Below are 72,089 nucleotides of genomic sequence, written 5' to 3'. Positions count from 1 at the left end.
GGCCTTCAAGACCCTCAAGATTCTCCAGACGATGACCACGCTCTGTGTTTGTGTATGCCAGCGGGGGACCATCATAAGGCAAGGCAAGCAAAGTTACCATTGCTGCAGCTCTTAGGTGCGTGGGGCTTTCAACTTTGCTTTTTTCGTTACTTTCTTGCGCTGGCTGTAATTGCAGCCAGTGGATAACCGAGGCTATATGAACTTTGTATAATGGCATAAACTAATTTTGCTCCGGAGTAGCAGAGTACCAGAAGTTAGGCTTGCAGTGTATGCAAAAAAAGAAATAAGAAAGAAGACGCAATTACACGCGTTCACACGGAACGCAGCTAGAGCGGCTAATCCTAGCTATCGGCTTTCAGCTATCGGCTTTCAGCTACCCCTGCATCCCCGGGTTTATCTCCTCAGTGCCGTAACGCTTGCGGTGGTGCCTGCTTACGATGCTGCTCGTGATTGATACTTAATGGAGGCGCACTATGGAAGCGTGATATGGGTACATGGCTACATGGCTACAGCACAACAAATAGAAATCAATCAGCGATGTGTGAAAAGAACATTGTGAAACTGTGAACACTGTGAAAAAAAAAAAAAAAGAGAAAAGGACTCTTGGATTCGAGGGTATCCTACCGTTCAGCGCTGATCTGCTCTCCCCTTTTTTGACCGAAAGCGGTGCTTGTTTCCTCAAGCTCAGCGCTAAGCGCTTCTCAATCTCTGTCTCCGTCACCTCCCTCGCTCCGCTCACCGCCTCACGTCTGCTGCTGCTCGACTGCTTCATTGCCTGCCATCATCCATCATCTGCAGACACGGCGGCAGGTCTTAAGAAGGCAGGAGACCACGTCGTTGTCAAGGGTGACGACGCTGACGCTGTTAGCTGTTAGCTGTTAGCACGGAATGCACGGAATGCCCAGGGGGGTCGAGAATAATAAAAAGAAAGAGAGCATTCAGTGGAGAGTACAGCACAGCTTAGTGCACAGCACAGCACGGCATAATACGAAAGGTGGATAAATATTTGACAATAAAATGGAACTATAACGGAAAAGTAAGGCGATCAAAGGGGGAAAAAAAAAATAAGTTATCACCCCAAAAAAAAAAAAAAAAAGTATAACAAAGATTCAAATTGATATACAATACAACAGCAACAGCACACCGGGAGCAAAGGGAGGTGGACCACGGATGGGCTCTCTGGTGGCTGGACACAATTTTCAGCAGATCTGTTCAGACTTACAATTGGGGAAAAACACAGATCTGGATATTAAGATTCTTCGGAGAAATAGAGCGTGTGCTGGATTCTCAAGCTTACTCAAACCAACTATAAGGTTCAGAGGTGGAGGATTCAAGGCTAGAGGTAACCCAGTACTGCTCGCAGTAAATATCACGGAAATTACCATACAGACTTTCAAAACAACCATGGAGAAAGACATGGAGAAGATCAAAGAAAAAGATAAAAACAAAAATAAGGATAAAACTAGTGACAAAACCAGTGAACTCGATACTCAAGATCAAACTCAAACTCTAAAACAGAATCAAACTGGGATAAAGAATGATAAAATAACCGATACAAAACCAAAAGCAAAGGCCCAGGCTCAAGGAGGAGAGGGTGAGGGTGATCAAGAAAAAGATCATGAAAAAGAAGAAATACAAGAAAGTCAAGAAAGGGCAGAAAACTCAGATGACAGAGGAAATACCAAAGAGAGTTATAATTCACAAGGATCTCAGAAGAAAAAAGAAACACAGAGACGACCCGAAACTAGGGGTTACAAAGCGATGGAAAATAACGACGAGGATAACGATGATGGCAAAACGAGAGCTATCAAGGCTGATGGAAAAGATAGAAACAACGAGAATGGACAGATTGAACAGAAACTGCACAAGGAAGCCGAGAAATCAAAAAAGAAAGCCAAGGAGAAACAGAGAGTAAAAGAAGCAGAAAAGGAAAAAGAATTGACAAGCAGAGAGAATCTTGACCTATTGGAGAAAAAGGCCAAAAGACTACAGACGATCAAAAATTTAAAAGCTACGGCCAACATAACTGGGCACGCAATAGGTTCCCAACCTAGAATCTCAAACATATTCAGCCCAGCAATTAAAGATAGACATCAGAATTGCCCTCTTAATGAAAATGCACCATACACAATGGGTCAACAAGGATTACAAAATAAGACCATCATTGCGGCATCTGAGGTTTTAGTCTCAGCAGTCCTAGTAGAACATCTAGAACATGAAAATATGAGAGAAGAAAGCGGATCTGGCCCTAACATAGACTTAGACTCAAATATTAATCTATTGGTGAAAGGCAGCACTTCAGAAGAAGTCTCGAATATAAACCGTGTGACGGACGGATACGTTTCAGCAGAAGTCTCCGATGGCTCTAAATCAGAGATCTATGAGACAGGAATATCAATCTCCAGTGAATCCAGCAAATCCAGTGAAGAGACTGCTCTTGGTGACAATCACAGACAGGAGGAACTGGACAAAAAAGCACCTTCACCGACAAATATTGGATCTAAGAATGCCCTATTATACGATTATACACCACCAAAGAAAATGGGGAAAAAGAGAAGTAAACATAAAAGGCATCCAAATATAATTCACGATGAAACGACAGATCCTGGGAGTAATCCAGAACAAACAATAGTGAGAACCAAACTCTCACGCAAAAGCCCTTATCGCAAAACAAATGCTGATTCGGAAAAAAATAAGAATATCATCGACAACCCGGATGATGATGAACAGCCGAAGCATAGAGAACCTACACTTAGCGAAGTCTTTGAATCAATCAAAAATTTTCATCAAGATGTAAAGGAAGATAGCCAAAGAAATCATGTCGCTATTCAAAAATTGGAAGGAGCTATCAACAAAGTTGGCAATACATGCCCGGAAATCTCAGATAGAATGTGCTCGGTAGAAGTTCGTGCAGAAAACCTGGAATCAGATGTCGCTAGATTACAACTCCAAGCAAAGGAGCACAAGGGAATAATTAAGGACTTGATGATGAAAGCTGAGGACCAAGAAAATAGAACAAGGAGGAATAATCTTCGCTATCTTGGGATTCCCGAGGGCTCGGAAGGGAGCGATCCAAGAAACTTCATGATCAATCTACTAAAATCTTCTTTCCCAGAACTCAACTCCTGGGAAATGGATAAAGAAGTATGCCAAGCACATCGCTTTCCACTAACACTACCAAAACGGTCAGAGAAATCTTCAAAATATCCTAGAGCTCTTTTAGTCAACTTTGGAAACTTTCTGGTACGTGACACTATATATGACTTGGCCAGACCAACGGCTCAAAGAGAATATAGGGGCTTTAAGTTTTTTGCGAGACCAGACTTTGCACACGCAACAGTAGAAAGACGATGGCGAATGCAACAGCTTTTTGCCCCTTTCGAAAAGCTAGGAGCAACGGTCTATCTGCAAAACCCGGCGCGGTTAAAAATAATATACAAAGGCTCAACAAGGAGTTTCACAAGTGAAATCCAGGCAGAGGCCTATCTCAAGGAGGTTGAAGCAAGAATGAAACAAGATAATGGTAACTAAATAAAATAAGGCATCTAGTGCCGACGAACTATTGACTTTTGCTATTTGATATAAGGTTGACACTCACTAGGCTCAAAAAGTATCAGGCCAGGTGGCAGGTCCAGGCGCGCGGAACACACGGCCACCAACAGCTGGGTGAGTCTAAACCCAGGTTGCCTCAAGGGGTGGCAGGAGGGGGGGGGCTAAAGGGTGTGGAAGGGAGGGGGGGAAAGTGGGGTGGGTGGCGGATGTGAGGGGAGAAAATAGAAAACTGAAGAGAGTTCGTACTGTTAAAGTGATTTCGAATGAAAGAGTAAAATTGAAACAAAGGACATGCTGTTCTTATGTATATTGTGTATACATCAGTTATCTGGACAGGTTGATGCTATGGGAATATTTAAAAATTAGATATGTCTAAACTAAGGATTGGATCCCTCAACATAGGAGGATTAAATCATTTTTTGTGCTTCCAATGTATTTAAGCGAGCATGGGCACTCAATTACATATACCACATGTGTACTCATGCAGTCAATCAATTGTTTTATCTGCCACATCTTTTTGTTTGGTAACATAACTTCTTTTTTGTTTACTGCAATTTGGCAAACCTTGCAATGTTGACATTTTATAAATCCTTTGGTGTTGAGCCATTGGATTCCTTTTTTCTTTTTTGTATGGTCTTGATTGTGACTCTGAATTAGTCTATCTCTTAGATTCTTGCTCTCTTGAACGTGACCAGGGGATGGTTTCCCATTATTTTTCCAGTTGTTTGGTCTAGTTGTAACAATTTCCAGTTTTTCCTTAGAATGTTTATGATCTGTTTGGATTCCCTGGTGTAATCTAGCATCAATCTGACTTTTCTTTCCTCCGGTTTCAAATCCTCTGTGGTATTTCTTATTTCCTTCTTGATTGTTAAAGCATCCCTCCGGTTTTTTTTTGTTTGCTCTTTGCCATCCTTTCATTATGATGTTTTTATGGTATCCTCTGTTTTTGAATCTTTGGGACATTGTTTTACTAGTTTTCACCCATTCACTCTCCTCTGAGCATATCCTCCTCAATCTGAGGAATTCCCCATATGGTATATTTTCCTTTACAGATGGTTTATGGAAACTGTCAAAATGTAGAGTAGAATTGGTGGCAGTTTCTTTCCTGAGTAATGTTGTTTCTACTTTGTTGTTTCGGATATAGATCTCTGTATCAAGGAAAATGGCTTTGTCTTTGCTGATCTTATACGTAAATCTGATATTCGAGGTGGAGGAATTGAGGAGTTGGAAGTAATTTTCAAATTCTTGACTTGTTCCTTCCCATACAATTAGAAGATAATCTATATACCTTGTCCATTTAGCAATCTTTTCCACAAACAAGTCATTATCGGGGTGCCATGCCACTTGTTGTTCCCACCATCCCATGGCGAGGCTGGCGTACGCTGGGCTAAAAGAAAAACCCATTGCACATCAGTGGATTTGTTGGTAAATTTCTTCTCCAAACAGAAAAAAGTTTTGTGTTAGGCACATATCCACCATGTCTATTAACATTTGGTTGTGTCTGTTAAACTGGATATCACGTTCTTTAAGGAAAAATGCACACGCATTTAGACCAATATCATTGTCAATATTCGTGTGACCAATAGAATATTAGGTTGCCAAGCTAAATCCTCTAGATGTTTCAGGAGGTCTGTTGTGTCTCTTAAATATGAACTCAAGTTGGTTACAAACGGCATGAGAATGAAGTCTATATAGTTTGCCACCGGTTCCATTAATGACCCCTTTGATGACACAATCGGTCTCCCTGGTGGTTTAAGTGGGTTCTTGTGCACCTTTGGTAAGAAATAGATAGTAGCTGTTACCGGATGTTCGGTGCTTAGGAATTTCATTTCATCTAAATCAATCAGATTTTGATTGTTCCAAAGTTTGAGTTTTTGATCTAGTTTCTCCTTGAAAACTTTTGTTGGATTGGCTTGCAATTTTCTATATTATTTTTTGTTGTTAAATTGTAAATGTGCTTCAGTCACATAGTCCTTTGTATCTAGAATGACAATATTTCCGCCTTTGTCTGCTATTTTTATCGTTATTGTTTTGTCATCTATTAGGCTTTTTAGAGCATTTCTTTCATCTTTCGTTAGGTTATCTTAATATTTGAGTCCTTTGATTTTATAGATATCCTTTATGATTGCCTCTTGGAATAAATCAATTTTGTTCCCTTGGGGTAACTGGGGGTAAAATTTAGATGGTACTTTCATCCTACTCAGCCCTGCTCCTTTGTGGGGGGCCACCTCTGATTCCGAGATGGCTTCCTCATCAATACTTGTATCCAAATTTGTCACTGCCACCAACGTGGGTAAATCTGCTGCTGTTAATCCTTCTCCACCACCAGTCATATCCATTCGTGTCTTTTTTTTGTTTTTAGCATACATTGCCATTTTTTCATTTTCTTCAAATGTTTTAGCTAACTTGATTTTTCTGATATACTTATAGATATCAATTCTAGTTTGTGCCATATTCATAGATTCGGTGGGGTAAAAGTTTATTCCTCTTTTCAGCAAGGACGTTTCATTTTCACTGATGTTTCTGTTAGACAGATTTAAAACTACTAGTTCTCTGTCCATTGTATCATTAATTTCTGTTTCTTCTGGCGCATGGCTCTTGTTTCTGTTCCCACTTTTTCTGAGCCATATTTTTCTTTGCCCCCTTCTTGTTGTTTTTTTGGTGGTGCTCCTGATCTGGGCACCCATCTGCGCCCTCGTCCTCTTCCTCTTGTTCCTTGGTTCTGATTGTATTCCCATGATCGCTGTTGGAGGACTAGCCTCATATCTCCTAAAAAATCCTTGCTCGTCTGGTTAATATTCTCTGTTCCATCTTCACTTGTCCCAGTTGATGTTAATGAAGTCGCAATTGACGCACTCTGATAGCTCAACCCTTTTCCTCTTTGATTTTTAAAAATGTCATATTTCCTGGCATATGTAAATATACATCCCTGTGTATAATCCTCCTCATCACGTTGGAATTTTGACTGTTTGCGGTTTCTCACCACCTCCTCATGTTTACTCACGTATTTCTCTAAATCTTCCTTTAGTTTTGTTAATTCTGGGGTTAATTCCAATGCTGCTAGTTCTTTTTCTAATTCCCCCAGTTCTTCTTTTATTTTTGACAAAGCAATCTCCAGATGTTTAATTAAGATTTTCATAAGTCCTAATGAGGATTCTAGTACATATTCTCCCCATTCATGCAGTAGGTCGTCCGACACATCCTTTTGACTTGGCATCAAGGAGATTCTTAATCCTCTAGGTACTCTTTGAACTTCCACATATTTTTTTTAAGTTATTAGTTCCCACCATTTATTAATTTCCTTCTTATTCAGTTTTTTCCACAGCTTGAGTTTGCTTTTTGTATCCGTTCTCTGATTATCGTCTTTGTTCTTACTTTTGTCTATCAAAGTTGTCCTTTGTTAAAAAAAACGAGAATCCAATAGTTCCGTTCTTTCTGCATCTCGTTTATCCATTTTGTCACTCTGCAAATATACTTTGTGCTGGAGGCCGTGTTTATAGTTCTGACAATTATATTCATGCGCGAACCCTTACAATGTTTGACAGGGGTTTGCTTCTCAGAGAATTCTATGTGCGAGTAGACAGATACAATAAGGTTACTGTTCAAAAATTAATCCGCTATGTGAGTTTTCCACACGATTGCGGTTTGTTAATTTCCAGTACCGTAGATATGTCTATTCCTTTCGCAATGTAGCCAAACCTGGAATTTCTCCCCCACAGCTAATCTCTCAAACAGCTTCAGGGTACCACGTGACACTTCACCGTGCTTACCTTCACCTTGCGATGTTGGTCCGCCGGGTTGTGCACGTTTCTCCAGTCAGCTGTCGTCTGATTTCGCCGTTTTTTTTACTAGGTTGGCGTTCACCAGGACCGCTGCATACATCCACAGCCTTGGCTCGATTCTGCGGTCCAATGGCGCTCTCACCACCGGTGCTTTGACTTCCAAGCAGAGCCCCGCTTTCATATATTCCACAACTCCCTTTTTCAAAGAGAATAAGTCAGCACTCACAAAGGGTTCCTTTTCCCAATCCTTTATTTCGTTTGTCAATACTCCAGCATCGCAAATTACAAACCAACGCGTTTCGCAACCAGCAGTTGCTTGTTCACGGTCAGTGTGATAGTGTCCATACTCCTCCTATATTTTGAAGGACCGAACTTCTGATCTCACTTCCTGCTAATAATTGATTGACACAAATGATGTATAAATTGCATAAATATGTCGTAATATCGTATCCAAAATGAGGGCGTCAGATATGCTAGACAACATCGCAGAAACATAATTACCGTCTGCCACACTAGCTACTTTGTGTCTAGAAACATACATACACATAAAAATACACATTTCTGGAAATTGACAAAAAACTAAATTTCCCATCTAACTTTCTTTAACTTAACAGGAAGTGAGATCAGAAGTTCTGGCGGGTCCTTCAAAATATAGGAGGAGTATGAACACTATCACACTGACGGTGAACAAGCAACTGCTGGTTGCGAAACGCATTGGTTTGTACTTTGTGATGCTGGAGTATTGGGAAAAGGACCCTTTGTGAGTGCTGACTTATTCTCTTTGAAAAAGGGAGTTGTGGAATATATGAAAGCGGGGCTCTGCTTGGAAGTCAAAGCACCGGTGGTGAGAGCGTCATTGGACCGCAGAATCGAGCCAAGGCTGTGGAGATATATATATATAGATATATATCCCAACGTAGTTTTTTGGCATGTCAAGCCTCCATCGCACGGCGGGCAAACACGGCAGGGACACCACTCCCTGAATATGTAACGAACTCCAGTTACTGAGAAATAAAACTCACTGGTGCCGTGGCCTCGATATACAGCAGACGTTTATTCAAAGCAATCGGGTGCCCAACGTGTTTCGGAGTTACCTCACTCCTTGTTCACACCCGTGAACAAGGAGTGAGGTAACTCCAAAACTCCAAAACTCCGCAGGCATGTTCTCACTCATGCCTGCGGTTATTATCACACTTCCCTTCCCTCTCTCCCCAGATCCATTTCCCAAGGTCCACCATCAACTGCAGATGTCTCTCGACGCTGCCACCGCAGCCCAGGTTTAACTCTTCCATCCCTGGGTTTACATCGTCTCTTGCGACAGGTAGGCAGCTCAGACTCCTACTCCCCATCCACTTGTGTCGCCCGCCCCCAGCCGCTCTGATACTTTCCTTTTGTCCACACTGCGCCTATTATCTTGGCTACCCAGTCCTGATGATGATCCTAAATTAAAAGGATCAAAATGCCGTCGACCTTCTCTCACCATAGCAATTCATGGCGCACATCCTTCTTTGGTTCATGAAATCATTTTTGAATTATATCTAATTTCTCCAAAGAAATCATTGTGTTGAACCAGCTTTCCTGTATATATTGTGTATCACGTTTCACCTTGCGCTGTGTTCCTCACTTTGTCACTTGCGCTGTCACATCCTGTCACAAGCACAATGTGCACTTAGTCCTCTAGGGTTGCCTTTGCATTCATGCATAACAGTGCTGTTACAACTGTTGTGCATAACTTAGTCTTCAAAATGTATGATGCCTTGAGCACATTCAACGAATATTTTGTAGTCTCTCTCCTTTGTTCTTTTCCTGTAATGTCCTGTGCATACAAGTGTATTTATTTCTACTGAATCCAGTTGAGATATTGTTGTTTATTTTTCCTTTTTTTCTTTTAGTGTAATTAAGAGCATATCTGGTTCCCAATTGATCCCCTCAATTAGTCTTAGAAAGTCCTTTGTGTCATTAATATAAGAACTCACGCTTTTCACCCATGGTGCCAAGAACAAATCCGTTTCTACGAATACCCTACTTTACCAACCTTCTATCACCTTCCTAAGGTGCATAAAGACATTAATTGGCCACCGGGAAGCCCCATAAATAAACAGCCTCTTGGAAAACTGTTTCATCTATTTGGATTTGTTCTTGGTGCCAGTAGGTAGTTATAGTTTGGGCCTAGTTTCCATAGGAAGAGCGTTTTTTTTTGTGAATAACTTTAGGTCTGCTTGAGGAATCGTGACACTATTGTCAAAACGTATATGTTCGTTGGTTCAGGTGTTGTGGTGAAAGCTCCGGGGTGACCAGTCAAGCGAGGTCCAAGAAAAAGAGGGTCCCAAAATGTGTTTTCTATATGCCTTTTGGCATGGAGATTTTGAACACCACTGCACCCCAACCCGCTAAACAGATTTACACCAAATCTAGCAGAAAACTAGGTGTTGGTCCCGGAAGTTTGCTTCTAGAGATTTGTTGCAAATTAATTTAGAAGTTTTAGAGATATTAAAGGGCAAGAAATATAGATTTACATGAATGCAGATCCTTACAGTGGACTCTCGGATCTGCACGCCAAAGAAAGATTGTGATCAGCTGGCTGCAATCTCACAGAGAATTTGCAACCGCCATTTTCTTTGTCACGTTGGCTGGGGTTGGGAAAATGAGAGAGCAAAAACACATAAGGGCTCAGGACACAGGTATCCTGACCACATACAACACATAGAGTGGTCCTTTAGAGAACCCTCTAGAGCAAAATATTTACCAATATTTTTTGTCTGATCCATGAGTTTCAGCACAGCCCCCTGTGTAGATTTTAGGATCCAGAAAAAAGATCTGCGGATCCAGAAAAAAAATAAAACACCCATTGCATTCAACCCCATGAGGCGCATGGCCATCAGCCATGTGCAGCTTGTGTTTGGGTGCATGCGGCTGTTAAGAACTTACTTGGACAGACTTGTGCGGGAGCAGAAAGACGCTGTTTCTGAATGCCACTCCTGGAACGCCAAATGCCAAGTGAATACCTTAATTAATTTGAGTTCCAAGGGGTAAAGGGGATGAGGAGATAAGAAGAGACTGCCTGGTAATTATGGTTCTTCTCCAGAAAGATTATCTCAGATTCTCAATTATGTTTTCTCTCTATCGGTACCCTTCTGCGAAGTTGGTAGGAACTGCAAGGAAGAAACAGAGCATGTGTAATTCTACTTTAACATTAACAATATAACTTGTTCAAATAATCTTAATCTTTCTTATCATACCCAAAACACTCAGGCTATTGCTTCTCTTCTATGCCTTCTTTCACATATGCTTCTTCATATTATCAAATATCTTTTCTTTTTAAGTGAAAATTATTCATGCAGATTCTATCAGCATAATAATATACTCGTTATCTTTTCTTTTTAGATTCTACTTGCGTGACTGAAGGCAGAACTACATTCACAGGATCTACTGTTTATGCAGGTAATTGGTTTCTTTTCTTTTACATGTTAATTATCTTTCTTGAGACTTTTTCTTGTCTTGAGTTTTGTGATAATCTTTCTGGTCTTTTAAAAGATTGACATTCACAGGTAAGGTTTCTTGTGACTGGAAATACTGCTTAGTATGGAGATTTTACTTAGATGATGCAGCGAAGCAGGGAACTCAAACTGAACAGGATAATTGCTGTGCGTCACAAATTCCTATGACTACCGCAAATTTCCTCAGCCAAGAGAACTATAATCATAACTCAGGGAAAAGATTTTGTTCTTTCCCTTAAGACAGGTCAGAGGGAAACTAACCCAACGAGCTCCTGCTGCGGAGCAGGGAGGTGACAGACTCCCAGATGAGACACTACCCAGTCTTATTCTGTGCCTGCTCAGATGAATAAAACTCGCACCAGAAAAGGAAATGCATACCGGTCAAGAAACTGAAGAAACTTAACGACGATATCCTGATCTTCATCCTTACCCGAGGAGGCACACTCGGCAAGAAATGGAAAGGTGAAGCACTGCTCGCACTCACCGTCTGTCCCGGGGGCTCCTGTGTGCCGCGGATCTGGAGTTATGCCCTAGCTTGTTCCGGTTGCAAACAAAACAGATGATGGACCGAATGTGGATCAATGTCACACATTCAACCCAGTCAAAAGATCTGGGCTCAAATCCATCGTTTTTTTGCACTCCACACCACCCTGGGTTAGACAATGGCGATATGCAAATCAGCTCTGACCCTGTGCCCCATGGGAACAGTCCAGTCCGAACTACAAAAGCCATGTCCTTCCCAGAACGGAATCAAGCATCAGAGGACCGGACCGGTTTCGAGGTAACACCTCCCATCAGCCCGGCTAGCTTGACTCCAGTGGTGTGGAGTGCCTGGGACCCACATCTGAGCATCCCCAGCACACTTATGGCGGCAGTTGCAAACAAAACAGTTGCTGGACCGAATGTGGATCAATGTCACACATTCAACCCAGTCAAAAGATCTGGGCTCAAATCCATCGTTTTTTTGCACTCCACACCACCCTGGGTTAGACAATGTCGATATGCAAATCAGCTCTGACCCTGTGCCCCATGGGAACAGTCCAGTCCGAACTACAAAAGCCATGTCCTTCCCAGAACGGAATCAAGCATCCGAGGACCGGACCGGTTTCAAGGTAAAACCTCTCATCAGCCCGGCTAGCTTGACTCCAGTGGTGTGGAGTGCCTGGGCCCCACGTTTGAGCATCCCCAGCACACTTATGGCGGCAGTTGCAAACAAAACAGATGATGGACCGAATGTGGATCAATGTCACACATTCAACCCAGTCAAAAGATCTGGGCTCAAATCCATCGTTTTTTTGCACTCCACACCACCCTGGGTTAGACAACGGATATAGCTTGTTCCGGGGCCTCCGCGGCGTGCAGACCGGGGACTTGCCTGTGACGGTCGGCCGGAGTAGGGGTGTCGGCGTCGGCCCCTGGTGGAGGAGAGGGGTCGGCTGAAGAGGCCGATGTGTGGTTATGCCAGTGGCGACTGACTGGGCCCGGTCTGGCGGCCTGGGGACCCTGTGGTAGGGCGCGGCCCGCCTCGGATGGGGATAGACCGTGCAGGAGGCATGTCCCCCCTTTGTTGCCCTGTCCGGCCATCTTGAAGCCCCTCGCCCGGATTCGGCGGGCGGCGTCCGTGGAACGGTGGCGCCGGCGGTCCCCGTTTTTGGTGCCCTTCTTTCTGCACCAAGATTGCCATTACTGGGGCTCGAGGGGACTCCAACGGTGGGCCTTGCTTGAGAGCCCACTCCATAAGTTAAGGAGCGAAGAGACACGGCTGAACTTGCAAGATGGCGACCAGCGCCCTGAGTCCCGGATCTGCTTGGGCGGTGGACCTGGGTCGCTGAAGTGCTCGAGGGCCGAGACTTGTGGGAGTGAGCCCACGATTGGTGATGTCCTTGACGCCCTATATTCTTTACGTGAGGCTATGGTCTTCAACGCTGTTGTGCAAGATAATGGGTCTGCCGCCACATCTGTTGGGCCGTCCCCCATGAGCGCGGCTTGACTCGTGGGGTGCGCTGCTTTGTCCCCCTCGGCTGTTGAGAGAAGTGCTGCCGCCGTGCAACTGCGGGACTGTGCGTCTGCGGCCCCGATTCTCCAGGAAGCTTTGATTGTGGCAGACATGGGCGGGGGCCCCACGTCGGGGCCCGCTCATGCCCAACTGGCTGGGGAGCGAGTTGGATGTTCGATTCAAACTGCTTTGGTGAGGTCCCGCTGCTACCTTGCGGGGAGACCTCGCTTTTTTGGGCGGCGGGACCGCACCCAGACTGTTTGCTGCTCCTGATGTTGCTATCGGAAAGTCTAGTCTGCCGTAGCCATTGCTTGTTTTGCCGTTTGATACTGGGGTCCTCTGGTTTACACCCTTGGCCTGATTTGTTTCGATCCTGTGTCCCCTCCATCCCGAGCTGTTTGATGCCCACTACACTACTGCGCCTGAAAGCTGTGATCAGGAGAGGACAGGGGTGAGTCAGTCTGGACCCGGCGGACTACTGATTAACGGTTGGAGATGAGGACTGCTCGCAGCCGCGGCAAAATGGCTGATTCCTTTTACTGTTCCTGATACTTGAGGTTGTGTCGATTTCGCTTTGATGTGGGTTTCAGTTGTGTGAAGGCGGGGGTAGAAGTCGAATGACTCGATTGCAGATCTCCTCTCCCACTGGATCCCTTTACCCCCTTTCGTCTGTTTTGTTTCTTTTCTCACTTTCTGATTCTTCTATATTTCGGGTTCTAATTAGGGCGACAGGCACGCTGCTGGGGGGGTAGGCCGAAGCCTTCTGCAGGGGTGCAGGGTGGGGTGGGAGGGATGGGGCCTCTTTACTGTTCGTTTTTCTTTGAGTTCTATGGCTCTTTTGTATCTCTTTATCGGGACGCTGTGTCTGTGCGTGTCTTCCATGGTGTGATAGCTGGTGGGGAAGGGGATGACTTCCCTGTTTCCATGATATTGATTGCACATATATCATGTCTTACACGCCCTAACCCCGATGGCGGGTCTCTCAGTCCTGCGTGCTTTTATCGCTGTGGGGCGCGTGCAGTAGCGCAGCGTTTTTTCTTTCCCTCTTTCTAATATCTTTTCCTCTCCCCCTCCCCTCCTTTTCTCTTTATTTGGGTTAGTATAGTGGATGACTATATTAATGTTGCTGGTCTGGTTCTTCTGTTATGTACTAGCACGTAATTTGGTGGTCGACGGGTGGGTGGTGGGCCGCGGTGGGAACTGTTCTGAGCTGGGGCGTCTATAAGTTGATTCCTGTTACCCACTGCTGTTATTCTTTTTATCAATGCCCTTTTGTTTTGATGCTTGAAACGTGGCCCGCCATGGAAACTCAGATGTCAAAAGTTGCAACTGATTCTGCTATGCTTCCTATTATACTATAAAATTAACCTTCTTTAATCCTACTTCCAGCGGTTATACTTAGCCCTTTAATGTTTGATCGCTTGCCTGTAAAACGCTGGGCGACTGCCGGGGAACTTCATTATTGTCTCATATGCTTTCATGATGTGTCGTGGCCGGCCTGACTGGTTGTAGGCCCGTACATGTATGCTTCCATTTGCACAATAAAGGTTCCCCCCCCCAAAAAAAAGAAACTTAACGACAGGGCCGACGCCACTACCCTGACTAACTAGACTGTTGGAAAAATGCTGCTTCCTCAGGAATTTGCACAGGTGAAGAGCGCGTTTGTTTGACCACGCGCGCTTCACATTCCATTCAAGATTAAGGTGAAAAACTACTAAGCTGCAGGAGAGGCTGAGCTGGCAGACATCTTGAGTTTCCAGCGCTGCCAGCTCAACCTCCAAATATTGCTTTCAGCAAGATGTTGCCACTTCCTATTACTCTTGCCCCAGGATATGCTAGCGATCATTTTAGCAGGAATCCTCCTAAGGATCCTGACAGTGGCAGGGTTGGCCGCTGGGCCTGGCTGACTATGCGTGCAGCTGGTTATAGTACCGTGCATGCTAAAAAAAACATGGAAATTCATTGAAAAAGCAAAGGTTTCAGGGATGTTGAAGTTAAGTTCTGAATTTACTCACAAAAAACCATAGACATTCGGCAGTTATAGTTGAACTTATCTGAGGAAACTATTGTTCATGCCATCAAGTAACTTAAGTGATTCAGAAAAGGGGGTGATGATGAACAGAGTGTTTCTGAATTAAGCAGACCACTCTTACCCAGTCCAAAGATCAGGGCTTGATCCATCACCGTTTTTTAGCTCACTGCACCATCCCAGCTCAGAACTTGGCTATATGCAAATTAGTCTGACCCTGGAACAGGGCAGACCAAACTACCAAGCCAATTCTTATACTGGGAAGGAAACAAGCTTCCGGGGACCGGTTTCTGGCATTTCAGCCATCTTCGGCCTGGCTTGCTTAAATCCTGATGGTGCAATGAGCAAGGGACTCACATCTGAGTATACCCTTCCACACTTATGGTGGACAAAAATGATTCAGAAAAGGGGGTGGTGATGAACAGAGTGTCTGAATTAAGCAGACCACTCTTACCCAGTCCAAAGATCAGGGCTTGATCCATCACCGTTGTTTAGCTCACTGCACCATCCCAGCTCAGAACTTGGCTATATGCAAATTAGTCTGACCCTGGAACAGGGCAGACCAAACTACCAAGCCAATTCTAATACTGGGAAGGAAACAAGCTTCCGGGGACCGGTTTCTGGCATTTCAGCCGTCTTCGGCCCGGCTTGCTTGAATCCTGATGGTGCAATGAGCAAGGGACTCACATCTGAGTATACCCTTCCACGCTTATGGTGGACAAAAATGATTCAGAAAAGGGGGTAGTGATGAACAGAGTGTCTGAATTAAGCAGACCACTCTTACCCAGTCCAAAGATCAGGGCTTGATCCATCACCGTTTTTTAGCTCACTGCACCATCCCAGCTCAGAACTTGGCTATATGCAAATTAGTCTGACCCTGGAACAGGGCAGACCAAACTACCAAGCCAATTCTTATACTGGGAAGGAAACAAGCTCCCGGGGACCGGTTTCTGGCATTTCAGCCGTCTTCGGCCCGGCTTGCTTGAATCCTGAGGGTGCAAGGAGCAAGGGACTCACATCTGAGTATACCCTTCCACGCTTATGGTGGACAAAAATCGGGTCAGAAGATTTCAGCCTTTAGTGGAATGAGTTAAGCCTAATTAAGGACATACCACAACTAACTGTGCATCACACAAACCTTGACCTAATGAGGTAAAGTTTGTTTGATTCCCAGCTAAGATAATAGCTAGAGGAAATTAATTCACCTAAACATATAACCCAAATTGATTTCCCAATTTATCATATAAAAGAGGATGGTGTCTTTTTTTTCCCAGGCTAATGCTTGATAGGACTTGGCTGCCCATCCTATAATGTTTTAGAAAAGGAGGTGGTGATGAACAGAGTGTCTGAGTTAAACAGACCACTCTTACCCAGTCCAAAGATCAGGGCTTGATCCATCACCGTTATTTATCTCACTGCCCCATCCCAGCTCAGAACCTGGCTATATGCAAATCAGTCTGTCCCTGGCCCAGTGCATCATGGGAACAGGGCAGACTAAACTACCAAGCCAATTCTTCACCAGAAAGGAGACAAGCTACCGGGGACCGGTTTCTGGCATTTCAGCCTTCTTCGGCCCGGCTTGATTAAATCCTGATGGAGCAGTGAGAAAGGGACTCATGTCTGAGTATACCCTGCCACACCTATACTGGCCAAAACGGTTTAGAAAAGGGGGTGGTGATGAACAGAGTGTCTGAGTTAAACAGACCACTCTTACCCAGTCCAAAGATCAGGGCTTGATCCATCACCGTTTTTTAGCTCACTGCACCATCCCAGCTCAGAACTTTTCTATATGCAAATTAGTCTGACCCTGGAACAGGGCAGACCAAACTACCAAGCCAATTCTTATACTGGGAAGGAAACAAGCTTCCGGGGACCGGTTTCTGACATTTCAGCCATCTTCGGCCCGGCTTGCTTGAATCCTGATGGTGCAATGAGCAAGGGACTCACATCTGAGTATACCCTTCCACGCTTATGGTGGACAAAAATGATTCAGAAAAGGGGGTGGTGATGAACAGAGTGTCTGAATTAAGCAGACCACTCTTACCCAGTCCAAAGATCAGGGCTTGATCCATCACCGTTTCCTTTTCTGAATTGTTTTTGGCCACTATAGGTGTGGCAGGGTATACTCAGACATGAGTCCCTTTCTCACTGCACCATCAGGATTCAAGCAAGCCGGGCCGAAGACGGCTGAAATGCCAGAAACCGGTCCCCGGTAGCTTGTCTCCTTTCTGGTGAAGAATTGGCTTGGTAGTTGAGTCTGCCCTGTTCCCATGATGCACTGGGCCAGGGACAGACTGATTTGCATATAGCCAGGTTCTGAGCTGGGATGGTGCAGTGAGATAAATAACGGTGATGGATCAAGCCCTGATCTTTGGACTGGGTAAGAGTGGTCTGCTTAATTCAGACACTCTGTTCATCACCACCCCCTTTTCTGAATCATCAAGTAACTTAAGGCAATGCGTCTTAGTTTCTTAACATAAGTTTAACAATACGTATAACTATGACTGCTGAATTTCTATTGTTTCGTGCAAGTAAATTCAGAACCTAACTATGACGTCTCTGTAAACTTTGGTTATATGTATGAAGACAAAAGGACGTCTTCATGTAACGTAAACAAAAGACAAGGCAAACCCACTGGATGGTGCGATTTTCTTTATTTCATGCCCGACACCAAAACCGCCATGACGCGTTTCAGCCCGGAAAGGGCCCTGATGAACATGACACAGTTGAAAAGGCCCGAAATGCGTCATCCTTTCATGCGGAAACCGGGTCAATAAAAGATCTTGCCTGCATTCAGAGGTCTGTCTCTCATTCTTCGCCATGTGGGAAGTGGCAGGAGTTTGCTTATTGTGAATATATATATATATATATATATTCACTGAAAAAACATAGGTTTCACACCAGTTATAGTTAGCTGAACATTTTACTCATACAAAACCATTGAAATTCCGACGTTATAGTTAGTTGGACTCACTATAACTCGCGCGCCCGCAATCCACTGCTGATGATGTCACATATTACATCATTCATGACATGGTCAGTGACATCACTGATGACATCTCAAATGACATCACTGAAGCATCTCAAATGACATCACTGATGACATCATTCATGTGATAATACGATGCACCTCCTCACACTCTAATCTAACCTTTGATACACCCAGTGTTAAATACAGACTACCATTCTTGAAACCATTGTAGACACATATTGGAAAGGGAAGACCACTCGGTCCCCCCGAACGTATGGATGGGTGCCCCGATCCCCCCGGGAAACCAGTTTGGGCGGGGGGCGTGGTTCGGCTGGTATGCCCAAAGCGGCGTAGCCGGAGCACGCCCTTCCCGCCCAGAAGGGGTTGTCCTAGACACCCACCCGGAAGACCACGCCCCTTGGGCGTACCTGAGGAGGGTCCCCGCCCTCCCGTAGACGGATAAAAGAGCGGGAATCCGAAGAAGCGTCCTGTTGTTCCAGTGCTCTGAAGGCTGCACCACTCGTTGCTCGTGAGCCCTCGACGGAACAAGCGGCAATTTTGAGAACTTGTAATCTTGTTGTTTCTCTTTCAGTTATCGAGAGTTCGAAGGATCTGGGACCTCGTTGATCGACTTGAACGGAGTAAATGAAGCTATGGCCGGCAAAAGAGCGGTAAAGAGCTCCGAGCTGGAGAAGGTACTGCGCATTTTGTCGAACCGAATGGCAATCATGGACCGGAAACTCGGTAAAGTTGATTCGATCGGTCGAGGTCTGGCCGAAGTTAAAAAGCAGTTAGCGGCCCAGAACAACCCCTCAGGCCGCCCTAAGAAGGTAATAGGCCCGGCCTTGCCGGGAATCGTCCCTGAGGGTAGGGAGAAGCGTATTAAAAGGAGGGCGGTTTCCGGGGAGGATCCGGTTCCTGAGGTGCCCCCATCCGCCCCCATCATACCGGCGGACAGCCCGATACCAACTCCAGATATAGGTCTACCGATCCTGGTCGTAATTACCCCTGTTAATGACGATCAGATGCCCCCGGAACTGGCTCTTCAGTTAGCGGCAGTGTTGCCCTGGCTTAAAAAGAAAGCAGGGGGGGCAGTGGCTGGAGGGGACCCGGCCGAGGAGGCAAGATTAATAATCGAGCAGTTACGGCAGTCGAGAGAAGCCGGGACGGCGAATGTTCCTTTTGTTCCCCCACAGGTGGCGCCAGGAGTACCAACGGTTAGCCGGGAAAAGGCAGCAGACAAGACGGTTGAACCCGGTAAGCAACCATTGCCAATTGCAGGGGAAGGTTCATTACCTTCAAGGCGCGAACGGGTGGCCCAGCACATCCCAGCGGCCACAAAGGAAATGATACGGGGGGAAAAATATTTGAATATGTTTTCATTGTTGACTGACCATCGCGAGATGGAATATGCAAAATCCCAGAAAGATTTATGGCACCCCAGTGTATGGCGGGCCAAGATGGCGGAATTTAGGGTCGATGAGACCGTAGTGAACTGGGTGAAGGCCTTTTCGATATTTTCGGCAGTCATGGGAGAACGAAAGCCTGAAGTGATGACCGAGTTGTCCTGTTACCAGAATAGGATTATGGATTTTTATACCATGTATGGGGGGGACGAGTGGAAAGGATATGACATGAAGTTCCGAAAAGCAAAAGAGTTTGATGCGACTTTGACCTGGGACTGCCTCGACTCGTGTTCATTGCACAAGCAGCTCTTGCCTGGTGCGGCGGGTACGTCCTCACCAGATGGGAGCGGGCCGGGGTCAGTTCGCCAAAAACCTGCGTTGCCCTTTCGAGCAGGCGCCGGTGGGGAATTTCAGCCCAAGACCGGCGGAAATGGAGGCAAGCGGGGGGTTTGTTGGGGCTTCAATAGAGGCAACTGTAACAGGCCCTAGGGAACATGTAGGTTCAGGCATGCGTGTGCGGGCTGTGGGAACTCCTCACACCTGGAGAGTAGCTGTAGATCAAAGAACAGCGGAACGGGAGGAAAAGGGGGGTCTAAGCAAGAGTAAGGTGATGCTTGGGAACCGCTTGCCTACACCTGTCGACATCATGGCTCTGACTCCTTGGTTGAACAAATACCCTGATCATGTATCCGCCGGGGTTTTGAGGAATGGATTCCTATATGGCTTCAACATCCCGGCGGGGGATTTTCGGGGGGACTCCTTTTGTAAAAATCAGTTATCCGTCCAACACAACCCTGCAGTGGCAGCCAGAAAAATTACCAAATAAGTCAGCCTGGGGCCGCCGGTGGCGGATTTTGTGTGTTCACCTCTGGGAGTGGTCCCGAAGAAAGACCCAGGGGAGTATAGACTCATTCACAACCTGTCCGCCCCGAAGGGCGCTTCGGTGAATGAAGCCATTGATCCGGATATCTGTTCAGTCCGGTACGCATCGTTTGACGATGCTGTGACCCTGCTGAATCGCCTGGGCACCTGGGGCTCTGATGGCGAAATCGGACATCGAATCTACATTCAGGTTGCTCCCGGTACACCAACGGGACCAGCGCTTGCTAGGATTTACGTTCCAAGGGAAATATTACATGGATAAATGCATGCCCATGGGTTGCTCAATTTCTTGTGCTTATTTTGAAATGTTCAGCTGTTTCTTAGAATGGGCATTCACTAAGGCCACAGGACATGGAGGAGTGATGCACTATTTAGATGACTTCCTGTTCTTGGGGCCGGCAGGCAATGCGAACTGTGCACAGGCACTCCAGGATTTCTGCATTCTCATGCAGGAGTTTGGCGTCCCATTGGCTCCAGGTAAGACGGTGAGGCCATCTACTTCACTCGAGTTTCTGGGAATTGAGCTCGACTCAGTGGAGGGATGCTTCCGTTTGCCAATGGAGAAGGTGGCCAGGTTTAGGGTATCCTTAACGCAATGCCTGGGAAAAGAAAAAGTGACCCTGCACCAGTTACAACAAACAGTGGGTCAGCTTAACTTTGCCTTGAGAGTAATACCGATGGCTTGCCCATTCTCCCGCACCATTGCACAAGCTATGGTCGGCCTCAAGGAGGGACACCACCGCACGAGACTGTCGGCAGAGGTTCGCCAGGATATGCTCATTTGGTTGGCATTCCTGGCAGACTTCAACGGTCGAGTAGTGTGGAACAAACCCCCAGCTTCATCGGACGAACTGGGTTTGTGGACCGATTCAGCCGGGAGCGTGGGATTTGGCGCGATCTTTGGTAACCGATGGTCGGCACAAGTATGGCCGACGTGGTGGCACTCCAGTGGCCTAACAGGTAACATTGGGTTCTTGGAGCTATTCCCCATTTGGGTGGCTCTGTTGGCATGGCCAGATGATTTCAGAGATCGATCAGTAGTGTTTGGTCGGACAATATGACTGTGGTTGAGTGCATCAATCAGCAAGCGGCCCGCTGCAAGTGGATCTTGAGACTGTTGAAAGAGATTGTGTTACATTGCTTAAGATTGAATGTACAGTTCAGGGCAAAACATGTGCCGGGTGTACTGAATAATGCAGCTGATGCACTCTCTCGTTCACACATGCAGGCTTTCAGGGGCTATCTACCCACAGCGGACCTGGTGGCGGCACCGTTCCCCGAAGCACTGTGGCTGATCGGTGCCCCGGATTACAAGACCTCGTGGCAGCCAGCTTAGCCACCAGGACGAGGAAGGCTTATGAGGGAGCGTTTCGTTCTTACTGCGCCTTTTTGGGCTCGGCAGGGAAACATAGCTGGGGTCAGGAGGAATCCTTCCTGGGGTTCCTAGTAGCACTGCACAGAGAAGGCTGATCAGCCGCGACTGCCAACAGACATAGGGCGGCCATATCATTCATGGCACAGCTCCACGGTATAAGGGATCCAACGGGTTCCTTTTTAGTCAGAAAGGCACTTCGCGGCTGGCAACGCCTGGAGGGTCGCAAACAAGATACGAGGCACCCGATTGGTTTAGAGAGATTGTCTCGGCTTTTAGCAAAGCTGGATGAGACATGCTCCTCCCCTTCTGAAGCAGTTCTGTTCCGGGCAGCTTTCGCCTTGGCATTTCATGGGGCCATGCGGGTAAGCGAACTCATGGCGAGGAACAAGAAAGATATGGAGGGAGGCCTTTGCAGGGATCACGTGCAAATACGGGGTGATTCGATGCTAATCTCGATAGCTAGGTCCAAGACAGACCTGGATGCTGCGGGGGATAGCGTGGTTGTGCAGCGCTCTCGAGGGTGCCCCACTTGTCCGATAAAGTGTTTAGAGGAATACTTGGCAGAGAGGCCGGCGACATGGGGAGGGAGCCTGCTTAGGCACAAAGATGGCACCCCTCCGACGAGATTTCAGTTTCAGAGGGTGCTAGCACTGACACTCGCCGAGGCGGGCATGGACCAGTGCGATTTTGGGACCCACTCCTTCAGAATAGGGGCCGCTACTGAGGCTACGGCTCGGGGTCTGGGTGCAGAAGGGGTAAAACAGCTAGGCCGTTGGTCCTCGAACTGTTTCAAAAGGTATGTGCGGTTGCACATGTTGTAAAAGACTGATGAAATGCACTCACGCTGGTTGTCTTTTGCTTGAATTACAGTTTTGCGAGCCTGTGACGCGGGGCGGAATCTGGGATCAACCTATCACCGGAGGACCAGCGGACGAGGAACACCGTCTGGAGAGCAAGTGGTATGGGTTGTGTGCCACTCATACGTGAGGCGCACCGGGGACGTCTTCATGGCAGGTGACGCGACTCACGCATCTGGGGAATACGGGTTTAGAGTGTCCTTCCATGGGAAGGGAGGCCTCTGTTTTGACCAATTTCAATCATTTGTGGAGGGTCTTCTAGGGCGGAAAAGGTCACCGCCATCTATAATCATAGTACACTTGGGGGGCAATGACTTGGTAAGACTGGGAAGACGAGTGGTAGTGGAACACATTTTGTCGGCAGTCAGCTGGTTGGCTAAGAGGCTCCCGGGGTGTACAATTGCCTGGTCTCTCATGATTCCCAGGAAAGTTTGGCGGGGGGGTTTCTCTGTGTCAGCATTGAACCACTCGGTTAGGAGGATCAACAATAAAATTGGGAAACTGTTTCGCTCCGCGCATCTGCATAGCATTCCACATGGGTGTATTCGGGGTGATCACTTTTATTTGAATGATGGGGTTCACCTGTCCAGGGAGGGGAATGATTTACTCATAGGAGACTTCCTAGCATGGCTAAGGGGTTTGAGGAGGCATGACCTTTAGGAGGTGTGGGGGGGGCCGGATAGTCGGTCAACTATCCGGCCTGTGGCGGTTAAGGTCATGATCGGTGAGCAGTAATTTCAAGGTCCCTAGGGGAGGGGCGCCACCCAAAATGGATGGGAGCGCCCGGGGGGAGGCGGCCATTGGCCCCTCCCACGGGTAGGCGGCACCCACTACGGATGGGTCGCCTAGGGGGAGACGGCCATAGGCCCCTCCCAGGGGGGAGAAGGCTAGATGCCCCTCCTACGAATTTCCCGGGGGCCGGATATCCGCGACGGCGGAAGAGAGTGTGCGGAAGGGGGGGAGTCCACGCTGTCCTTCTTACAGATACCTCACACGGGGACTCGGACGACCTTTAAGATGGCGTCGAGTGATGAGAGGGGGCCCCCACAACATGGGAAGTTACAGTTGGCAACGAGGGTAAAGTCCTCTGCGCATGCGCCACTCACACCGTGAGGGCGGGAGTTTGGTAGTAGGGATCTGACACCGGTTAAGACCTTGCCGTTGGCCCTTAATGCTAGGATGTACAATTTTAATTTAGAATGTATACATTCTCAGGATGCTAGACTCGGCTAGGAAACCTTTGTATTAGAGAGCTGTTAAGGTTAGCCAAAGAACATGTCTTCATCAAAAATGTAACAAAAGTAAAATTGTACATAATTCATGAAACGTTTTAATTTAATGTTTTAAATTTTGTTTCATATTTTAATAAATACGGCCGGGGGGGTAACTCCCCCCCGCCTTCCAAAAGCTCAAACCAGTGTCTGTCTCCTCACCTTGGGGAATTGGTGTTGGGAGGGGGTGGCGGGCATCCCGGCCATATATAACATATTCAGACATACTTACTATCTTATACAATCACTGAAACAAGTACACATTGATCCATACAGCTACTCACACAATCACCGGCTCTCATGTATAGTCATTTATATATGCCAACTCTCACATGCACTGTGTTTTACATATCTACTTACTTGGAAATGTAGCACTGAGATATCCATTCAGTCACCAAAACACCCATGCACACAGTCAACCGCCCATACAGCTGTTTCCACATGCACTCTTGAACCCATACACCAGGTGAATCACCTGCTTACACAATGTATATTCACTGATAACATTGTATTGTATTGATGAGTGACTGTATGTATGAGTGATTGTATGTGTGAATGAGTGGATGTGTGTGTTGTCTTAGGAATCAGTGAGTGCGTATGTAGTAACTGATATTGGTGCGTCATTGAAGAATGAGTGGATGTATAAGTATGTGTTAGTATATGTTTGTATATTTGGTGTGTTGTCTATATAACTGTATAGATGAGGAAATGGGAGTGTGATTCTTTGCATGACTGGTTAACTGTGAGAGTAACTCCATGGATGAGTGGCAGTGTGTGAGTGTCTGTATAGGTGTATGAGTTGATGTGTTTAAAAGTATGGCAATGTAAAACATATTTAAACTTTACAGAAACACACAGTCACTGGATGATGTCATCAGTGATGTTATTAGTGATGTCATTTGAGATGTCATCAGTGATGTCATCAGTGATGTCATTTGAGATGTCATCAGTGATGTCATCAGTGATGTGACTGACCATGTCATGAATGATGTAATATGTGACATCATCAGCAGTGGATTGCGGGCGCGCGAGTTATAGTGAGTCCAACTAAATATAACGTGGGAATTTCAATGGTTTTGTATAAGTAAAATGTTCAGCTAACTATAACTGGTGTGAAACCTATGGTTTTTTCAGTGAATTTCAAAAGGTTTTTTAAATGCTAATTCCTAACTATAACGAGTGTGAAACCTATGGTTTTTTCAGTGAATTTCAAAGGTTTTTTAAAAGCTAATTCCTCACTATAAAGAATTTGTAACCTATGATCTTTAAAGTGAATTATTAAGTTTTTTTAATAGCTGTTTTTATAACTATTAATTATTATATTTTTAATAAAATATGTATTTTTTTCAAAAATTAATTTTTCAATGTATTTTTCCTGTAGTTTTTAAAAAAATCATTTTACCTCGGAGCGCTCAGGGTTCGCACACCTGTAAACGCACCCGTACACGTAGCGAGAGCGCTATTTCCGCGTGCGAAAAAAAATATAAGTATGTATTTAAAGTAAATAATAATGCAAGACATTCAGTGGCATACTTATAAAAGTAGTGTTGGAATTTAGGTAGCCTGGCCTAGGGCAAGACTAACATTTAGAGGCACAGTGTAAAGGTTGCAGACCACCCAAAAGTAACTTCACGCAATAACACTCAAAAAGAAAAACACTACACCAAAATTATATGAAAATACGTACTGCTTTATGTAAAAATAATATTCTCTCTGTTGTCAAATTTAAGTATCTCACATGTAATTAGCTCAAAAACATTTCAGATCACTTTTAGAATCAGCAGTTACACTTTTGAAATTAATAGCAGTTTAACACGTTGCCTTTAAAGCAGTTGCTATATCCCTGAACTCCTATTACACTTGTACATTAGGATAAACTGTACCTTAGAATCAATCAGGTTATTTATCACTCTGCTGGAACCTTGGGAGGAAAAATCTACCACATAGTATAAGCAAGAGCAAATGACATGGAATTAATAGCAATCTCAAAAGCAGTGTTAACTGGCATTAAAAAGAAAAATCCACATCAACAGTATCTTTCACTGCATATAAAGGTCAGGTACACTGTAGCTCTATTTTCAGGACTATTAACTCATCTCTATGTTTAGCAATAATAATACATCCAGTCAGTTCAAGATTGACCAAATCTGACTTCAGTGAGGAATTCCACTTTATCCCTTAGTTTAGGTATTAAATAGCAAGCTTTGCAATGCTTAAGCCTTCATTTAACCATCAAGTTTCTTTATGTTGCTCCCCAACCTATATTAACCTGGAAGGAAAATGACCATTGCCTTAATTACTTCACTGGAGATGTTAGCGCCGCTTCCCCCTTCAATTCTCCTCCTTACTTGTCACTGATATGGCCGGAATCGTCTTGCACCAGGTTTAGGAGGGGGCAGCAGTCAAAAGGGGTCGGGGAACCAAGATAGGCGAGGCCCTCACGCCTCGGGAGGCTCCCCTCTAATCACTTCTCTTCCCTCGAGCCAGCTCCTCAGGATGGCGCTCGTGTGGAAGTAAGGCAGGGTTGATGGCACTTTGCTCCCCCGGCCCCTACCGGGCCTCTGCACACTCTCTCCCTGCTCGGGCCAGCTCCTCAGGGTGGCGCTCGAGCGGGAGGGAAAAGGGCGGATCTCTCGGCGAGCTGGGAAGCCGGCGCGCCTCCTCAGTGTTGTCCGGCGGGGGCTGCTACACCTGCTGACATGCGCGGAAGGCGCTCACGCGGGTGTCTCCTCTCGCTGCGCCCGCTCACAGAAAGGACGCTTTACTCACGGGCCTGCTCTCTCCGTGTGCCCCTCCTTCCAGGGATCAGACGGGGCATGCGCGAAGGCGCCTTCACTTTCCTCAGAGCTTGGTCGCTACCGGCAACGCATCCACAGCACGGTAGGTGCCCCCGGGGTCCCGCTCACGAAGGGAAGCCTCGCAAGGCTTCTAAGGCTCAGTGGATCCTGCGGGGGCGCTGCCACGGAGCGCGAACAGTGCCCCAGGGGTCCTGCTCTCAGATGAAGACACTGACCCTGTTCCTCAGCTCCCACTTCCTACCTAACGGATGGGGATGCCTGCCACACGTCACAGGACCAGTTTGGGGGTAAGGAAATCTGGTAATTGTCCAATGGAAGTTCTTCCTTTCCACACTAAAGTGAGGAGGGGGGTTAAAAACGGGGAGGCTCCTTCAGACTGAATCCACAGAGCTCTTCCTCAGCACTAATCCCCTATCCCTCCTTACTGGGCAGACTAGGGGCACAGGGGAACTCTCAGCTCAGCTCCCAGTACTGCTAAAGTTAACCCCTTAATCTACCTGCCCAGGATCAGCAGGATGAGCTAACTTGGCTAGGACAACAGGACCAAGGAGGGGGCAAACCTTGACAGAGGGCTACTCTTGTAGAGGGAACCACCCTTCAGAATCCTACCCCCACTAGACCTCAGCCTTCACTCTAGCTGCTCCTCACTGACAGACAAAATGGCTGTCCAGCATTCCGCCTTATATAGGCTGCCCTCTCAGTGGTCCAGAATGGACCAGAAGGTTCTGGAATGCCCTATGTTAGGCTATGGCCAGGTTCTGTTGGTGACAGTTGGGGCAGTTGGTGGCCACCATTTTAGGTGGTGCCAACTTTCCTGTCAGAACAGGCCTCTGGGCCTGAGGTAAAAGATTATGAGGGGGGAAGAAAACACCTATCCCCCTGACCAACACCTACAAAAAGTCAGTAGACACAAAAATTAACAAGGGTATGAGGGGCAAAAAGGGGACAAAATAAATAAAAATTAGGAGGGACTTCGCCAAAAAGTCAGACAGGTCTAACACGCGTCCCCCCCAGCTGAAAGTGGGGAGAGCTACCCAACCCCTTGGGAGTCCTCATCACTAAGGCGGAAATACCTGGAGAGACCGTCTGCATTGGCGTGGTCCACTCCAGGCCGATGTTCCACCCGGAAGTCCATTCCCTGTAGGGAGATGGACCACCTCAACAACTTGGGATTTTCCCCCTTCATTTGCATCAGCCAACGAAGGGGTCGGTGGTCAGTCTGAACCAGGAAGTGCGAGCCAAAGAGGTATGGCCGCAACTTCTTCAGAGCCCACACCACCGCAAAAGCTTCCCTTTCAATGGCACTCCACTTCTGTTCCCGGGGAAGCAGCCTCCTGGATAAGAAGACTACAGGTTGATCCAGGCCCTCTTCATTGAGTTGGGATAACACTGCCCCAATGCCATGTTCTGATGCATCCGTTTGGACAATGAACTCCTTGGAGAAGTCTGGGGCCCTTAGGACCGGTGCCGCACACATTGCCTGTTTCAACTTTTTAAAGGCTTGCTGACAAGCCTTTGTCCAAACTACCCGTCGAGGTTGTTTCTTGGAGGTGAGCTCTGTGAGGGGCGCTACAATAGTGCCATACCCCTTCACAAAGCGACGGTAATATCCTGTGAGGCCCAGGAAAGCTCGGACCTCAGTCTGTGTCTTGGGGGGTTCCCAGGCCATGATTGCCTCAATCTTCGCCTGCAGGGGCTGCACAGTCCCCCTACCCACCAAGTGTCCAAGGTACACAACCGACCCCTGCCCAATCTGGCATTTGCTGGCTTTGATGGTCAATCCAGCTTGTCTCAGTGCCTGGAGAACGGCCTGCAAATGCTGCAGATGGTCCTCCCAACTGCTACTGAAGACAGCAATGTCATCCAAGTAAGCAGCAGAGAAACTCTCCATTCCAGAGAGGACCTGGTTCACCAGCCGCTGAAATGTGGCAGGGGCGTTCTTGAGCCCAAAGGGCATCACACAGAACTGGTAGTGTCCCTCAGGCGTGGAGAAGGCTGACCTTTCCCTTGCTCCATCTGTCAAGGAGATCTGCCAGTACCCTGAAGTGAGGTCAAAGGTACTCAGATATTGGGCAGCTCCTAGCCGGTCAATCAATTCATCCGCCCTAGGGATCGGATGAGCATCAGTCCTTGTCACTGAATTCAGTCCTCGGTAATCCACACAGAACCTCAGTTCAGGTGTGGTGCCTGGTGGTGCGGCATTTGGCACGAGCACCACCGGACTGGACCAAGGGCTGTTGGAAGGTTCAATTACTCCCAGCTCTAGCATCTTGGCAACTTCTCCATGTATGCTAGCCTTCACCTTGTCAGACAGCCGGTAGGTCTTGGACTTCACTGGTGGGCTGTCTCCTGTGTCCACATCATGGGTACACAGGTGGGTCCTTCCCGGGACAAGGGAGAACAACGAAGAGTACTGCTCCAGTATCTGGCGGCAGTCCTCCCGTTGCTCAGGAGTGAGAGTAGGAGAGAGATTCACTCCCTCCACTGACCCATCCTTCTCTTGGGACGAAAAGAGATCTGGGAGAGGTTCGCTTTCCGCTTCCTCTCCCCCGTCAGTCACCATCATCAGCATGACTTCGGGCCTCTCATGGTGGGGCTTGAGTCTGTTGGCGTGTAGCACCCGTAGGGGCTGTCGAGGGGTCTTAAGGTCCACCAGGTATGTGGCCTTACCCTTCTTTTCCAACACCTCAAAGGGGCCTGTCCAGCGATCCTGGAGGGCGCTAAGCTCTCCAGGCTCCATCACCCACACTTTCTGTCCAGGCTCCAGTTCCACCGGGTGAGCGTTGTGGTCGTACCACTCCTTCATGACTGCCTGGCTGGCCTCCAAGTTGTCAGAAGCTTGCTTCCACAACTTCGCCATTTGGCTCCTGAAGGCCAGCATGTAGCTCACCACATCCTGGGGGGGTTTCCTGGGAGATTTCTCCCAACCATCCTTCACCAGGCTGAGAGGACCGCGTACAGGGTGCCCATACAGAAGCTCAAAGGGGCTGAAGCCCACTCCCTTCTGGGGCACTTCCCTGTAGCAAAAAAGTAAACAGGGTAGGAGGACATCCCATTTCCTCCGCAGGCTCTCGGGCAGACTTCTGATCATGCCCTTCAAGGTCTTATTGAACCTCTCAACCAGTCCATTTGACTGGGGGTGATAAGGAGTGGTGAACCGGTAGGTCACTCCACACTCCTTCCACATTGCCCGCATGTAAGCTGACAGGAAGTTGGTCCCCCTGTCGGACACAACTTCCTTGGGAAATCCCACTCGGGTAAAGATTCCCATTAGGGCTCTTGCCACTACAGGTGCAGTGACTGTCCTCAGAGGTATTGCCTCTGGGTACCGTGTGGCATGATCCACCAGTACCAGGATAAACCTGTGACCAGCTGCTGTTGGTGGATCCAAAGGCCCTACAATGTCGATGCCCACCCTCTCAAAGGGGGTGCTAACGACTGGAAGTGGTTCCAGGGGAGCTTTTAGCTTCACCCCTGTTTTCCCACTGGCCTGGCAGGTTACACAAGTCCTACAGTATGTGTTGGACGCCGCTTTCATCTGAGGCCAGTAAAAGTGGAGAACAAGCCGTGCAAAGGTCTTGTCCTGGCCTAAGTGTCCTGCCAGGGGTATGGCATGAGCCAGTTCCAAAAGAAAGGCTCGGTACTGTTGCGGGACTACCAAGGCCCTCGATGAACCAGGCGAGGGTACCTTGGGTTCACTGTAGAGGAGTCCATCCTCCCAGTAAATATGGTAATGTCCCGTAACATCACCTGCTGCTTGGGCTTCAGCCTGTCGCCTCAGTCCCTCAAGGGTGGGGCACTCCCTCTGCCCCTTACAGAATTCCTCTCTGGTAGGACCTCCCTCCACATGCCACTCCGCCGGGATGGGCAAATCCTCCAGAGAGTCTACTTCCCCCTCCACGGACTCCTGGTCCACCACCGCAGGTGGCCGATCTGTCGCATGGGGTGTGGAAGCCGGAGCAGGCTTTCTCTGTCTCCGGGTCTGTCCCTTCTTAGCAGCGGGTTGGGCCATTGTTCCAGGCTCCAACCCAGGCGAACTCCCTCTCCGGGCAGTCGCAGACCGTGTGCTGACACAGGCCCAGTCAGGTGTACCCAGCATCGCAGAATGCGTCCGGTATTCCACCTCTCTCCAAGTATTGTGTTCCATGTCATTCCCCAACAGACAATCGACTGGCACGGCAGGGCTTACGGCAACTCAAAGTGAACCTGCAACCCCCTCCCACTCAAAGGGAACCTCAGCCACTGGATAGTGGCCCATTCTGCCGTCAGCCATCGCGGCGGGGTGGAGTACATTAGGAACAACCTGCTCTGGGGACACCAGCTGACTCCTCACCATAGTCATGCTGGCTCCTGTATCCCTCAGAGCCTCCCCTCTCTGGCCATTGATGGTAACCCATTGCCCATACTTTGTAGTATTTGGGGGCACCTGGATCTTTGGCACCATCTCCCGCTCTCCCAGGGACACTAAGGTGACACCCGCCCACTCACCCCCCTTATCTAAGGGCAACTCCTCCCCGAGCGCTACACTAGCTACTCCCGGTGACTTTCCTCCGGTGGGAGGGGGTGGTCTCTTTGGGCATCTGACATCTCCCTTATAATGTCCAACGCCACCGCATTCAAAACAGTGGAGAACCCTGGGCTGCTGGCTCTGGCCAGGATGAGGGTTCCGGGGCGGGTTTGCCCTAGGGGTGAAACCTGCTCCCTTCCCTTGGAAGTTATTTTGGGGACCTTTAGAGAACTCTTTCTTTTTCTCCCCCCCCTCCTTCTTCTGGGGGGCGCCCTGTCCGGCTTTTTGAGATTCCCCTCCAGTCCCCTTGGTGGACACCCGGGTACTTGTCCAGATGTCCGCCTCCTCTGCAAGCTTCCGGGGATTGGTCAGCTTGCTGTCTACCAGGTGTTGGCACAGCTCGGGAAAACATTTCTCGAGGAGGTGTTCTCTCAAAAACAGATCATACAGCCCCTCATAATCTTTTACCTCACTGCCCTTGACCCAACCCTCTAAAGCCTTTCTGGCGTAATCAAGGAAGTCCACCCAGTTCTGAGTTCCCATCTTGTGGCTCCCCCTAAACTTCTGTCGGTACCTCTCTGGGGTGAGCCCGAACTTCCTCAATAACGCCAGCTTCATGGTGGGGTAGTTTGTCTGTTCCTCTGGCTCCAGGGCCAACAAGGTGTCCCGACCAGCAGGAGGCATGTACTTGTATAAACTACCCCCCCAGTGCTTCTCCTGCACTCCATGAACCTTCAAAGAAACCTCATAAGCGGCCAGCCACTTAGCAACATCATCCCCCTGACTGAAGCTCGCTATCAGGTCCTTTGGGATATAGGGTTTGGTCTCCCTGGCTGACTCTTTCGGTTCGCTGCCACCATTCCTAACAGGAGAGGACCCCCGTTGTAGACTTTGGAGCTCCAGTTCCTTTAGCCTAAACTCGTGGACCATCCTCTTCTCCTCTTTCTCCTGTTCCAACTTAGCCAGCTCCCACTTTAGCTGTCTTTTCTCCCTCCTATCGGTGAGCTCAGCTTCTGTTAGGCTTCTCCCAGAAATGCTACTGCCCTTTCTGGAATAGGACACTGGTCCGGTGAGCAAGTTTTCCCCCTCATCGTGGAATAACTCCTCCACCCCCCCCTTCTGTGCCCTGGTCAACCTCTTCATCCTCCTCCTTTGTCTCTTGGTGTGCCTCCACCCAGGCCCTAAGGCTAGTCTGGAGCTCCCCCTTCCTAGCACCATGTTTGAAAAAGACCCCCATTTGCTGGCAGAACATTCTCAATTGGGGCACGGAATAGGCTTCCAGGTTTTCCACCGCAAACTCCATGGTGAATCTGGCAAACCTGGATACACACCAGAAATTTCAGAAGGGTGAGGGTAACCTAAAACCAACTCCACCCACCACCAGGAATAAATTTAGAAAAAACAAAAAGACTAATTGGGAGGGCCGCAAGGAGAAAACTCCTGGTGTAGGTTGGGTGTATTACGCCAAATTACTAGTAAGTAGCTGCAACCAAGTCCGCAATCCCACCGCTAGGCACCAATATGTTGGAATTTAGGTAGCCTGGCCTAGGGCAAGACTAACATTTAGAGGCACAGTGTAAAGGTTGCAGACCACCCAAAAGTAACTTCACGCAATAACACTCAAAAAGAAAAACACTACACCAAAATTATATGAAAATACGTACTGCTTTATGTAAAAATAATATTCTCTCTGTTGTCAAATTTAAGTATCTCACATGTAATTAGCTCAAAAACATTTCAGATCACTTTTAGAATCAGCAGTTACACTTTTGAAATTAATAGCAGTTTAACACGTTGCCTTTAAAGCAGTTGCTATATCCCTGAACTCCTATTACACTTGTACATTAGGATAAACTGTACCTTAGAATCAATCAGGTTATTTATCACTCTGCTGGAACCTTGGGAGGAAAAATCTACCACATAGTATAAGCAAGAGCAAATGACATGGAATTAATAGCAATCTCAAAAGCAGTGTTAACTGGCATTAAAAAGAAAAATCCACATCAACAGTATCTTTCACTGCATATAAAGGTCAGGTACACTGTAGCTCTATTTTCAGGACTATTAACTCATCTCTATGTTTAGCAATAATAATACATCCAGTCAGTTCAAGATTGACCAAATCTGACTTCAGTGAGGAATTCCACTTTATCCCTTAGTTTAGGTATTAAATAGCAAGCTTTGCAATGCTTAAGCCTTCATTTAACCATCAAGTTTCTTTATGTTGCTCCCCAACCTATATTAACCTGGAAGGAAAATGACCATTGCCTTAATTACTTCACTGGAGATGTTAGCGCCGCTTCCCCCTTCAATTCTCCTCCTTACTTGTCACTGATATGGCCGGAATCGTCTTGCACCAGGTTTAGGAGGGGGCAGCAGTCAAAAGGGGTCGGGGAACCAAGATAGGCGAGGCCCTCACGCCTCGGGAGGCTCCCCTCTAATCACTTCTCTTCCCTCGAGCCAGCTCCTCAGGATGGCGCTCGTGTGGAAGTAAGGCAGGGTTGATGGCACTTTGCTCCCCTGGCCCCTACCGGGCCTCTGCACACTCTCTCCCTGCTCGGGCCAGCTCCTCAGGGTGGCGCTCGAGCGGGAGGGAAAAGGGCGGATCTCTCGGCGAGCTGGGAAGCCGGCGCGCCTCCTCAGTGTTGTCCGGCGGGGGCTGCTACACCTGCTGACATGCGCGGAAGGCGCTCACGCGGGTGTCTCCTCTCGCTGCGCCCGCTCACAGAAAGGACGCTTTACTCACGGGCCTGCTCTCTCCGTGTGCCCCTCCTTCCAGGGATCAGACGGGGCATGCGCGAAGGCGCCTTCACTTTCCTCAGAGCTTGGTCGCTACCGGCAACGCATCCACAGCACGGTAGGTGCCCCCGGGGTCCCGCTCACGAAGGGAAGCCTCGCAAGGCTTCTAAGGCTCAGTGGATCCTGCGGGGGCGCTGCCACGGAGCGCGAACAGTGCCCCAGGGGTCCTGCTCTCAGATGAAGACACTGACCCTGTTCCTCAGCTCCCACTTCCTACCTAACGGATGGGGATGCCTGCCACACGTCACAGGACCAGTTTGGGGGTAAGGAAATCTGGTAATTGTCCAATGGAAGTTCTTCCTTTCCACACTAAAGTGAGGAGGGGGGTTAAAAACGGGGAGGCTCCTTCAGACTGAATCCACAGAGCTCTTCCTCAGCACTAATCCCCTATCCCTCCTTACTGGGCAGACTAGGGGCACAGGGGAACTCTCAGCTCAGCTCCCAGTACTGCTAAAGTTAACCCCTTAATCTACCTGCCCAGGATCAGCAGGATGAGCTAACTTGGCTAGGACAACAGGACCAAGGAGGGGGCAAACCTTGACAGAGGGCTACTCTTGTAGAGGGAACCACCCTTCAGAATCCTACCCCCACTAGACCTCAGCCTTCACTCTAGCTGCTCCTCACTGACAGACAAAATGGCTGTCCAGCATTCCGCCTTATATAGGCTGCCCTCTCAGTGGTCCAGAATGGACCAGAAGGTTCTGGAATGCCCTATGTTAGGCTATGGCCAGGTTCTGTTGGTGACAGTTGGGGCAGTTGGTGGCCACCATTTTAGGTGGTGCCAACTTTCCTGTCAGAACAGGCCTCTGGGCCTGAGGTAAAAGATTATGAGGGGGGAAGAAAACACCTATCCCCCTGACCAACACCTACAAAAAGTCAGTAGACACAAAAATTAACAAGGGTATGAGGGGCAAAAAGGGGACAAAATAAATAAAAATTAGGAGGGACTTCGCCAAAAAGTCAGACAGGTCTAACAAGTAGTATTTTTGATTTTAAATAACCGTATTTTAACTTTAAACGTATTTCCTAAAATCTAACGAAATGTCATGCAGATGTGCCGCGTAAGCGCCCCTGGAAGCGCCTACGTACGTGCCGCGTAAGCGCCCCCGGAAGCGCCTACGTAGGTGCCACGTAAGCGCCCCCGTAAGCGCTCAGGAGCGCGTAGCGTAAGCACGTCAAGTCATGTGACCTTAAAATAACACTTTTCATTGGTTGTTAACAGTTTTTTTTACAACTAATGAAAACCCCACCATTTCCTTCACTATCTCTCTCACTTTGGAGAGAGCAAGACCTGTTCCCTTTTTCTCCTCTTCAATTCTTTGGAAAAAATGGCTGCAAGAGCACCAAGCAGCAGTGACTCTGATTACTTTCTCCATGAGGGCTCTCCTCAACCAAAAGTTAAGGAGCACTTCATCTGGAAGTTTGTCAGCATTCCAGAAGGTGAGAAGAAAGTAAATGCTCCAAAGGTGGAATGCAAGATATGTCACACAATTCTTTCACGTGGTGACCCCAGAAAAAAATACAGTTTTGGGAACTCCACCATTATTAGACATGTGCAGAGAAGGCATCCCAGAACTATGCCCGGGAGAGTGTCAGGGACCGGGCACGGACTGCACCGAGAGATGGGGCCAGCACCTTGACTGGTGGTGCAACAGCTTCTGGAAGAGAAGGTAGAAGAATGATCCCGAACGTGCAGCCGCAGTTTGCACGCATGAAAATTCTATGCATGGACTGCGATGAACTGCTCTGTAATGGGTAGCAGAGTATTGAACTGATTGCTCGGAGGAGATAGGAACACCGCTGCCATCCCCATCCCTAATTTTTTACCTTTTTTTTGCTCCTGTTGAGCAGTTTTGGAATCCATGGTTTTGTTTTTCCCCTGAAAAAAATACAAAAAAATATGAAATCGTTATGAAATGTTTAAAAAAAACCTAAAAAGAAAAGAAGAAAAAAAAAGTTATTTTAAGAACTAACTCCAATTCTCCAAAAAGAGCGATATTCTTTACAGATTTTGCAATTCTTTTTTCTGAGAATGTGTACTGAATAAATGAATGAATGAAATGAGTGAAGGAAGGGGAGCAAGTGACAGAGCGAACAATTGTGTCAGAAGAGGAGTGAGAGAAGGTGAGTTGTAAACAAGAGTGAGTTGAAGTGGAGTGAACGAAGGAGAGTGACAGGGAGTGATGGAAAGAAATGAGTCAAGGTGAAAAAAGGGGATTGATATTGAGCGAAAGAGGGTGAGGGAGGATAAAGTAATGGGAGTGCAAGTAAGGCTAGTGGAGTGAGGAAGAAGGAAGGTGGAGTGAGTGAAAGTGAGATGATAACAGTGAGGGTTTGAAGATGAGTGAGGGTGATTGAAGGGAAGTGAGAATGAGGGGACAGAGGGAGTGAGGGTAAGACAGACGGAGTGAGAGGAGAGCAGTGAAGAAGTGAGAGGACAGAGGGAATGTGAGAAGGAGTGAGTGAAGTGGAGTAAGGTGAGTAAGGGAAGGGGAATGAGTGAATGAGTGAAGGAAGGGAAGAGAGGGGAAGGAAGTAAAGAAGGGGGACTGAAAAAATATGAGAGTGGGAGGGGAGGGAGGGGAAGAGGAGTGAACATGGGGAATGACGATAAGTGAGGGAAGTGCAGTAAGGCAACGCGGGTGAGGGAGGGTGAGAGAAGAGCATTGACGTTGAAGAAAGAAGAGTGAGAGAGGGTGGATAAAGGTGAGTGAGCGTAAGACAAGGGGATTGAGGGAGTGAGGACATAGAGGCAGTAAAAGAAGGAGTGAGAGAAGAAGACTAAGTAAGGGAGCATAGAAAGATAAATAAGGGAGTGTTCTTGAGTTAAAGGGAGTGAGTGTGAAGGAAGGGGGAGTGACAAAGTGAGGGGATGGAGGGAGTGAGAGTAACAGTGAGAGAGTGAGGGAAGGGGAGTAAGGATGTGAGAGGACAGAGGGAGTGAGAGAAGTAGTGAATGAAGTTGAGTAAGGTGATTAAGGAAAGGGGAATTACTGAGGGAGCAAAAGATAGAAAGAAGGGGAAGGGGACTGAAGTCGAGTGACTGAGAAGGCCAGTGAGGGTGAGTAAAGAGGGGTGATAGAGGGTGGATAAAGGCAAGTGAGCATGAGACAAGGGGAGTGAGGGAGTGAGGAGACAGAGGGACTGAAGGAAAGAGTAAGAGAAGGAGACTGAGTGAGGGACCATAGAAAGCTAAGTGAGGGAGTGTTCCAAAGTTATAGGGAGTGAGCGTGACGGAAGAGGAGTGAGAGAGTGAGTTTGAGACTCTGCATTGGTACCTACTTGTAGGTACAAAAAACACCCACATAACACAACAGCTCTTTTCAGAGCTACCCTACCTCTAAGCACTCTAAATTATCTTTGTACTCCAATTTTTTACACTGTTTTTCCCTGTGGTGCGCTCAGGGTATGCGTACCAGGAAGCGTACATTGGAACACACCCAGCGCTTACCCTGCAAAAATTTCACCCCCAAAAAATTGTTTTTTTGCCCTTCAGGGTCCTTCTAGGCCCCCCTCAGAAAACCTAGGGGGTCAGGGAGGGTCTACCCTGCCCCCTTATAATCATTTCCCCCTTTTCATTTTCACCTCTTGTGTCTCGGTTCTTCCGAGACACAAGATGGCGGACTTTCGGACTGTTTAGAATGTTGACAGACACCCGAGATCCGCTCGCGCACTTACGTGTCGCGCCGGGTGCGCTCCCCGGTACACGTACCGGTAAGCGCTGGAAGCGCGCATATAGATATATATGTGTTTTTGAACCTAATTTTCGTAAAAACCACTGGAGCAATTTTCACCAAATATAGAGAAGGCACTTCTGCGTACCATCTCTAATATTTTGCAAAGTTTGGTGTAATTCCGTTTAGCGGTTCAGGCTGTAGCCTTGTCTATTCGTCCTATGGAAATTAACATGGGGAAAACACGTTTTGGGACCCCCCCTTTTTTCTCGGCCCCGCTTGACGAATCCCCCGAAACTTCCATGGAAAAAGCGGAGCGGAGCTGGCCTAAATTTTGGAAAATTACACACAAATTCCTCCACCGGCGCCAAAGTTATTCCCAATAGAATGTTGCGGATTTCCTATGGTAGCTAGCTTGGTCCTAACTATAACTACCTACTGGCGACCACCAGTAGGTAATATATATATATATATATATATATGTGTCGCCTCTAATCGACTTCAATGGAGGAAGATTACCTTGGGAACAAATAGTGTGCCTTCACCGGCAGGTGAGGCTTGACCCTCCCTTAAGTGTTAGGGGAGTCGCTAGGTGTGAGAAGACTTCCCGACCGCCTCGCACGACGGATGAAGTGGAGAAAATGCTGCCAATTGACGGGCCATACTTCAATGGAGAGATTCTGTTTACTTCACCAGCATCTCCGACTCCATTTCCGAAGGAACTGGGAGGCAGGGAGTGTGGGCTACTGATGCCATACAGAGCCCAGAACAAATGTTTAAATTCCCACCTGGTTAACCCTGCAGATTGGCATCCCAACGGGGAAAAGCAGGAACCATGCCGACAAGCGAAGTCACTAACCAGCAACACGGCAATGCTGCATGCTGGGGAATGCAGTTTCACTGAAGAGACGTCCGTGACTCCATGCAACTTTTTACCTGGGGCCCAAAACTACTTCAGTGCATTGGACATTACAAACAAACTAAATGGGGAACCAAAAGCAACAGAGGCACTTTGATTACTCAAAGGGCATTTGATAAAGGACTACTTCCGAAACGCGTCATGCCTGTAATTTTAATAAATGGTCTTCACTTAAAGCCCCGCTGTGTCGCCTCTAATCGACTTCAATGAAGGAAGATTACCTTGGGAATATATATATATATATATATATATATATATATATATATATATATATATATATATATATATATATATATATATATATATATATATGTATATATATATATATATGTATATATATATATATATATATATATATATATATATATATATATATATAAATATATATATGCGCATATTATTGGCTCCTAGCTTTGAAAAGCCTAATCCAGCGATGCTACATGAGTGGGGGAAGAGTAATTTACAAGCTTCAATGAACCTCGTACATATTTTAATCAAATATGCAGACATCGATCGCCTGGTACTAATAGCGCAAATTGAAGAAATTGAAAAAGAATTAAGCAAATCTGATAAGCAAGATTGGATCACATCAAAAAAGAGCGAAATTAAAGATCGTCTTAAAAAACATGAGGAGAAAATAATCACGAGGAAAGTACACAAATTCGCTAGGGACCAAGAGGATTACCAAAAAGGGCAAATATATACTTTTTCAAAAGAATATGACAATCTCCGCAAGTTGAAAGGGAAAAATACCTTGAAACCAAATACCCTGCAAGCTGGGGCCACAAATGTAATTGAAGATGATATAAATACTGACGCAGAATCACTAACGAGTAGATCAAGTGAGGAAACAAGCAGTAATAGCAGTAGAAACACTGAGTTTGTGGTTCTCAGCATGGAGGAGGAGGTGGATTTTTTGGTGGCTGCCAGAATGAAAACCCTGAGACCGCGAAACGAGCAAAATCAGGTCGGAAAAGGCAGGACACAATCAGACGATCAAACAGGAGGAAACGCAAGCGGGAAGCCCAAAAAGAAGAAAAACTTCTGGTGCAAGAAGTAAGGGCTGACGAACATACAGTAGTAAATTTAACCATCATGACGCTCACAAAAGCGGAGGAACAGTTGTTAGCGTTGGGCCTCAATTATTGCCCGAATACCGACTTTAACTATGCCGCCACACGAATTGACATTTTCAAATGTATAAGGAAATAAAAGTTAAGAACGTTTTTTGCCATAAAAAATGTGTGGGATGAAAAAAGAGCAAGAACATCCACCGCAATAGAATCCAATGTGCAGGTCTCAAAAAAACCCACCTTGTGTGCTTTACAAGAACTAAACAATGAAGAAGAAAATGACAGTTGTCGACACAAGCAAAGCTGCGAGAAATGAATTTACTTCAAAAAGGTGCAGGAAAGAGCCCTTTTAAGCTGAATTCAACGTTTATCCCTCTAATGCCGAAGGACGCTATAGATGTGTTCCACGATCGTGTTACAGAGGAAAGGAAAAAATTAAACTGTCAAATAAATCACAATAAACGCAGACCTAATCAGCAACAGATACAGTTCACTGATTTGATGGAAAAGATAATTAAGAATCCTGAGGTAGTGGTGAAGAAATCTGATAAGGGTGGCAATATTGTCCTTTGGTGCAAAATAGACTATGATGCAGAAGCAAGGCGGCAGTTGGACAATATAGACTGCTATGAAAAAACATCAATGAAAGTGTATAATAAAGCCAAAGACAATATCAAAAAAGAATTGCAAAAGTGGAAAAATGAGGGGCTAATAACCAGCGAAGAATTTAAATTTATGCATAACACTCATCCAGTAATGCCCTTCCTATACTTGCTGCCCAAGCTACACAAAGGAAAAAATCCTATACCAGGCTGTCTAATAATATCAGCCATTAATGGTATGACGGAGCAAGTGGGACAAAATATAGACTTTTATCTACAAGATTTGGTCAAATGTATGCCGTCATACATAAAAGACACTGGCGATTTCTTGAAACGGATTGATGAAATAGTGTGGACGGATGACTTAATGCTTTTAACTCTTGATATAGAGTCATTATACACTAGCTTTTATTATGAACAAGTTCTGCGGGGTGTAGAATATTTTCTGAATACTCAACCAGCAGAGTATGTACTTCACAATAAGATGCTTATGTCACTGATTACTTGGTGTTTAAATAATAATTTCTTTGCCTTTGGCAAGGAGGTGTTTAGACAGAAGCGGGGAGTGGCTATGGGGGCCTGCTTTTCCCCGAGCTATGCATGTTTGGGTTCTGGGAGAGACAGGTCCTCATGGGACACTACAGATAAGAAATGGAACAAAGAATCTGTCTATGGGTGTGCTTTATAGACGATGTTTTTATTGTTTGGAGGGGTGACAGCCAAAGTGCAAAATAATTTGTTGAAAAACTGAATACAAATGACTATAACCTGTACTTTACGTCTCATTGTAGCGGGAGCTCAATTGAGTTTTTAGATGTTCAGATACAGGTAGCAGGCAACAAATTAACCACCACTGCATATAGAAAACCTACTGCAGGGAATGCGACCCTCCATGCGTCAAGCGCACAGCCAAAACATCTAATTGCCAGTATACCCTATGGGGAAGTATTGCATCTAAAGCGTATATGTAGCACCCTCGAAGAATATGAAAGATGCAAGAACGAAAGTCTAGAGAGGCTGCGAGCCAGGGGGTATACAGAAGATATGCTTACTAGAGCCACAACTAAAGCTGGTGAGAGACCTCGAATAGAATTATTACCACCAGATACTGAGGCAGAGAATGAAAATATAAGCAGTAAAGAGGCACCAAGCTTGATTACCACGTTCAGCAGGCAGGAACTTAAAATAAGAGCAATTTTAAATAGGAATTGGCCAATTGTTTTAACTGACAGCATTTTAAAAGAGGACCTTTCGGATATACCCCAGGTAACTTTTAGAAAATGCAAGAATATGGCTGCCTATGTATTGCAACCACTGGCAGTAGGGGCTCCTGCGTCCTTGTGGTTGTCAGTTAAACAGGGTTTCTATAAATGCACAACCTGCCGGGCGTGTAACTTTGGCGTAAACACCACTAAATATAACACCCCTTTCGGTAAATGTGAATACAAGATCAAAGGTAACTATGACTGTCGTACAGAATTCGCTGTATATATACTGACGTGCACTTGCGGACTCAGATACGTGGGTAGCACTATTAAACCAGTGCACGTGAGAATATTACAACATATACAAGCGATTATTAACAGCGATCCCACCTATCCAGTAGCAAGACATTTTAAGGCAATACATGAAAAAAATATCAATTCTTTATCCTATTAAGTCATAGACTCGGTGCCGGTACCTAAAAGAGGTGGGGACAGAGAGAAGTTACTAAGGCAGTTGGAGACGAAATACATATTAAATCTTAACAGTAAGTCTCCATACGGATTAAATAACACGGAAGATATGCATACATTCTTGTAAATACAACTCCAAAATCTAAAATAGAATACGGTGAAAGATGAATCAGATATTTATGCAAATGCTCAAGCTAATCTCTTATTCCTAAATTTTAAATACACTCATATTTTTCTTATATAGTATATGCACTGAGCACTTTTTTAGACAATGTAGAAATTATATTTGGTTTTATGTCCGGGCTCGGACTCTTAACCATAGAAAATTTTAAAACTCTCAGTATGCAAATGTTGTATAAAACATCATATTATCGGTTTTTAAGGATAGTCATTTAAGGCAATATTTGCACATATGGAGGAAGGCTTTCCTTTTATGTACTGTGATTGCGTAATTTTGCACATAATTGGTTTTATAAGGCATTTATGCCGTTATTTGTTTTAACTCTAAGGTTTTATTTCTTTAGGAGTTTTAGCATAAACCAATGCGTAATGTTGCACAACAGTGGGCTGATTTTTAAGCATTTATGCTGCTATATGTAAATTCTAGAATGTGATGAATTTTAGAGTTTTTAAACATTTCATAATGTTATAAATGAAATTATTTTGCACATATTTATTATTTATTTAATATTTATGGCATAATTTTTGCACATCTATAAAAATAATGTATGTCTAAACAATGACTACCAAATAGTGTAACCGATAAGATTGTATAAACAACTTGATGTGAATGTTATACTGCATACATAAGTAGAAGAGTACATTGTCTCAAGTAGTATGTCTTCACTTTTTAGCACCACGTGGTGAGAATGGTTGAAAAAATAAGTATTTAATGTGGAAGGTTACTGCTTGTTCGCCATGTGATCAAGGTTACTTTTTAACCGAAACGCGTCATGCCAGAGAAGAATTGTGATAAGAGAAAATAAATCTTCCTGAAATATTTACCAGCTGCGTGGCGGTCTGTTATTCTGTGGTTCAAAGTACGCTGAAGGCAGAATCTGCAAGGATATATATATATATATATATATATATATATATATATATATATATATATATATCCACACACACTCTGAAATCTCTTCAATTAACCTTTTTGGCAATTTGATTGCTCATACTGGGAACTGGGAACTGTCACCATCAATGTCCAGGATCTTTGTTGTTGGGGGAGAGGCAAGATCAGTCACTGGTGTTGCAGAACCAGTCTCTCTTTCAACATGTAGATCTGATGAACAATCAGTTAAATGCCAAAAGTGAGAAGAGTCTCTGGAAATAGGCTTCCTAGTATCCTGGGCAGTCACCATGTGTACCTTGGTAGACATCACTTGAAAAGGTTTGCAATAAAATGTTCTTTTCCGCATCTGGCATGCGGGCACTCGATCTCCTCTCTCAAAGACGAAATTCATTGCATGTCGTCTTTTGTCATCATCTTTTGTTTATGAGCAAAGTCCTTCTCACAAGTTCCTTTCTTTCTTTCACGCTCTGATTGGTCCGCTAGGGTATCTTGGTTATCATTGTTCTCCTGTAGATCGGTGTTGCAGGACTTTCACCTGTGGTAAAGTTAGATGTTGAACGATCAATCAATTAATCAATCAATCAATCATACAATCAACCAGGGAATTGTAAGTATGCTTCTCACCCCTGAGGGTCTCCAGGCGCTGAGGGGGGGGGGGACGGGGGGGGTCCGCTGAGCTGTTTAGCTGAAGTGTCAGATCTTGAGGGTCTTTCTAAAGGTGTTTAGGAAGGGGGTATGTCTGATGTCTGCCGGTAACTTATTCCAGGTCTTGGCTACAGTGTGAGAGAAGGATCTTCCGCCTGCTCTGGCTCTGTGGATGCGCAAGGTTTGGGCCACTTGGAGGTTGGAAGACCGTAGGTTTCTTTTGGGTACGTTAAAGTTGATTCTGTCATTGAGGTATTTGGGTCCATTGTCGTGTAGGCATTTGTAGGCGTGAGTGAGGATTTTGAAAATGACTCTTTTCTCCACGGGGAGCCAGTGGAGACTTCCTAGGTGTTGACTGATGTGTTCGTATCAGAAGATGCCGAGGACGACTCTGGCGGCGGTGTTCTATATTGTCTGAAGTTTGCAGAGTAGGGACTTGTTGATGCCGGCATAGAGTGCATTTCCATAGTCCAGTCTGCTGGTGATGAGTGCGTGGGTGACTGTCTTCCTTGACTCAGGGGGGACCACTTAAAGGTCTTGCCGAGGATGCGGAGGGTGTTGAAGCAGCTGGAGGTGACGGCGTAGACCTGTTGGTTCAAGGTGAGTGAATGGTTGAGTATGATGCCAAGGTTCTTGGCGTGGTCTAAGAGGATAGGTGGGCTTCTGAGGGTGGTCGGCCCCCAGGTGCTGTCCCATGCAGAAGGGGTGGTATAGATGACAAGGACTTCTGTCCGATAAGTTCCTAGGGTAGAATTTAATACTTTTAGACCAAGCTTCTCAAGAGTAGCAAGCTGTCTTTACCATACTCATAAAGCGCTAAACATGTCAGTTGGCCTGCAGCCAATGAGGTCTGCTCTTCTGATGTTTTAGATTGTGATGCTCCATGAAATCAGTGAACTGTAAAAAAGGTGGGCGATTGTCAAATTTCAATATGGCTGGAACACCATATTTGTTGATTCCATATTCACCATCACCGCTGAGAGGTCAAGAGTGTTGGTTCAAAGACTGATGTGTGATTATCTCTTTTAACTTTAGCATGTCACTATCATTACTCATAGCAGTTATAATCAGGGCTAATAAAATGTCAGATGATGTGTTTGATTTTACTATGAAATTAATATAGGCTTCAGCTGTCTTGCAAGGAGTACTATGACCTTGTAAAGATACTCTAGAAAAGTAGGTTCTGATCATTTCCTGGATGATACACAATGTTATAATTGCACTTTTGTAATTGCAGCCCCTATTGTTCAATGCAAGGTGGAATCTTGGCCTTTGGATTGCCAAATGTAGTATGTAACACTTGGTGATCCGCTACCAGCATAAATGGCTTTCCATACAATAATACATGCATGGTGTCCACTGTGCTGGGCAAGGATAGTGCCTAATGTAACTCGCTAGCATTCACAACAACCTCTGTATGAACATTCAGATTGAAATATGCTATTTTGTTAACATTCTCAAAGGCTTGTTTGATTTTCTTAAAAGTTTTCTCACATTCATGTGACCAATGAAATGTTCTTCTTCGTCAACTCTCTCAATGGAGCACCTACAGTGGCAAAGTCTTGTATATATCTGGAACAGTAGCTGGCCATGCCAAGAAATAAATGCACCATAAAGGCATCTTGGGAGGGATCAGCATTTGACAGCGCCTGTACTTTAGCAGGATCGAGTGTCATACCCGCATCAGAAATGATGTGGCCTAAGAATTTTAGCTTTGTCTGGTGAAACTCACACTTATCTGGATTCAGAGTCAAACCTACATCAGCGAGTGAATGACATACTTTTTGTGAGAGCCTTATCATGCTCTTTTTGGGTATCTCCAAAAAACACTATGTCATCGCTATGATTGAATTCATTTATATCAGGCTGTATAACACCTTGAATGACCTCTTGAAAAAGTGCTGCAGCTGATGCCACACCAAAACATAGTCTTTTGTATCAAAACAGACCAACATGTTTGGAAAAGTTTGTGATCTACTTGCAATTTTCTTTGAGTTGCAACTGATGATAACCTTTATTCAAATCAAAGCAAGAGAAGACCTTTGCACCATTTAATTGCATCATCATGTCATCAATGAGTAGACCTGGATGTCCTTCTTGTTCAATTGCCTTATTTGCTTGACCCATGCCAATGGACATGGGTACAGCTCCTTCACTGTCATTTTTGGACACTATCAATATGGCTAAAATCTATAGCATGGGACCAGTGGAACACCTCAATGATATCATGCTTAACCACTTCAGCGCTAATGACAAGGGTAACTCGTCATGGACTTTCCATTGATTTCAATGGAAATTAAATACAAACTCAAATAATGCCTTAGCAGCCAAGAGGTTAAGTAATGCTTTAAGTTCCTTTTCAACAGCACCTTAAAAATGTAAAGCAAGTCATCCATGTCTTTGAGCAACAAAGTGTAATCTTCAGAATGTGCTTGAATGACTTTGGGGTGTTGGCATGTCGACTTTTCTTTAACTGACATTTTTCTTCACATGTGGCAAGTCCAATGCGTATGCTTTTCTCAGGTGCACGTTGACATGGAAAAGCCATCTTCTTCACTCTCACTTGTTACTGTTATAGAAGAACAGTTTGATGATGATTTAGATGACAATTTACTTTATTCAGTGTCAGATTGTCTTAACTGATGCTGCTGCTTGGCCTTGTGGGTTCGCATCTAATGGTGGGCATTTGTATTCACGCCATGATGCACTTGCTCTTTCCTTTGTAATATATCACAAAACAGTTCTCCTTTCCACAACCTTCACATATCTGTCCAATGGTGGGGCATTTACCTTTGTGCAGAAATGAAAAACCACTACCTCCTTTTACGTGTAGACATCACCAGGGGTGCTTAAGTCTTCTGCTTTGGGTTACTTTACACACTCATGACTGATTCATTCTGGGTTCCTTGTCTATCAGCACGCTCTTCAGCTCCGGCAGCCATTAACAATTTTACCGATTCATTATTTTAGGATGGGTAAATGGTATGTAGGTAATAATTTGTTAATTTTTACCGAATCTGTAAAATTCGGTAAATACTGATTCTGTATTTACCGAATCGGTATTCCCCATTCATTCCTTAGGCCTCCAGGCCCATGGGAATGAATGGGGAATACCCATTTGGTAAATACCGAATCGGTAAGGGGGTAATACCTACAAGGGTGGCAGGGTGTCCCATTGACACCCTGTTGCACCCCTGAATAGTGCAAGGGTGCATATGTGGCACACATACATGCCCTAAGGGCATGTATTTAATTTATTAAAGAGAACAAGGGTCCTCAGAGAATTCAATAAACAAACAAATAAACTTATAGGCCACAATCAGTACTATAGTTCAGCCTCCTGGCCCAGCCGGGCAAGGAATGTTTAATTTAGACTTAGAAGAAATTGGTTGACCTAAAGAGGGTCACATACAAACATTTAGATAGGGCACAATCCTGTACCTATCCCAAGAATTAGAAAGACCATAGGGTAAAGAAAGTGAGTGAATCAGAAGGAAATTTTCTTACAGGCAAAAGAAAGTTTTGGAGCCAACTGTCGCTTGCAAATTAATAATCAATCACAGCAAGTTTCGACATACAGTGTATACAGATTAATATACAAATTGATTTCATGCAACACTGTTTTAAGCGTCAACGTTTCGATCCCCTGGCTCCTAATGAACCGGGATCATCATCAGGACTGTATTAATCACTGCCTGTTTCCATTACGGACGCCTGTTGAAGAAAAGGGGAGGAAAATGAAAGAACAGCATGAGGCATTCGCCTGAAAAAGTGACATAAAAACATTTGCGGTAGCAAGGTCAATCTGTGGCTTACTGGCCACTCCAGATCAGAACCAATATCATTGTTCATTATTGTGTTTGAACTGTGTGAGATCATTCCATGCAAGTGGGGGCCAACTCAGGGCTCCGTGGGAGTAGCGTCACATCAATATATATTAAAAGTGTTCCTTGAGCAGGTGAGTGAAAAAATTGGGTAACCAGAAAACGACGCAGTGAATTGGGGAGCTATCAGTGAATCAGGTAGCAATACGATGCGAGGGTAGGCTAGTGAACGGCGCACAGAGTGAGCAGAGGATCGACATTTTAATTTGTGCACGCGGTCCTTGTCAATTTAACTTTGTGGTGCTCGTGAGGAATTACTGAGGCATTGAGTGGTGGCGCATTGTGTACAACGGATATTGAGCATTGTTGTGGCAGACGAAAAATTGAAGTGATAACATGCGTGCCGGTTTCGTAGAGGCCAATGCAGGGTGCTAAAGGCATGTATGTCTGCCACATGGCACTGTTAAAAAAGCACAAAATTGCTTTTTTAACTGTTTTCCTTATCTACCACCAACTTGTAGTTGGTGGTAAATAACGAATCCTTACAGGTCAAAAGCACTCATTTCAGTGCTTCCTACATTTCAGATTCGGTAATTTACCGAATCGGTATTTAAGAATTCGGTAATTTACCGAATTCTTAAATGCCGATTCGGTAAATTACCAAATCTGAAATGTAGCCACCTACATCCCAAATGCCTAATACCGGTCGGTAACGACCGAAATTCAGTAATTTCGGCCGTTACCGACCGGTATTAGGGTTCCTACATCTGGCCCACAGTGTTTTATGAGGGTCTCTCCACAAATCCGTTGACAGTTTCACCAACTTTCTGTGGTCCTTGACTGAAAATGTATCTTTCATAAACTACCTTGGGCATCGGATTAAACTTGAGATTCAAAGTTTCTTTAATCTGTTGGTATCTGATTTCTTTGGGCCTGATTCACAGAACTAACTAACTGATGACAAAATCCAAAACTTACTACTTTTGGTATTCTCAGAAGGCATTTAGTAGTCTTAAATTATAATTTTGTCTTAAGCTAGGATTTTGTCTTAAGTTAGGATTTTGTCTTAAGTCAGGATTTTGTCTTAAATTAAGTTTTTTTGGCCTAAGTTAGGATTTTGTCTTGAGGTTAAGATTACAAAATATAATTTGTGACAGAAATGTGTTCCAGGAGAGTTTAAAATGTCAGTTTAGGAAAGGAGTTAGTAGATCAAGAGGTGTAAGAATTGAAGTTAAAATGAGCAATTATGGAAGCTCAGCGACAAAGTAGAGGTTACATAGGCAATATTTTTTCTGGTAAGGAAAGCGACTAGAGTATGCATCGTATGATAAGTATGTGAAATTTGAATGACTCAGTAGTTTATAATCATTTAAAAATAGAAGGTGTTCTTCTTCTCAGAGACATTTTAAAGGATGCATATTTGACAATTCTCATTTGGGTTATGCATCAAAAGATCCTGCAAGTTTGGAGCACAGAGATATTGTGGAGGGTTTGTTGCCTTCCATTTGGACTGTCTTCAGCACTGTGGTGTTTCACCAAGGTGTTGAGACTGGTTGCAGTTTGACTCAGAGAAAGAGAAATCAGGGTTCTCATTTATTGAGATAAAATTTTAATCAAGGTTCAGGACATAGACGAGTTGTATCATCAAACAATAGTGACTGTGAGGCTACTAAAGCCTTTGGGGGTTGTTTTCAATGGAAACAAATCAAGATTAGATGCAAGTCAGGTACCTCAGTTCTTATGTTTCATGGTTCACACAGGAAAAAGGGGTTTGAAACTACTACGAGAGCAGCCGATGAAGATTCAGAGAGAGATGTTGAGGACTGGGTCAGTTTTATTTCAGAATGTTGACAATAATTTTAGATCGTTTACAGTTCACCATCTTTACATTATCCATCATGAAGATATTCAGAAAAAATGTGTCTTAAGGAAGAATTGAGGGAAGAGTTGTATTGGTTATTAGAACATTTGCAGGCTTCTATTGGTCATGCAATGTTTGTAGATGCACTAGATTTGGTCATCAAATCAGATGCCAGTTTATAGGATGGGGAGACAGATATGGGTCTTTGAAGGTAGGTGGTTGATGGTCCATGGAAGATAAATTGTTGAATGTAAACTGTCTAGAAATGTTAGTGGGTTCGTTTATAATGAGTTATTTTGCTCCATTATCCTGAGAATGAACAATTGGTCTGATATAAGATGTGTCAACAATACTGGGGGGAGGCTATGGTTCAAAGCATAAACAGAATTGACTAAGCACTTTTGTGAGTTTTCCTTGCCAAGAACAATTTTAGTGCACTTTAGTGCAGGCAGAGCACATTCCGGACTTAAAGAATGGTGTGGCAGATTGGTACTCAAATATTTATGCTACTAACAGTTGGAAATTGAACATAAGAAATGTATTTAGTATAAACAGAAGATGGAGCACATTGTACATGGTACACCTACCTAGGATTAGTAGATATTACTGTGGGGAACCAAGAAACTATCTAAACTATAGTGACATTTGCTTTTCTTTTTTAAAAATGATAAAAACCTCTCTGAAATAAAGGAATTTTTTTTTCTAAATGGTGCAACTGCACTCTGGTATTGTCTGTCTTTGGAAGCACAGAATGTCATCAAGATTCTTTGACAAATTAAAGATCTGTTGAAATTAAAATGGACAATATTTGAGAGTTGATGTAAACTTGGCAGGAGAGGTCTCAGGGAGAGGGGAGGTCACAAACAGGGACAGGATTAACTAAAGGCCAATCTACCAATCCCAGCCAGCAGAAAACTAGCTGCTTGTATTCTGGGTGACCGATCATCCAAGAAATATTAAACTCAAATTTGACTACGCCTATTATGGCCACATGATCTGCATCTTCAGATAGTAGCCAACATTATTGTAGAAAAAACACCTATTTCTAGTCCACAGGAATGTGCTTCAAAGAGTCTTTTCCCATTCAAGTAGATGGAGAACAGACCCTCTTCTGAATGTTGCTGACAGGACATGCACATTTTATTTTCTTCTAAAAAGATGTATTTAAATTAATTGAGACATATAATGAAGGTATACTGATGTGTCTCAGAAGAACCAACCAAAGCTACTGTGTAGTTAATGAGCGGGTAATCAAATAATACAGCACTGAAATATAGAGATGTACACCCAGAATGATCTACCAAACATTAGAAATGTCAAATTAGCAAAATCCACTTCCACTCATAACATCGATCTTCACGTACCATCAAATAAATAATGCAAGCCATCAGTTTCAAGTGTGGTGTCCAGCGTCTATCTTTCCATGGAAGCCATAGACATAAGGAGTTCAGTTCTTCTAATCTTTACCGACAGCCAAAAATGTGAATGAAATGTTAGACATGGGAGGCACCTAGCTTTTAAAAAAATAGATGCTATCATTGCAGACTTAGAGGTCATTGTACCACCCAAAGTCTACGGTAGAACCTAAGATTGTATTGATTTACATTCTTTGTCACCACTTAGTCACTGGGCCAAAACAACTGTCTTTCCTGATTATCTACTTGTGCCTTTCACACTGGTCAAATAAGTACATTTATATTTCTTAGCAGATCAAACATAAAATGAAAAAAAAATGTCTTCTCTTTTAAAAAACAAACAAACAGGCATTTCTATTCTGTTACTGTTGCACTACTTTTTAGTCTAGAAAGAAGAGTTCATATTCAGGGTGTTTGTCTTGAACCAAGCATTTTCCATACTTGAGATGTCTGAGAAATCACCATCTTCCACTGTTTTGTGTTCCAAAGCCTGATCCTTTTTGGGAATGAACTGTTTACTTATTTTGTCACCATCAGTCCCTCTACATTTTGAGAAGAAAGAATGGTCCTTCGCACCATGAAAGTTGCACCAGCTGCACTGGAAACCCATTCAGGGGACACTCGGGCTACAGGACATGCTAGATAGTTCTTGTTCTTTTCTCCATGCCAAAAGATCAATGACTCTTGATTCAAGTAGGTTTCTACTTGATCATCCAAGTAGCCTTGTAACACCCTCTCTATGGCCACAGTTGTTGGCATTTGCTGTTTCCAAGATTGTAGAAGGCATGATTTATATTAGTGATTGTTTAAAAGTGGAGGAAGCTGCTGCTTCATTGCTATATTCTTCTTCTTCCTTATGCAAATTGGCTTGTAACAAGTACAACAATGGGATGGCTTGGATTATGGTACAATCATCCTTCCTGCCTTCCTGAGTCAAAATCTCAAAAGGTACTAGAATATGAGACAGGTACCTTATTAGCCCTGATTTGTCAACCACCATTGTCATGATTTGGGCAGTTGCATAATATATAAAAGGACATGATTATGAAATAAAAGGATCTAGTCAAATTGACTAAATTGTGTCTAAAAAATAGCCTTTACAATACATATCACTTCCTGATGTGAGACACTGATTTTATGAAATTTAAAACTGCAAAACAGATTTCAGATGAGTCTAAAGACTGCATACAAATTAAACTATCCTTATGCCATCTTACATTGGCCTTGCGCAGCAACGGAACCAAAAAACAGTGTATTGACTATTGATACAGAGGGAAAAACAGAAAAGAATGGGTGGTACTTTAGGTCGATAAGTTATCACACATGCAAAGAGTTATATGCTGCTGCCAAGACCCCCAGAACGGAAAAGCAAATTTAAAGTGCAGAGACTAAACAAGGTCAGCCAGTGACAATATGCAGGAGAAGTGCCCCACCTCAGATAATGCTCTAAACCCCAAGTTGTTGAAACTGTGGCATAATTTATGATTGATTGCTTGGCATGGGCAGCGACCACGAGTTAATTTATACAATGCTTTAAAAACAGTCCTTAACCCATTGTTTATGGTTAGGGCCAATTGTTTGGGGGGAGTTATACAGATCAAGGATGCCCAGTCTATCAAAGGTGACCTTTAAGTAACTTAAACATTATACCTGGTCTGCCCCATCTAATAACAGCCAGTTTAAAATGCGTAATCTAATCAGACCAGCCTCTGAAGATGATCATATTTTGAACCACAGTAATAAGGGACCAATCCAATCTGATCTTCCAGATGAGGCATGCCCAGCCCTTCATGGCATATTAAGGACTGAAAGTAGTCCACGCAAAAATGTATTTTCTGCATGTTGTAAAATATCTGCCTTATTATACTCCGGAGGCCAGCAGCATATACCCCGCTGAGATACACTTGGTCCGGTATAGATTCAACATTTCTAGGATTGGTTTGTTTTGGAGCTTACGGGTAAATCTAAAGATGGCTTCAATGTTCCTGGCGAAAGTCTGGCATCTAGGTGTTAAAAGCTGGGTCCATCTTAGTGACTGGTTAAACACAATCCCTACATAGTTAAAAATGTCACCTTTGACAAGACATAGTCCCCCCATAATAAATATCTTGGAGTAGGTACGGGGGTTGGGTGCATGTAATTACGTACAACTTCAAGAAATTTACTTTAAAATCCAGGTCCCCCATGTAAACTGAAGACTATTTGCGCTACATGCAATCAGAACTGCGTCATCCACGTATATTAAAATGGGAATGGAATTTTGGCACATACGAAGTACATCTTTGCCATGTTCTACTTAATAGTTACCAATACAGTTGATATATAGCAGTAAAAAAAAAGGGGCCAGGAGGCTTAATGCCCCTAGCCAATTTTATGTGGGAGGAGCATTCACTTCAAGGACCATAATGGACACTAACTATAAGCTCCTGATGTAATTGCATAATAAGTGTCAATAAGTCATGTTCCACTCCCATCTTGCCCATTAAATCCTACAACGTTGTGCGATTCACAAGATCACTGGCACTGAATAAGTCTATAAAAGCAAGATGCAAAGAGCCCCCAAATTAAATAAATATTTAAGCATTGCTCAATTGTCCGGCACCACGTCTAGAACCGAAGCCTCCAACAAGATTTTATTTGCAAGAGCCAGTCTTCGAGGTGTGAGAATAAACTTCAGCCTAAAATCTTGGCAGTGAAGTCGATCAGAGAGATTGACCGGTAACAAGTCAGCTGGGACCAGCCCCCTTCTTTAAAAATAGGGCCTACGATAGCAGACTTCCAGTACTCCAGAATGCAAAGCCCATTCCAGGTTAAGCTGCCATTGGTCAGCTGGGAACTTCAGGAAATAACATCTTGCAGCTTGTTGTTCCCCTGTAGCCACCCAGGAGGTCAGCCAACTGACCCTTGGAGTCCACCTTTTTGTACTGAGTACAAGATGAACCAAGCCCAGTCCTTCAGGGCTCTTCTGGGATTACAGACAGCGGGTCCAGTCCTCATCCGATCTTGCAAAGTTCCAGTAGATTGCCTAAGGATGGTGCATTGAGCTGTCACATTTATAGTTGGCATTACCTAGTGAGGTGAAATGACTCCTGCGGTCTCCATAACCAGTGGGGAAAAAGTTCCTAAAGGCAGTCATACCCACTTTGTCAGCAGTTTCTGTTTGCCCTACTTCAAACAGGTGCAAGATGCCATGTGCCAGGGCAATGCTAGTATCGCTGAACTCTTCAGCCACACTAAACTTGGGCTCTAAGGGTGAGTATGGGAGTGTCATAGGTAAATTGCCAGTGTCCTCCCACACCCAACATTAAAATTCAGTTGCAAGCAGGCCCTGAACCCTCAACAAAACAGGAGACAGTTGGCTAGAAAACCAAAGCAAGGTACTTCAGTGATACATTATAATTATCATCTGGTCCTGTTTAATCCCTTTCCAAAGCCCAGAGATTTTTCATATGCCTCAGTTGGACCTGTCAGGCAGAACTTGACATTGTTATGACATCAAAATGAGCACAGCCCCTACCTTGAATATTCAGCTGAGGTCAGAGGAGTTGTCCCTGCCAATTCGAGTCAACCTGCCAATCAAGCTTACCTCTTGTGTAGCTCTTGGGATTAGTTTTACTCCTCATTCACACCGTATTCAGGCCAAGTCCAGGCTGGGCCATGACTGGAGAGCTAATGTAAATTTGCCTCCAGCAACTTCAGGCCGGGCAAAGGGAGCATTCTAAAAGTTACATTGCTCAGATATTTAAAAACATCTAATTTAGTCATTAGATTTAATTTTTATTGAATATAAAATTAAGTCATTGAAAGTAGTCATAGCTGGCACAGGCCAAAAGTTGTTGATTAAACTGTCTGATCTTTACTGGTTTTTTCAAAGTGCCCAAGTTACAGCCTGACCAACACAATGTCATTTTGTTCCTAGTCACTGGGGTGAACATATAATTTCTAACTTCACAAATGTTCCAGCATAAATATTATGCATCCCATTTTTTAGGCAGGAGGTAGGCCTAGGGTTGACCTATGTTTTCCTACTAAAAGGGTTACTTTTGAGAGGTCTGCACAGCAGGTTTCAAGCTGGTGTTCTTAAGCTAAGTATGCTAGGCCTGAATCGATGTTTTCCAGCCAGGTGCTGCAATCCATAGGTGCCATTGAAGCTTCAGGCCTTACGCAAATCATTTAATTAGAGATAGGCTAAATTAAGAATGTGTCAGGTGTCATTATGCAACAATAAACAGGGATTAGGGATCCTACTTCAAGTGACAGAACATGTGAAAAAAAATCGAATTATTGAAAAGAAATATTTGGTATCACTCCTGGCCCTGTAAAGACCTCTATGAAAGTCAGGGGGAGGCTTGCAAACATGGATTAGCTCAAAATAATAGCAACTGTGGACTACAAGCTTTCACAACCAACCCACAATATACTAATTTGAAATACAAATGGGAAATGCAAAAAGAACGAAAATATATATGAGCTCCTAAAGGACCAAAACGCATGCAATGCTCCCAGCTTAAGACTTTGAAAAGTGGCATCAAAAGGTGACTAATCAATAATCACACACCCTCACAAACACAACACGTAAGGGTCTCAAGGCGCATGCAGCTCCCGGTGTGCCCAAAAACTAGGTGGCGAGGCTCTTCCCGAAGGTGTGCAGGGAAGAGGTCTGAGGTTGACTGGAAGCTCGTTCCAGGCCTTGGCGTGACGTGAGAGAAGGGTCTACCTCCTGCTCTGGCTCTGTGGATGCACAGGGTCTCGGCAAGGGTGAGGTCAGCAGAGCGGAGGTTTCTATTTGGTACGTGGAAAGAGACTCTTTCATTGAGGTATTTGGGTCTGATGTTATGGAGGGATTTGTAGGTGTGGGTGAGTAGCTTGAAGATTACTCTCTTGCCGATGGGGAGCCAGTGGAGGTCTCACAGGTGTTGGGTCATGTGCTTGTGTCATGTGTTGCCGAAGATGAGTCTGGCTGCGGTGTTCTGGATGGTCTGGAGTTTGTAGAGCAGGGATTTGTTGATTCCAGTGTAGAGGGCGTTACCGTAGTCGAGACTGCTGGTTATGAGTGTGTGGGTGATGGTCTTTCTGGCTTCGGGGGGATTCACTTGAAAGTCTTGTGGAGGATGTAGAGGAAGTTGAAGCAGGTGGAGGCAACGGCGTTGATCTGGTGAGTCATGGTGAGGGTGAAGTCTAGAATGATGCTGAGGTTCAGATCGTGGTCCTTCGGGGTGGGTGGGTTTCCTAGGGCAGAGGGCCAGTTGGTGTTGTCTCAAGCAGATGGGGAAGGTCCAAGGACGAGGACCTCTGTTTTGTCCGAGTTGAGCGTTAGGTAGCTGTTGCTCATCCAGGCTACAATGTCTTTCTTTCTTTCCTTCCTGTAAGCTGAGTCTGGTGTCTTTGGGGTTCTTCATGAGGGAGAGAATGAGCTTGGTGTCGTCGGCATAGGATACTATTCTGAGCTTATGCTGTCTGACGATGGCGGCAAGGGAGGCAATGTAGATGTTGAAGAGCTTGGGGCTGAGTGATGATCCATGGGGTAGTCCGCAGTTGATCTCTGTGGGTTTAGAGGGTAAGGGTGGGAGTCTGATCCTTTGGGTTCTGCGGGTGAGAAACTAGTTCATCCAGTTGAGGGCTTTCCCCTGTATGCCAGCATTGTAGTGTCTGGCTGCAAGAGTGCAGTGGTGGACAGTGTTGAAGGCCGCAGAGAGGTCTACCAGTATGAGGGTCATGGTGTGGCCATGGTTGAGTAACACGCAATTGTCATCGGTGGCTGCAAGGAGGGCAGTCTTGGTGCTGTGGTTACTGTGGAATCTGGACTGGGGCAAGTCGAAGATGGCGTTCTCTTCGATGAAGGTGGTCAGCTGAGCGTTGACACATTTCTCAGTGACTTTGGCTGTGAAGGGAAGGAGAGTTGGGTTGGTAGTTTTTCATGCTTGTCGGGTCAGCCAAGGGTTTCTTGAGGAGGGGCTTGCCCTCTGCCCACTCCCAGTCATCTAGTAAAATGCCGTATTCGAAGGAGGCTATGATCGTGCGGAGTAGTTCGGGTGCTATGGCGGTAGCGGCTCTGTGGAAGATGTGCGTTGGGCAACGGCTCATGGGGGCTCCTGAGTGTGTGCTCTTCATGGTCAAGGAGGTATCTACGATGGTGACCTGTATCCAGGTGGTGTGGGTGGGCTCGCTGTTTCCTGCTGGAGAGGAGGGTGGTTTCTGGTGTCAGTTCCTTGAAGTTGTCATAGAGGGCCTTGATTTTCCAGTGAAAGTAGGAGCTGAAGCTTGTTGCAGAGGTCCTAGGATGGCATGACTTCCGTGGCTTTGATGGGGGTTTGGTGAATTTCTTGATGATACTGAAGAGTTCCTTTGAGTTGCTGGAATTGGTGAGGATATTGTTCCGAATGAAGGTCCTCTTGGTGGCTCTTATGCTTTGGTGGTATTCTGTCATGGAGTTCTAATAAGTGGTCTGGTCTTTCGTTGGTTTGCTATTTCTCCAATGTTTTTTGAGAGGTCTGCAGGACCGTCTGGCTTCTTGGAGGTTGGCGGTGAACCCAGCAGCCTTCACAGGGAGTTGTCTTTCGGGGTGGCGGAGGGTTGTGAGCTTGTCTGCGGTGCTGGAGATACAGCACCGTATTTCCTTGGCTTCAGCGTTTGCGTCGGTCGTAGCAGTGGGGGGTTGTGGGTGAGGGCGGAGTTGAGGTGTTTCCTCTGTGACCTTACTCCAATATCTTCGTGGAGGGCACAGGCGGCTTGTGTATGGTGGTGGTCTTGAAATTGATGGTCAAGCACATGGCAAGTAAGAAGGAGGGAGGAGGACAAAGAAGGAATATATAGCAAAGATGGTAGAGTCGTGGACGACTAAGAGAACCAAGACCTCCTCCCCTAGAGCCCCTTCCTCCACTCTTCACCAACAAACACTTGCAGCATTGCAGAGTAAGGACTGCACACATATATACCCAAAATGAGACTGGGTACATGCATAAACCTATACACCTCCAGTAAGAAGCAAGAGAACTTTTACCAAGATAAGAACAGCAAAGCAACACATAATCTAATGGAAATTGTTTAAAATAAACTTTAAAAATCAAAATAGTTCTGGGACGCAATTATCCAAGCCCAAACAATGTGGAAATGCAGATTAAAACAACTGTCTCTCTCATAAAAACACAGAGGCACACGCACAAACAAAATGGTGGATAAGAACATTGGTAAGGCATTGACTGAAAACAATTTAAAATTTCTGATTACATGTGCATGGACTTCTGGAGCGACCCCACTCCAGCGACCAAAGGGCAAATGTAGACAAACAAAACCTATATTTGGCCAAGGCCAACCACACACCCTTAAAGTACTAACAAATATCTCTAGCACATCAGCAGTTAGAGTATGAAATATTGATTAAAACAGCATTAATGGTCTATGGAAGGGTAGGCCCCAAACAGTAAAACACCACAGGATAATTAAAAACTTGGAAAAAACACAAGGTGAAGGAGGCAATATATACAAACCCAGGCCACATCCTTGCCAAAATGTCAATGACCCTCCTACTCCTATGCCTTATACCCCACATGGGCCTGTCAGCCACTCTTTTGTTCTAACTCCAGGCAATCCAAAAACAACATTTTAAAAAATCTGCCAGAAAAGCCAAAAGGCTGCCCTCATCAAATTTCTAATATTTTGCAAAGTACCACACTGAACTTACTGAATGCAACCATTCTAAGGGTGAATAATGCAGCAAATATTGCGACAAGGTATGGGTGATGATTTCCCTCCATAATCCAAATTAAAAATGATCAAGGGCTCAAGGAGGAGCAAGGGCAAGTCAACAGTATAGGAAGATGAAGTTGATACCGTCTGTACAATTACCATACTGTCTATGGTAATTGGTAAAAAATAAATGCAGTACTTCAGGAAGCCATATGTTCAAGTAGCCTCTAACTTAAAATAGCAAGCAGCACAGTAACTTAGCAGGATTCTCGATAGAAAAGGTCAGCTTGAGTGTAAAAGCTAAACAAAAAAGAGAATGCAGTCCCTTCCTCAATACAAGTCAATGAAGCTTAATCATGTGACAGAAACATCTACCTCTCCGAATAAACACACGAAATAAGCTCGTAGAAGGATCTTCTCCCCCAGGAAGCACAGAATGGTATTTAGGAGAAGAAATCATTCATAAATCCAATACTAAGCTGATTATTCTCCTAAAATCTCTCTTCCACGTGCCAGGTTTGAAAGTAAGTTTGTTCGTCTTGCAAATGTGCAAATATTCACCCTTGAGTTCCATGGCTTCTGGGCCTTCTTGAACCATGAACAGCACAGTCAAAGCTACTGAAAAAACCAAACGACTTTAAAATGACATGCATATTTGATTCTAAACATTTGCATATTTGTGACCATATGCATAAAGGCTGATAGAATACTGCATACAAATGTGTGTGCTTTCAACAAAGCTGTAAGAAAAAAATTACACATTTCGTGGGAAAAACGTGGTAAAACATTATCTGAATAGTCTGCTTGAGTAATAATTCAGCTCAAGATGTCAAGTGTTCTTCAAAGTCACTTGTATTCATTTCATTCACATTGTCTCTGTGCTTCCTATATACTCTTTACCTGAAAGATATCTTGTTTATGCAATGTAGCATAACGGCATAGTCTCGGGCATAATGTCACACATCTGTAATGCAAAATGCTCAAAATACACACGATTCAGCTTGATGGAAATTTTACCTAGACCTGCACAGAATAGGGCGTATCCTGTATTTCACACAACTAGACTGCTGAGTCTAGTAGCTCAACAATTATCTACCCTAGTGAAGTTATATATTATTCATGCATACATATATGAACGTCCTTTCTCAACACCCCACCCCCCCTACTGAAGCATGGCAACATAATTAGTGCTACACATATAGCAAGATCGTAACTCAGTGGAGCAGTCAGTTCCCCAATCCCCTCTCTCTCTTCTCTCTTCTTCTCTCTCTCTTTAGCTCCACTGTGCCAAAGTACACATTGTAAGAGCTGCCCAAAGTAAGATAACTGTTTTGTTTTTGTATATGTAAAATTTATTTTCAATAAAATATTTTGAAATAAAAAAAATCAGATTAATCCTCAATGAAAATACAATCAGTAGTCTACTGCATTAAAATATGCAGTGTAAAAAAAGCATAGGTAATTCATAGAAGGGATGAACAAAGAATGCCCAGTATTGACAGCATAGATTCTTCAATGCCATTTGACGGAGTATCTCTACTGTCAAGATAATGGTCGGGCTGTCCTTAGGGTTAATCACGTCAGCGACTCCTAGGTCAGTGCAGTGATTAAGCAACTCTGATGACCCTGTGGAGTAAGTGCCATCAGAGCAGACCTTCAATTCCACCCATCTAATTTAGATGGGTGGAATTAGAGGTCCGTTTTCACTGCCCTTCGCTGCCGGGGATGCAGGGGCACTGAAAACTACTAAAGAATCCCTTCGCTATGGAAGGGGAATCCCATGGGGAGGGGAGCACTTTCATTTTTATTTTCAAAAAGAAAATCCCACTTTGAGATTTCCTTTTGGAAAATAAAAAAGAAAACAGTTTGGTGCACGGAGCCGTGCATTAAACGTTCAATTCACTGTCAGAACTGTGACGGACAGATTGGTATTCATTTCTAAATTTGCAAGCTCTGTATTCTCGTCCTCTGCCAGGCCAAAGGACATTATGTCCGCTAAAGTATAAATCGGGCACATAGTTCGGGCAAAAGACACGTTTTAATGTCTTATATGCACGAATGTAGTGCTGTTGGTGCTATTCAGGATCTACCGAAGAAAGGGAGCAAAATTAATAATTTGCCACAGATGCAATTTTATACACCTTTCATGTGGCATCTCATCATAGAACAATACAAAACAGGCTGCTAGCATTGCACAACTAATGTAACTCAGCCCATAGATCATTCAGTATGACTTACATTTGCAAAAAAATTGTCAGAAATGCATAAGGGGCATTCTTAATTTCAGATTGAGAGGACATTCACAACATTTGCATGTACATTTCCTGACCTATCAGTTTGCGCATCCCTTTATCAGGTGAATGATGTTAGGTGTGTTTAACACTATCAGGGAGGTTTGCTATGGTTGAAAAAGTTAACTTAAAATTTTGAAGAAGTTACCAAACTAATTTAATTCTAAGTGTGTTGGCAAAGAGTATCCAAATTAGGTTCCACTGCCAACTCAAAGTTGAAGCAGTTGTGGAGTGGAGAAATAGATTCTGGCTGGGGATGTTGATATTGGAATCTAAAGCATTCTGATGTTTGATGTTTGATGCTTGGGGGTTTTTATATAGCCCACGCGCACTCCAGGGAGCATCTTGGCGCTATTTACTTCATTACAGAAAAGAGTGTTCAGGAGTTTTAACTGAGCTTTAAATGTCATTTAGACAAGGGTCTTGCATTTTGAATCCGATAGTCCATAGATCCAGGTTTTTAGTAGTTTTTAAAAAGCTTTTTCTGATGGAGATGCTCTGAGGTGAGCCGGAAGAGTATTCCAGGCCTTAGCGCCTAGGACTGCAGGTTTGTCGCCTTTGCATGGTAGGTTCTACCATTTGGTTCTCCTATTGTGGTTGCTTCTTGGCAAATATCTATCAACAGGTGCTGGATGTCAAGAAGCAAAGAGCAGATGCAAGACAGTTGCAAGACTTTTGAATCAGCAAGACAGGAGCCTTCATGGCTTAGAACATTCGAAATGTTGGCACATGTCTGTTTTGTGAACCAAAGGGCTGTGCATATAAAGTAATATTTAGACAAGGTATTGTCTCAAAAGTTTAGCATTTATGACAAATGTGGAGGACAATCTAATGGATGAAAGTGGGTATTACTACTTTTGAATAGATAAAGTGGATGGATGCAGCTTATTAGACTGAACCTGTTTTACAGAACTCAAAGTTGAGTGACCCTGCTTAATATCCTTTTGAAAGTGAACTGTAAATGCAGGTTGCAAATAGGGTAAACATTTCTAATTATAATTATCGTCTTCAAATATGAAGATGTCCTAAAACTCCTCTCTCTGGACTACATTCTGATGTTTTTCGTTCCAGTCATTCTTTTAAGAATACCCGTTCAGCACTCACCCGGAAGAAGCAGTCTAAGGTCAGACATTTAGAGAATTTAGGAATATTTTCATTTTCCTTATTTGGAACCTGCTTTTACTTTTATCTTTTGGTTTTAGGATTACTTCACACTGTTTTGTTTATTTTTTCATTGACAGCTACTTGTGTCTGTGTGGAAACTGGATCCTATTTTTATCTATTTACAAAAGAAGGTGCACGTCTTACTTTTGATTGTTGAAAAAATTCAATAGGAGAAATACTTCAACCTACACCAGCACCATATTTACTTCACTCTCCTCTCAGTAAGATAAAATAGGGTCCTCCTTTGGAATATCAAATGAGAGGGTCTGCTACGGCAAAGAAAACAGGATTGCACTGTATGCAAAAGGTTGTTTGAAATAAAGCTATGGTGATTGTAAGGTCAAAGGCTTGATTTTATAAATTATGTAACTCGGATTTTCCAAAGGAATTTATTTTTTGTGAAAGCAGTTCAGGTGGTGTTCCAATTTTCAAAAAGATAACTTGCTTCCCCTAAGGCCATATAAATTACTAGAAAAGACATGACGTCAAATGGAAAATCACAGTTTAAGCTGCGTTTTCTACTTTAAGAAGAGTTTCACACAGTATGGTAACATATTCATGTCTCTTTTGAATAGATTACATGTGCATATAGTGACATGGGTGAACACATGCAACCTTTCTTCTGCTACTAGAATATACTGCAATATAGGGAGACATGTGCCTTTAAAACTGAAAACACATCAATATTCATGGTAGAAATAACTGTTTGAGAAATCGAAGAACATTGTGTGAAGAAGGAGCTAGAGAGAAGACAAATGGTTAGGGTTATTACAAATGAGTAGATGGTGGGGTGATTTGAATCTCCGGATGGTGTTTGCTGAACCGTCTGCCAAACCCCAAACCTTGGTTGCTACTTCTTACGGCCTCTGTCTGGTGTCTCTGACACCATTTGTAGAGCCATCTTCAAAAAAGGTAACAATTTGCTCATGCTGTTTTGTTTAAACACTCCCAGAACACTAAATGAGTGAATCCGGCAGGAGCCAAAATCAGTGTTTTGCAGTCCAACAAAGGAGCCTTGAATCTGCAAACATACATGGCTAGTCATGGACTGATGGACTGATTCACCAGGTAAAGATTGTGGGCTCAGTCGACCTTTACTAGCCTTTCCTTCGAAAGGAAAACTGAAGTCCTCTCATGACAAACCATTGCTGTAAACCACTGGCATGGCAAATTAGACACTCAGTAATTCTCATTGATATAGAGAATATTAGAAGAACTGGATAGGAATAACAATTAAAGAGCATATACATGTGTCCTGACTTGAATGCATATCCACCATTTCAATATTGAATGGGCACAGGATAATCAACAATGATGTGAAAGTAAAAGTGTATGAGGGAAAACAATAAAATATAGGATTGGTCATAATTGTATTAATTGAACAGGCGTGCAATTGTGTGTAATAACATAGCAAACTCGTTCCTTACAGTTTAAGAGAATCCAAGCATGGAGATTATGATCTAAGTCTGTTAAACTTCCATCAGGTATTAGAAATGGCCCAACAGAATCTGTCCTATGGATTGTAGCTTTTCCACCGCTCTGTATCTGGAGAGAGATTTCATTTGCCAGCAGATGGCTTTTCTGAAAGTGGGCAGCTGACAGATCATATTTAAATATTCTTATGAGATTTCTTACTCTGTTTGGGGACACAGAAGACAGCTGCCACTATCTACCTTAATTACAGCGTTCACCAAGTTCTAATTAATGTAATGCAGTTTTTATGATTATATTAATGCAGTGTCCATTAGAGAGTCACCTGTCTCCTTTTGTGAGCTACATTGGTAAACTAGTACATATTTTAAGCCCAACAACAGTTGGGTCTTCAGAAAACGATTTTAAAAAGACATCAACTGCGCATTTAAGATGTAGACATTTTTAATTGTCGCACAGCTCCCATGTGGTGCTCAAAAGTAATGGAAAAATTGCTTGATTATATACACAGTGAATATTAAATAAGGTTCCTTCCATGCAAACGTGTATTACCATTTTGAGACCCATATCTTTTCGAATACTATATAAGCAAAAAAATCTTTATTTTTAACCAAGTTCCAAAAGCAAACAATCATTACGACAAATATAAATTCATGTTTTTAAGTATTGCCAATGCCCATTAATGCCAACAGAACTGTATTTAAAATGTGGAATGCTGCTTATATTTCCTTTTAACAATAACTTGGGTGTTCTCTCACGAAACCATTGTACTATCTTCAGAATATCTTCTAGGATCATACACAGAATTTACACATTGTTACTCACTAAAAACATGTGAAAGTATGTTGCCATTTATGGGGTAAAGCACACCGCAGTTATTGCTTAAAAAAAAATAAAGCGTAATTTGTAACAAACAAGTCAATAAACAAGTAACAGGACTTAAGTGCCTTAGGAGGCGCTGCTAGATCTGCGGAGTGACAGTGCTGTTGAATGCCAATTCTGTGCACTCTTTTCTTTCCTTTGTCCTTATATCACTGTTGTTGCTGGTTGTTTTTCATCCTTGCTTTCTCCTTTTGTCACAGATTTCCTGTCGTTCTTTACCACACTCTTCCTTTCTCGTATGTCAAAGTCTGATGATCACAGATATGTTTCAGTCCACAAAAATGCTGGTGCCCACCGCATGTAATTGCATGCAAAAATCTAGAAGTAATTAATTATGCATTAATTAAGAAAGTGAAAGTGCAGGGTTCTTCAATTAGCCATAAAACAGTGGCTCTAAATTGGTAGTGACAGGCTGGGATAGGAGGGAAAGTTGTAACAGAAGGTAGACACTGCAGTGTTAGCATATAGCAAAACTTTCAGTTGGGCTAACTGACGTATGCCACGATCATGCAATCAATAAATGTCACAAAGACTGCTCGGAATGGCAGTGATAGAGTGACATGGAGAAAGCAAATTAGACAACTGTACTTATGAAACTCTGGGGTTGTGAAATTTACATTTTGGTAACAATGTTCTGCAAAGTCAGTGAACCTCATGAACAGGCTTCATGGACCCGGGGCGTGGCTAGGGCGCCGATGGTGGAGGTCGCCTGAGCGCTCTGCTCTGCGATCGAGCCGCCATTAATCCTGTTTCCCGGGCGTCAAGGGCTCCCCAACCCCCTGATTATTGAGTGAGGTGGGCGCTGAGCCAGGGGGCGACATTGGAGAGCCGCAGCGATGCACGGTTGAGAACGAGGGCCGAGCGAGTGCCTACGGACCGAGCGGCGCCGAGCTCAAAATGGCGCCCGCTCCGTCTTGGTGATCCTGAGGTGGCCCGTGGACCTATGAGGCCGGAGAATCTGGCGCAGCCTTCTTTCTCTTTCCCCTTGATGATGGAGCGACGCAGATGCCAGCTGCCTGAGTGAACGACGGCGCTTGTGCACTCCATGGGCGGTGCCCGTCGAGACCGCCGCTCGGCTGGACCCTTGGAACACTGTGTGGCGCGGAGCTGAGGAAAGAGGGGGGAGCTGACCTGAACCCCATCACACTCGGGACGCCATTGGCCTCCCCGCTTCGGACCTCGAGAACGCTGGCTCGCGTGCCCATTTGGACCACGCTGAGAGGAAACCGAGCCCAGTGCAGGGAGTTGGAGGCCGAGAGAGTGGATGGAGAATGATTGGCCTAGCCTTTGGGCCTACGCGGACCGGTGACGGTGAAGGTGGAGGCCTGCAGTTTGAGACGGAGGTGGAAGTGGCTCGGGAGGATCGCAGCCCCCGGCCGCACACTACGAACTGGTGGGGACCCTTTTCCCCCTCCCCATCTTTTTGCTCCGAGGGAGTGTGCTGCCGTCCCCCGCTTGGCCCCCTGATACCACGCCCTGACAAAGGGACGATTCGAGAGAGCCCGCGCCACGTGGTACCCACAGTGGGCGCCATTGTTGCCTGATCCGAACATCCTCTGCGAATCTACTAAAGACCCACCAACAAGTATCATTGGACTTTGATATTTACTACGAGCGGAGCGACCCGAGTGGGCGAGCTCCTGGTTCCATGCTCCTGGATGGCGAGCGGTTGTGACCCACTCCGTCGCCACACCGGGGGCTAGCCGTCGGGCCGCGCCGATATAAGAGCTGAGACGGGAGCTGACGACGCCTAGATTGACGCTCCTCATCTGGGCAATCGCCCGATCCACCGCCGGGGACCATGGCCACCATGGTGAAGCCAAAGGGCACTAAAGGTGGTGCGCAGGCTACCTCGGACGTGGAGACAACAGACAAGGGAGACCAGCTGGACCCGGAGACGTCGAGGGACCCACACCTCCAGCACCAACTGGACAAGATCCTGGCGGCGATAACCGATACGAGATCGGCACTCCAACAAGACATTGCCCAGGTCGCGACGAGCCTGGGCTTGCTCAGAGCTGACCATGGCAAGCTCTCGGACAGAGTCAAGGAGGTGGAGAGCTCGGTTAGAACCCTGGAGCCGGCACAAAAAACATTAGCTGCCGCCATGAAGGATGCCCTGACTCGGGTTGATGCACTGGAGAGGAGGACGGAGGACGCGGAAGGACGCAATAGAAGGAACAACATCTGCATAGTGGGACTACCCAAAAAAATCAAAGGTGGGGACATGGCGGCCTACCTGGAGGACTGGCTAAGGACGGTGGTGGCAGCCGAGGGGCTCTCCTCTTTTTACACCCTGGAGCGGGGCGCACAGGGTTCCATCCAGGCCAGCGCAACAAGGCCAACCTCCGCGTCCGGTGGTGGTGCGATTGCTGCACTTCTGAGACAGAGACTTGCTCCTCAATAATGCCAGAATGAATGGACCATTTCAGGTGGAGAACAGTAAAGTGAATATCTTTCCGGACTACACCTACGAGACCCAGCGCAAGCGAGCCTCCTTCTTAGCGATCAAGCGTGAACTGAGAAGTGAGAGTATTCAGTATTCATTGCTATTTCCAGCGAGGCTCCAAATCATACTAGATGGCACGACTAAATTCTTTGATACCCCGGATGACGCGTGTACCTGGTTGGAACTGTATAGAGCTGGCAAGGATGGCCCTGGGTCTTCTTTCTCGGCTACCTCGGAGGTCGGACTACGGCGGAGGTCTAAGAGGATCTGGAATCGCCGGGGTAGGCTTGGTCGGCCCTCAACTGTGGAGACCACGGCGGAATGGCGAGGTGTGTTGGAGATGGTATCCAGTATGTCAGGATCTCAAGGTGGGCCCATAATCAAAGATTCGGAACCTGGCGGTGGTGAAGACCGCACGGACACGGAGGACTCCGAAACTCATAGTGTGCCCCTTCCTGTGATCACCCCAGAGACGGCAGAGGGACTACTTGATGGACAGGGGTGATTTCGGTTGAGCCTATTCCAACAAAGAAGTGGGGGGTGGGAAGGGGGACGAGCCCTCGCGGGAACTGTTGGCTAATTGGATGATGGATGGGTTGGGGATAAGTCCTATGTTTGCCCTCGATATTTATGGCTCGATCGCAATTAGGTAGCTTGGACGTGGGGAGGCCCCCTGTCGGTGCTCGACCCCCATAATGCCCTTAAGGCACGCCTGCGGTGGCTACCGTCAGGATAGTTTTCGATTTTCTGGGTACAGTTTGGATGGGAACTAGATTGCGATCTTTGGGACCTGTTCTGGGGAGGGTGGGGGGAGACATGGTTTGGGGTTGAACTGTTGTTGTTGGGGGGTGGGTACGCCATCGGTGCAGAGCGACTACTGTGTTTGATCTTACTTGAGCATGGCTGAGGGAGAAATGGCAGGACGCAATGGGACAATGGCTGAACTATCCACTTTGAAATTCATTACCTGGAACGTGCGGGGGCTGCATTCCATGTCCAGGCGCCACAAGATACACGCTTACCTAGTGCGTAGGGGAGTACAGATTGCGCTATTGCAAGAAACGCACCTCACGAAAGCAGAGGGACTAGCCTTACAGCACAGGTGGGGGGGACAGGTATACAACACCACAGACTCGGCCTATGCTAGAGGCGCGCTAATTTGGATACGAGCTGGGGTCCCCCTACAGGTGATGAAACATACTGTGGACCCGGAAGGGAGGTTTGTGGCCATAGCGGGTAAATTGGGGGGAAAAGATATAAATATTTGCAGCATTTATGCGCCCAACGTGGACCAGCTGGCCTTCTTCGCGGCGCTATCGGGCTCCTTGGCCCACTATCTGACAGGACCACTCCTGATCGGAGGGGACTTCAACTCGGATCTATCAACTAGATCTTGATAGATCACACCCTCCCCTGGCGGACTCACCAACATGCCTGGTAGCCAGGGGTAGACAGGAATGGCAGACTAAATGGGGACTGACAGATATCTGGCGAGCCCAACACCCGTATACCCGGGACTACTCTCATTTCTCTGGTATGCATGAACTACATGTGAGGCTGGATGGGTTCTTGGGATCGGCGGAATTGGTATCCTCGGCTGCGAGATCCGAGTATTTAGAGAGGACTATTTCTGACCACAACCCTCTTCTGGCTGACTTCAGGTGTCCCAACTTGGAGGTTGCGCCCTGAAATGCTAGAGGATTTATTGTTTCGTAGCGAACTGGAGGACCGAATCACCACCTACTTCGCGGAGAATGAGAGCACGAGTGGGGCAAGGGCCACCGAGTGGGACGCCTTTAAGGTGGTAGTGAGAGGCTATTGCATTACTAAGAAAGTGGGGATGCGACGAGTCCTTTTAGAGGACCTCGGAAAGGCAGATCAGAAACTTCGCGAGTTGGAGCTCTTGCGACCCGGCCACCCGGAGCTTCAACAGCAGACCGCAGCTGCGAAAGAAGCCGTAGCTGTTGAAGTTGAAAGACTACGCAGTTTTGATTATAAAACTTACCTGACCAGATCACTAGTAGAGGGTGACAAATCGGGGGCGCTCCTGGCTTGGCTAGCTAACCCCACGAGGTGCACCTCTCCCACGGTTTCTATGCGGGACGCTGAGGGAGTAGAGGTCTATACCCAGCCCGAAATCCTTAATTGCTTTATGAACTACTACGAAGACCTGTCTCAAAGTAGGATGATAGCGAACACTACCCCCATTGATAACTTCTTACGGGATTTTCCCATCCCTACTCTGGAACCCGAACAGGCAAAGGACTTGGGGAAAGACATAGAACTAGGGGAGATCTGTAGTGCCATAAAACGTATGGCACGCAACAAAACTCCGGGATTGGACGGGCTTCCAGTAGAGTTCTATGCCACCTATGTTGACCTCCTGGCCCTGCGGCTGTTGATAGTGTACAAGGAGGCGAAACGCCTGGGGCGCCTCCCAGGCTCAATGCATGAGGCCCTAGTAGTCCCCCTGCTTAAGCCCGACAGAGAGAGTGGCGATCCGGGGTCTTATAGGCCGCTTTCGATGCTCACGGTAGATTATAAAATATTAAGCAGCATCCTAGCGTCGAGACTACTGGGACACATGGGCTCCCTGGTACACAAGGACCAGGCGGGGTTCATTCCCAAGCGAAACACTACAATGAACATCCATCGCCTACTCCACCTGTTGGAAGAGGGCCACGACGAGGCTCCCCAGCCCATGATCCTTTCGATTGACCTGGAGAAGGCTTTCGATAGTCTAGAGTGGGAGTACCTCCGTAGAGTGCTTAGTTGTTAGGGGGTAGGAGAGGGATTCTTGCATTTGACAACAGTGCTCTATGCCTCTGCGATGGCGAGGGTAAGATCAGGACCGCTGATCTCCCAGCAATATCCGGTGGAGCGAGGTACGAGGCAAGGCTGCTCGTTATCCCCGCTGCTCTTTGCGCTGGCGGTGGAGCCCCTGGCGTTGTCGATTCGCACTGGGGCCCACTACGGAGGACTGAGGACCTTATCGGGGCAACAGTTTATATCCCTGTACACCGACGACCTGTTACTCTTCCTGGAGGATGCTGAGCGGGCCTTGGCTGGTGCTGACTCTGTACTCACTTCTTTTGGTGAAATATCGGGCCTCAGGGTGAACTGGTCGAAAACTTGCTTATTTCTAGTTCGTAAAGGAGAACTCCAGCCCGACACACCCAGGGCAATCAGATGGGCACCCAGCTGCATAAAATATTTGGGGGTTTATATTTACCACTGCCCTGCTGACGTTCTGGAGGGCAATATATCCCTTTGCGTTAGGGCACTAAAGGGTAGCATGTCCTTTTGGGCTACACTGCCGTTGTCGGTGGCAGGACGTATAGCGCTGCTAAAGATGGTGGCGCTTCCCCGGCTACTTTTTTACTTCAGGACGCTTCCGATCTGGATCCCACCTGCTGTATTCCTGAACCTGAGATCGCTAATTGTAGCTTTCCTTTGGGGACCGGGCCGCCATAGAGTTGCGCTTAAGACCTTGATGAGACCTAAAGCAGAGGGTGGGCTTGCTGTTCCCGATTTTGAAACATACTACTTAGCTGCTCAGCTGCAGACTTACACTCAGGAGGTAGCACAGGAGTTTCGGGGTCCGGAGGAGGAGCGGGGGCTGGGAATACCCAGACACGTTCTTTCTTATATTGCACTGCAGCAGAGGCTAGCAATGAGGGACCTCACGCAGGAGGAACGCACTATCAGATCGTGCTGGAACCGCATGCAGCGCAAAACAGGATTGAACCACCCCTACGCCCCCGAAATCCCATTGGGAATGCTTACAGATTACCACATGGTGGGTATTGGTCGCAATTACAAGCTTGGGACGACGCGGGCATACAAGTTATCGGCGACCTATACGAATACGGAGTGCTGTTGCCCTTCCAGGCAATCTTGGACCGCTTCGACGTCCCCAGGGGCGACTTCCTGTTACACGCGGCGATCACGAGGGCACTTCAGGCACACTGGCAGAGCGATCTTGAAGAACCACAGACGTCTATGGCATGTCAGTATGTCATGATGGCAGCGGGAACGGTTAAAGCTGTAACGTGTTTATACTCCCGGATGGTTAACGAGAGGCTGCCTCCTTTGGAGACACTCAAGGCCAAATGAGAGGCAGATATAGGGAGAGACATCCCGGAGACCACGTGGGCCCAGCTGATGCGCCGAGCTTGGAAGAGCACACGCAACGCTCAGTTCCAATTGGTCCACTTTTATATATTGCACCGAGCATACCTGACCCCGGAGAAGATACAAAAGTACTTCGCCTCTGACACTGCGGCCTGCCCTAGATGCCGGACGATCGGAGCAGACCTAAGCCACATTTTATGGTCCTGCCCCGCTTTGTCCTCCTACTGGAAATGATAGGGGACACCCTTAACAGGGTTACAGAGCGGACCCTGCAATTTGACATCGCAGTGGGGATCCTACATTGGTTTCCACATACCCCCAAAACGAAAATTACCAGCAAATTCATTGACATGGTATTGCTCTTGGCAAAACGGGAAATAACGCGACACTGGAAGGCACGAGTTGGTCCAACGGGCACTAAAGGGCGCAACGAGTTCCTTAAAAGTGCTGAGGGTGAGAGCACCTTGAGATATCAACTAGCGAGGCGTCAACAGAATGAGAGGGCATTGGAATCAGCGCAAGCATGGGAAGCATTGGTGCAGGCCTTACGCGAATATAACACGCCTAGCGACACGGACAGTGATGCCAACGAGCAGCCTACGTCCCCGTAATACGACAGGTATACTGCATTTCCCCCTGATTGCGAAAAGTTTCCTGCCGTATGCTTTCTGATAACCTAACTATGCATTGATGGCGAGGGGGGGAGGAGGGAGGTGAAAAGAGGGAGGAGGGAGCACTTTCAAGCTTTCTAATAAGCTCTTCATAATTCGAACCTGTTGTCCAGCCACTAGACCTCTGGGTGAGTTTTGTTGGGTTGGGGGGAGGGGGTTTTCTTTCTTTTAGAAAAGCAGGTGTGCAATTTTATTCAATAACTGGTCGTGTCTGGTTGACCACAGGACCCACGTTCATCGTTAAATTAAAAATTGCCGCCCGACCCCCGGGTTGTGGGCTGAATGGCCGTGTAACAGTACTACCTTAACTTTGGTGCTACCATCACCGATTGCATTATTATTGACCGATGTACAACTGTGAATTTTATCTGCAATAAAAATATATTTACAAAAAAAAAAAAAATAAACAGGCTTCTTGGACCCATAATACCATACTGCCGCACTTTCCCTGTTTGCACTGCAGAGCACCTTAAAACAAGTGCTCCCTACTATTATGGGGCAGCACCTTGATTGGATCCCCCTTTCTACCCTCCAGAGTGCTGCTTTTAGTAGGACTACTTTAGTGTGCCACCTTTTCATGTTGCACTTTCAGGGCACCTCCTAAATGCATGTTTGCCTTTGTGCCCTCGGCCATAATACGGCACGGGAGAGAGTCAAAGTGATTCCCTCATTTGCATGGGGCCATGTCCCCATGCAAATTGGGGAACACCCTCTAATGAAAGCGCTGGCTATCTGTATTACAGAAGGGGATGCACTAGCGCCTGCAGCCCAATTTCTAAGACAAAAGTGCTCGGGGAGTGCACAAAGCAAAGCAGGTAGACATGCCATGTACACCCTTGGGGCACTCTCTGTAATAGGGTCCCAGGTGTACTCCTTCACCTGCTCATACAGGCTGTTA

The sequence above is a fragment of the Lissotriton vulgaris genome, chromosome 8 (assembly GCF_964263255.1).
Source record: "Lissotriton vulgaris chromosome 8, aLisVul1.2, whole genome shotgun sequence".
Taxonomy (NCBI): Eukaryota; Metazoa; Chordata; class Amphibia; order Caudata; family Salamandridae; genus Lissotriton; species Lissotriton vulgaris.
The sequence above is the reverse complement of the archived record's forward strand: the minus strand, read 5'-3'. Positions refer to the sequence as shown.